At 44.8% G+C, this 61,890-nt stretch overlaps 3 protein-coding genes and 1 long non-coding RNA gene across 7 annotated transcripts in view; 2 read left to right on the top strand and 2 right to left on the bottom strand.

The window, feature by feature from the left end:
• Positions 1-5,171: 5,171 nt before the first annotated feature.
• On the top strand, positions 5,172-12,120 carry STAR (steroidogenic acute regulatory protein). Its single transcript, XM_006751242.3, has 7 exons — positions 5,172-5,477; positions 6,550-6,663; positions 6,993-7,120; positions 8,173-8,331; positions 8,472-8,656; positions 9,462-9,555; positions 10,033-12,120. Exons 1-7 carry the CDS (start codon positions 5,414-5,416, stop codon positions 10,132-10,134), a joined length of 846 nt encoding a protein of 281 aa, XP_006751305.1. The 5' UTR covers positions 5,172-5,413; the 3' UTR covers positions 10,135-12,120.
• A 919-nt stretch (positions 12,121-13,039) lies between these two features.
• On the bottom strand, positions 13,040-41,398 carry ASH2L (ASH2 like, histone lysine methyltransferase complex subunit). 4 transcript variants are annotated; one of them, XM_081809100.1, is made up of 16 exons: positions 41,162-41,396; positions 40,435-40,501; positions 40,176-40,327; positions 36,432-36,520; positions 36,068-36,162; positions 32,256-32,351; positions 31,521-31,616; positions 30,087-30,162; positions 27,790-27,883; positions 26,843-27,060; positions 20,148-20,315; positions 19,722-19,915; positions 16,015-16,107; positions 14,677-14,775; positions 13,866-13,925; positions 13,040-13,770 (listed from the first exon to the last, which is right to left on the bottom strand). In XM_081809100.1, exons 1-16 carry the CDS (start codon positions 41,347-41,349, stop codon positions 13,663-13,665), a joined length of 1,893 nt encoding a protein of 630 aa, XP_081665226.1. In that variant the 5' UTR covers positions 41,350-41,396; the 3' UTR covers positions 13,040-13,662. The 4 variants fall into 4 exon arrangements, with proteins under 4 accessions (XP_081665226.1, XP_081665234.1, XP_081665245.1 ...); XM_081809108.1 differs by having other exon boundaries at positions 40,176-40,321; XM_081809119.1 differs by lacking the exon at positions 41,162-41,396 and adding an exon at positions 40,718-41,105 and having other exon boundaries at positions 40,176-40,321.
• An 84-nt stretch (positions 41,399-41,482) lies between these two features.
• LOC145717900 (uncharacterized) lies at positions 41,483-47,708 on the top strand. The gene is made up of 2 exons (XR_014141407.1): positions 41,483-42,079; positions 46,520-47,708. It is a non-coding gene; the product is annotated as an uncharacterized LOC145717900 (long non-coding RNA).
• An 8,668-nt stretch (positions 47,709-56,376) lies between these two features.
• EIF4EBP1 (eukaryotic translation initiation factor 4E binding protein 1) overlaps positions 56,377-61,890 on the bottom strand; it is a 21,217-nt gene continuing 15,703 nt past the window's right edge. The window contains exons 2-3 of the mRNA XM_081809084.1: positions 58,858-59,037; positions 56,377-56,847 (exon numbers count right to left, since the gene is read on the bottom strand). Coding sequence (XP_081665210.1) covers positions 56,816-56,847; positions 58,858-59,037 — 212 coding nt within the window. The 3' untranslated portion in view covers positions 56,377-56,815. The remainder of the gene's footprint in view (positions 56,848-58,857; positions 59,038-61,890) is intronic.

Genomic DNA, 61,890 nt, shown 5'->3' with positions numbered 1-61,890 from the left:
CTCTCTCTCAAATAAATAAATAAAATCTTTCCCAAAAAATGTTTTTCCTAACTCCAGCTCCTCAGTAGCGGTTGCTGCCACTTGGCTGGTAATGGCCTCAGATACCGCTGCTCTGGGCAGCCAGCGAGCCCGTAGCAAGGACAAAAAGGAAGAGTGAGGGCTCAGTGTAGCTCAAGGTCAGATATCCAGATGGCCTGGGAATTTATCTCTAAGACCAGATTTTATTGACGCATAATTTATACATAGTAAAATCCCCTCTTTCAGTGCATAGCTCTATGAGTTAACAACTGCATATAGTTATGTGCCCACCACCCCTGCCCCTTTGAACTTAACTTCTCCCTCCTTCCCAGCCCCTGGCAACCACTGACCTGTTTCCTGCTGCTATAGTTTATGTTGGCAACTAATACAAAATTTTCTTAAAATACTGTACAGGTCAAAAAAAAAGAAAAAAATCAGGAAGGTTAAATTTAGCCCACCCACCTTCCATTTGCTCTTCTGGTTTAGGCTATTCCAAAAGGCAGAAAGCTTTGTGTTCCCTGCCCAAATCTCTGGGCAAGGAGACCTAAAGCCTGGCTTACCTGCGGAGACAGAGAGTGAAGGGGCAACAAGGAACCAAATATAGTTTGAATAAGTCGTTCATCGCCCTAAGTTTGTTGATGACTTCTATATGCCAGGATTGACAGGCTATGAGAGGCAACTCTTGGCCCCGGTTTCCAGAGAGAACCACGAGGGTTTTTTTAAAGATTTATTCATCCATTTTAGAGAGAGAGAGCATGAGCAGGAGGGTCAGAGGGAGAGGGAGAGAGAATCTCAAGCGGACTCCCCGCAGAGCATGGAGCCCTACTCGGGGCTCGATCTCACAACCGAGACCATGACCTGAGCCGAAACCAAGACTGTGTCACCAGAAACACGAGATTTTTAAAGGTTTAGCTGTGTAACCAAGAGCACAGACTAGATTGCCTGGCTTCTTCATAGCTGTCTGAGGTTGGTCAAGCTGCTTACCTCAATGCCTCAATTTCCTCATCTGTAAAACCGGCATATGAATAGTACCAACTCCTCGGGTGGTGGTTGTAAGGATAAAGTGAGTTAATATGCGTAAAGAGCTTGCAATAGTGCCTTGCCCAGAAGGCGTGCTCGGCGTCAGCTACTATCATCTGCTGAATCCCCAACGTGGGCCAGACTCTTGGGATCGACTCCATACCCTCAGTGAACTGATACTTTATATAAATAAGGATGCTTTGTGAAATGATGGTGACCAACTCGGGTTAAGGAACTAAGATACTGATGACGTAAAATGTACTCTAAAGGGAGGTAATCCATAATTACCTCAAGCCCAACGAGTCAAACTTGCCCGACCTCTCTGCTGCCTCCTCACAATGATGCCTTGGGAGAAAAACACTGCCTTCTTTCAATCCTAAATAAGCATATACCCTATAAGCAGCCCAGGATTTGCCCTCACTCCAGGCTGACCACCCTTAAGAGATGGAAGAAAATCAGTATTTATTGAAAATCTACAAAGTACCAGGCTCTATGCCTTCCACTCATTTATTAAACACTGATACAGTATGCAGTATCCATGAATTATCTAGCACTGTGCTGAGCGCTAGGGATTCAAGAACTTGCAAAGGATCCAAGTGCTCGTGGAGTTTACAGGTCCTTATGGAGCTTATGGATATGCAAAAAAGGGGGACCTGCATGTGTGGGGACCTCTGTACTGGGGCACCAGGGTGGCTCAGTAGGTTAGACATCTGCCTTCAGCTCAGGCGGTGATCCTGAGGTCCTGGGATCGAGCCCCGCGTCAGGCTCCCCGCTCAGCGGGGAGTCTGCTTCTCCCTCTCCCTCTGCTGCTCCCCCTGCTTGTACCTTCTCTCTCTCTCAAATAATTCAATTTAAAAAAAACCCTAAAACCAAAACCTCTGTACCTTCCTCCCAATTTTGCTGAGAATCTAAAACTGCTCTAAAATAGTAGTCTTTTTAAAAAGGGGTGTGTGGGAGGGAGGGGCGGGAGGCCAGTAGTCTTACTGATGCTGTGCTACACGTTTATTGAGGGGGCCCAAAGGAAAAAGTACCGAATTCTAGTTAAAGAGCAGAGCGAGGTGGGGCCCAAGCGGAAGCCTTGAGGGCACGGATGCTGTGAGCTACCTGGATGCAGAGAAGGTGTGCACGGGGCAGACAGCCCGCAGGCCCCAGAGAAGACACTCTGGTGGGAGACACTGGAGGGCCCGGAGATTGGGCTGAGAAGGCCGGACTTTCTCTTGCGGGTTCCTGATGTATTGTCACCTGATGGCAGCCTTCTCACCACCCTGAGAGGGTCACACAAAGGAAAAGGAAAATACACCCCCATTTCACAGATCAGGACGTTGGGATGGAAGGAGTGAGAGGCTGGCAATCGCGAAGCAAGAGGCAGATGGGGGCGTGGTGCTGGGAGCCTGCTGAGGTGCGACACCCACATGTCCTCCACTCCCCAGCCTCTCCACACGGCCAGCCCAGCCCCGGGGACCCTGGGGATGCCCCGTGCACACCTCCTCTGAGCGGGGGCCCAGACAGCTCCGTCGCCTGCAGGGGAATCTTCCCGTGCACCCCCTCTTGGTACTCCACCTCCCACCACTCCCTACAACCTGCTATGGAGCAACCCTCGGATCCTTTCTCTGGGCTGCTGGCCAGATGCTCTCCCCGGAACCCCCGCACCCCATCCTCGATCTCAAACCCAGCACCTCCTAACCGCACTTCCCACGCTCAGCTCGGATGTCCCTTCCTTCCAGAAGCCTTCCTGCCCACTCTGCCTTCCCACTGTGTGGTGAGGCCCTCCACCCTCTGTACTTCCAAACTCCTCCTTGGCTCCCCGACTCTCCTCCTGGGCCACATGGTTCATTTTCCCTCGCAAGGGCAGAGCCACACAGTGGACACTCAACAACGGGGTGTTGAAGGAATGAGTGCTCCCAAGCGCTGCCTCCCTCCCGCGCTCCGCACTGTCTGAGCCGGACCTCTGGTCGCCTTTCTCCCTGGCCTGCCTTGTCCACCCTGTCTCCTCCCTTGGGGCTTCTGCCCTCCTCAAAAAGCAAAGCCGGACACAGATAACGTCCAGAGCCAGAGGAACCACCTTACTGCTCAGGGGGACAGTGAGAGTTAGCTACTCATTGGTCCTGGAAACGATGAGGAAGGGAAGACGAGGGCCTTGGCCTTGGGGGAGGTCACCAGCACCCCTCCCTGAGTCAGTGGCAGCTCTGACATCAGCAGCAGCTGTGTGCTTGGATCCTGCAGTCTCCCCAGCCCAGCTCCTCCCCGCTCACGGTGGCCATAACTCTCCCCAGGATGGCAACAGCAGGGCCTTGAACATTATCTGCATGGCCTGTCCCATAATAACCCCCTCCCACCCCCCGCCACCGCCACTGAGGGGCACATGTGCTTGAGGGCGCACGTGTCCACGCGGCAAGGAGAAGCCGGGGGGAGCTGCTATTCAGCCCTCTCAGCATGCCCTCTGCACCCTCTCTTCCAGCTGTGAAAGTTTCAGTCCCCCCACCCCTCACACAGGCCTCCCCCTTTGGTGCTGTCTTCCCTGGGACTCTGCAAGGGCTGGACACAAAGCCTACAGGCTGGTTTTCTCAGCCAAAGACATACTACACCCCCACCTTCCCCAGCTGGTCACCCCATAGAGGAGGAGGAAGAGCCTGCTCTGCGCCCTGCCTGGAGCTGAGTGCGGGGGATGAGGGGGAGCGGACAGAGTGCCTGCCTCAGGGAGAAACAGTCCCATGCAGGAGACAAGCAAACACACCCAAGCCATTCTACAAATCAGGACCGAGATGACGCACACCTCCTGTGGCAGTGATCGTGAGGGTGTGAGATGGAGGAACAGGCCATTCCACAAGGCTGCAGTGATCGAGGAAGGCTCCCCGGAGGAAGAGGGCCCCAGCGGGCCTCGAGAAATGGGCCGGGGGACCTCCAGGCAGCCACTGCTCAGAGAGGAGCCCAGGACAAGGGCCCCTGGATCGCTGGACCCTTCCCACTCCTCATGAGGGGTTGATGGAGGGTGGCGGGTGAGACTCACTCTGTTATGCCTGGGCTCTGGGTGACGGCCAGCTCTGAGCAGGTCCTGTCCCTTTCATCCTTTCTGTGGTGAGGGAGCCAGCGGGAGCCCGTAGGCTTCTGCTACTGCTCCCCACTTCGTAGGCCTTCCCGCCCTGCCTCGGGGCAGTGGTGACAGGACACAGAACTCTCTCACAAGGCGGGCAGGCCCTGGGCCAGGGGCCACACTAGTGTGATTCTCTTGACCCCTGATATTCCTGCTGGGTGAATCTAGCTTAGAAGCAACCTCAAGTTCAATCTTAAAGGGAAAAGATTCCGTGAGAGACCAGGGCAATGCTTCTCGAAGAGTAGCATGCAGTTCACAAGATACCTGCATGGCAGCCGCCTGGGATTTTTTTTTTTCTTAATACAAGTTTTAGAGCCTCAATTCTAGACCTGTTGAATCTAGAGTTTCTGAGGCTGAGGGCCAGAAATCTGCATTTTAGGGCACCTGGGTGGCTCAGTTGGTTAAGTGTCGGCCTTGGGCTCAGGTCATGATCCCAGGGTCCTGGGACGGAGCCCCGCGTCGGGCTCCCTGCTCAGCGGGGAGCCTGCTTCTCCCTCTCCTGCCGCTCCCTCTGCTTGTGCTCTCTCTCTCTGTCAAATAAATAAATAAAAGAAAAAGAAATTTGCATTTTATTTATTTTTTTATTTTTTAAGATTTTATTTATTTGACAGAGATAGAGAGAGAGCACGAGCAGGGGGGGCAGCAGAGGCAGAGGGAGAAGCAGACTCCCCACTGAGCAGGGAGCCTGATGCGGGGCTCGATCCCAGGACAATCCCCGGACGATCCCAGGACTGGGGTTCGATCCCGGGACCCCGGGATCATGACCTGAGGAGAAGGCGGACGTTTAACCAACTGAGCCACCCAGGCGCCCCCAGAAACCTGCATTTTAAACAGCACCTCACATGCTGTTTGAAAACCAGTTGGATGGTGTATGCTTTCTTCCAAACTGCCTTGACCTCGGCTGCTTCTTTTTCAGCCCCTCCATCCCCTGCTCCTTTGGCACCAGCCTCCCTGCTCCTTTCTATGGGCCCGCCTCCTCCAGGCTCCCCGCAAATGGCTAAAGCCATGGTGTGAGGCAATCCCTCTACCCTTGACCCCTTCCTTCGCACAGCGAGCGATGGCTTTTTTTTTTTTTATCTCCGGATGATGAAGTACAGCCTTCAGCCGGGGGGCATTTAAGACGCAGAACACTCGGCTGGTCCCCAGCCACGGCTGCAGGACCCAGGGGCAGGCCTTGACAGGCTCGGGGGAAGGAGGGAAGGAAGAAGCCACCCTTGAGAGCAGAGGCAACAGCAGCAGTGGCCACAGCACCGCTCCCCTGCCTGTCCCCACCGCCTGGACACCATGTTTCTAGCCACATTCAAGCTGTGTGCTGGGAGCTCCTACAGACACGTGCGCAACATGAAGGGTGAGTTCCCCAGGCCAGGGGGTGGCCCGCGTGGTGACCCGGAGCACTCAGGCAGCTCCCCTGCTGATCCCACTTCGCGCCTCTTGTTGGGGGAACCTGCACACGTCTCTTCCCTTCTGGACCTCCCTTTGCCCACGTGAACAGTTGGGCTGGATACTAAGACGCCTCTTAAGGGCCCCCAGCCCCTTGGGTTCGGTCACTTCTGTCCTGCTCTCCGGCGCTCTGGTCTTCCTTGAGCTCTTCCTCACTTTGCCTGGATCGGCACCAGGGGTACCGGCAAAGACCAAGCCGCAGCGCAGGGGTGGCAGTGAGCCTTGAGTCCAGCAGGCAGTGCTGGCAAGCCTGAGACATGGGGGGGGGGGGGCGGGGGGGCGCCAAGAAGAGCAAAATGAAGAGAGAAAGCGGGTGCAGCTGGAAGTCTGGTTATCATTGTACAACGAGGAAGCAGAACCAGGTACCCAAGTCCGATTTTGTAGAGCTACTCAGGACCCAAGGTCATCTGAGTCAATCCCCTGCGGTCACTGAAGGGTACACAAACCAATCGAAAGTGCTCCCCAATTACACTGGGAGGAACCGGCTTGGAAGACCCGGACCAGCAGCGGGGCTGTTCTCGCTAGATCAACCAGACTCACCTCGCTCTGCGCCCAGAGGGCACGCTGAGCAGTTACTCAGCAAAGGACTGCAGCTGCTGACAGTGACGCAGACTACAGGGGATGGGCGTCTTTAATCCTCCTCCCGCAGATTTTTTTCTAGTTGAACGAAGCTTCTCTCTCGTTCGAGAAGGAAACTTCAGCGCGCTCCCGTCCAGCCCCCGCCTCCAGGCGGGACCGGGCCTGGCCAGCCCAGATGGAAGGTCGACTCTGGGCCCAGGAGGTGGCCTGGCAGAGAGTAACGGCCCTGGACTGGGAGATGACCTGGCTCTAGTTGAGGTCCCCACTAGGGATCCGTGTTCCTGAGCAAGTCACCTCCCTCTCCCAGTGTTTCCTCATCTGTGGCAAGATGAAGGGGTGCAATGGTCCCGCTCTGAGGGGATTTCTCGATTCTAAGCAACAATTTCCTCCCCTCTCCGCAGGCCTGAGGCACCAGGCTGTGCTGGCCCTCGGCCAGGAGCTGAACCGGAGGGCACTGGGGGGCCCGACCCCGGGCGCGTGGATTCACCAGGTTCGGCGTCGGAGTTCTCTGCTCGGTAAGTACTGAGGCTTCTGGGCTCGTGCCAGCAGGAGGCGGCTCCGGGGTGTGAGCTTGGGCACGCTGCCCTGCTTCCCTCCCGCACCCCCGCCTCCCCCTAACCCTAAGCTGGCCTCTCCCACTCACTTTGAGAGGGTGGGGCTGGAGTTCCTCAAGGCCACCGCCATCAGCTGCAGCTGTGTGTCTAACTTCACCTGCAAGCCGGACCCTATGGCTTTGGTCTTGGCTCTGCACAGAAGTGAGCAGATCCAGACTGAAGGGATGGCAGCTGTGGGGGAGGCCAGGGAGACAGAAGCGAGCCCGCTCTCTCCTTGGCTGTGTGTCCAGGTTCTCGGCTGGAAGACACCCTCTACAGCGACCAGGAGCTAGCCTATATCCGGCAGGGAGAGGAGGCCATGCAGAAAGCCCTGGGCATCCTCAGCAGCCAGGAGGGCTGGAAGAAGGAGAACCAGCAGGTAAGAGTGGGCCTGGAGGAACCCACGTTCCTCACTGTTCCACTGCCATTCTCAAAGGCCTCGGGATTCCTGCCTCATGCAGCAGGTAGTTGTAATTTGAAAATCCTCCTTTCCCAAGAATATGTCCTCAGATACTCCCTTTGCCCATCAAAGACATCCCGGAGACTCGTGTCTGAGAAACACTGTTTCTGGATCCTTCGTTACCCTCCAAACACATTCTACACCCAGTTTGGCAGAGACGGCGCACTGGGGGTTCTGCGTGCGTCAGAGGCCTGCACCACCCTGGGTCAGAAGCGCCGGGGCCAAGGCGCAATGTTGGTGCTGTGTAGTCCTCTTTCGGCTGAGCTTGCGGGGCTGATCTGGGCTCAGCCGCAACGGGGCTGGACGGGAACACAAATGGCCCGAGGCCTTCTGGGTTTCCTGGCTCCTGAGCACCGCATCCTGACCGGGAACCAGTAACAGGCACGTGTTCGAGGCCGCGGGCTCTACTGAGACTCTGGTGGCTCTGCCTTCATCCAGAAGCTCCCATGCTGCCTATTGCCCTAAGTTCAGGTAAACCTGCTCCTTCTTCAAGTTCTGAGTTAGCACACTCCTGGTTTGGGAGCCAGGAAATCTGGGATGTAGGCCCAGCAATGCCCTCAGGCTAGGGGTCTCTGGGCCTCCAGCCTTCTGGTGTAAAAGGAGGTATTGGACTGAAAACCTCTTTAAGCTCCCACCCAACATTGTTTGTGTGTGTGTAATTAGCTGGTTGTAGACCAGCTCTCCCACTCCCAGGTTTGTCTTGCCCAGCAACTTTACGCTTCTGAGGTCGAGCAGGGGCCTCTTCAGTTGGACCCACCCACACCCATCAACACTTACCACCAAGAAGAAAGGGTCCAGGCACAGGCAGCCTGGGGCAGGAAAGATGACCAACGGTCTTAATCAGAAGTAATGTTAGGCTTCTTTGTGCTGTTCCCCTTCCTGCCTTGCCTGCCTTGCCCGTCTACGTGCCCTAAGCGAGGGGTATTTCTCTCTAACCTTTATCCTGCAGCTCCTTTTTTCCTCCCTGACAGGCGAATGGGGACCAAGTACTGAGTAAAGTGGTCCCAGATGTGGGCAAGGTATTCCGGCTGGAGGTGGTGGTGGACCAGCCCATGGAGAGGCTTTATGAAGAGCTCGTGGAACGCATGGAAGCAATGGGAGAGTGGAACCCAAATGTCAAGGAGATCAAGGTGAGGAGAGTCCAGGTGTAGGGAGGCTGGAACCCACAGGAGCCCAGTCGGAAGGGTGCGCCAAAGAGGCTGCGAGCTGCAGGTGGTGCCTTAGCATCAGCCTGGCTACGTGGTGACTCTGGCTCCCTGGGGCCTGGCAGGTCCTGCAGAAGATTGGAAAAGATACAGTCATCACCCATGAGCTGGCTGCAGAAGCGGCGGGAAACCTGGTGGGGCCCCGTGACTTTGTGAGCGTGCGCTGTGCCAAGCGCCGAGGCTCCACCTGTGTGTTGGCTGGCATGGCCACACATTTCAGGGAGATGCCTGAGCAGAAAGGTGTCATCAGGTAATACCGGCAATCGCTCAAAACCTCCCTTTCCTGGGGCACCCGGGTGGCTCAGTCATTAAGCGTCTGCCTTCAGCTCAGGTCGTGGTCCCAGGGTTCTGGGATCGGGCTCCCTGCTCCCCAGGCCTGCTTCTCCCTCTCCCACGCCCCCTGCTTGTGTTCCCTCTCTTGCTGTGTCTCTCTCTGTCAAATAAATCAATAAAATCTTTAAAAATACCAAACCAAACCAAAAAACCTCCCTTTCCTAACACAGGTTTGTGGGCATGCACCACTAAGTGTGTGATGAATCCTCAGCTCCAAGAAACCAGTCCTTTGGTCCCTACCCTCAGCTTCCTTTCACACAGAAATATTCTTTTTCCTTAGCAGGGGAGGAAGACAAGTTTGGTCCTACTTAGATAGCCAGTTTGTCCCGACCTTCCCAGAAAGTTTAAGCACCTTAGTAATTTTCTAAAACATGAGGTAGGGCTGAGGTTTAGCTGGTGTGCTCAGGTACGACCGTACTGTCGATTAAAAGGTAATCCGCACCACTCAGAACACAGCTGCTACCTCAGTTTCCCAGAGGCCCCAGCCACTACCCTGGACGCTTTCTCTATTGGCAACTTAAAGGCACTACAGGAGGCCCCCCAGGCTCCAGCTCCAACCAGCATTTGTTCTGAGGAGCTGGTGACCATGTATCACCCTTGGCAAAAAATATTTCTTAGATTTGGAGAAGGCAAGGTAATAAGGAAGTGTGGCTAGTGTAACTGGTCAGCATAAAGGAGAATTCTGCAAGGTCCTCCTGACTTGACTTCTCTTCATTTGCCAGAGGTGAGCATGGTCCCACGTGCATGGTGCTCCATCCCCTGGCTGAAAGTCCCTCAAAGACCAAACTCACCTGGCTGCTCAGCATTGACCTCAAGGTGAGGGGCACAAGATGGCTCAGTGGGGAGGTGGTGGGGAGGAAAACTGGCTCTTACCCTCCCACATTATCCCACAAGGAACAGGAAAAATCCTCTTCCATTTTGAGAGACAGATTGTTGGAGGGAAGAGGTTTGAGTAATGACCTGCTATTCCGTCACCTCAAAAGCCTACAATCGCTCCTCCCTTTTACCTCTGTGTCAAATTTCAACTCTGCAGTTATCAATCTGGAAAGAAGGAAACTTAGGGCCCACAAGATACAGTTACTAGCTCAGGGTCACACAGCTGGGAAGAGAGCAGTTGGGGACACTGGTTGGGACAGCAGGGTAGTAATGCAGTCAGTCCTCCTGGTCAACACCAAGGTTGCACCCATAAACAGAGCTGGAAGACCAAGCCCTAAGCAACCCATGTTTGTGATAGGGTACGTTTTTACAATGGAACACTACCCACAAGATGGCCACATTCTTTTTCTACTCTAGGGATGGCTGCCAAAGACCATCATCAACCAGGTCTTATCACAGACCCAGGTGGATTTTGCCAACCACCTGCGCAAGCACCTGGAGTCCAGCCCTGCTCCTTAAGCCAGGTGTAAAGGACCAGCCTGCTCCTTCCAACTGTTCCTAGCTGCACTGGCTTGCATGCTCATCAGGAAGATCCCTGCTAGAAGCCTACAAGTCTGTTCAAGATCTTCATCTGGGGACTGTGGGATGGGGTGGGAGTGTATTTAGAGGAGGACACTGGGACTCAGATTGGTAACATTTTAAGACCAAGAAAATGGGGACAAGGCTTTTAAGAGAAAGAGCTTTCTAACTTCAATGATTAGCTGTGAAATGAAGATTAAGGGCCCCCAAATATTTGTAGAACTTCTGGGCCCTTACACATCTATTTTAAAACATCTTTAAAATGGTACTGGCTGATATAGGGTTCAGAGGGTGCTAAATACAAGGGTTGGGACCTTATCCTTCATGGGCTCACGAGCTCCATTCCCTGCAGGCAGTGTGTGGACAGCAGGGTCTTACAAAAGTGACCCCAGCAACCCTCTGCCCCTCTACCAAATAGGTAGCAAGCTGCACCAAGACCAAGCAACTCCCCACAGCAGGTGCCTTCTAGAAATGTAGTCTACATTTTCTTGATTGAAAAAAAATAGAAAACGAATTAATCCAGTTCTACTTCTTCCATGAGCATCAGTCAGAATAAAGAATCAAAACTGACACAAAAACTTCAGTCTGTACCTGGTTAAAAATTCTACTCTTAAAAAGAAATCATTCTAGTAAATTGCAACTTCATGCTAAAGGAGTTCTGGACATTTTAATGAAACTTGATCCCCTAGCTCATTAGAAGGAAAAACTACTGAGCACTTAGGTCACTCAATTATTTAGAATCTGTGACCAGGATCTTTCATAAGGGTTTAATTTCCATGATAAGCACAAGCCTAAATCAATTCTTAAAAGAACTCTAGAACTGGGAGCTGATTGACGAGCACTGGAAGGATTACGACTGAGGATTTTTATTTACCTAATTAAAAGATCGGATAGGACCAAATATAAGAGAATGAATGACAAAGTTGAACAGAAACAAATTTTATTTTCCCCAGAGTGAATGTTGAGACCTAAAAAAGGAACCGAATCTTTACTTCAGAGCCGATTATATCAGCTTCCAGCTTGGCTCAGGGCTGCCACTTTCTCTGCCTTTAACAGGCCAGTGTTTTACAACATCTAGAGGGGATGGCTGAAAGAGGTGCTATGGTGATGGCAAATTCCCTTCCAAGATTTAGAGAATTTAGGCTTTAAAAATATAAACTGGGATGGGATTCCTTTGCTAACGAGTATGGGCAGGATGAAAAACCATTACCACTTGAAGCTTTTCCATTTGGGTTCTAATAGCATTGATGATTTAAAGCATTTGGAAATAGAGCCCTAGCTTATTTAAGAGCTCAGCAGGAGCGGGAATGCTGATATTTATTGAGCTATTGAAATTTTACAGCTCAGAGAAGTATTTATTATTTATTCTGATCGTTTCTTAGAGTGGTCTATTTTTAGCATAGCTCAAATTATTGTTGGGGTGCCTGGATGGCTCAGTTGGTTAAACATCTGCCTTCAGCTCAGGTGATGATCCCAGGGTTCTGGGATCAAGTCCCACATCGGGCTCCCTGCTCATCGGGAAGCCTGCTTCTCCCCTTCCCGCTCCCCCTGCTTGTGCTGTGTGTGTCAAATAAATAAATAAAAATAAAAATAAAACAAAAAAACCAAATTATTGTTTATCTACCTGGGAGCTTCAGAATGAGAGGGGATAGTTGTATTTCTAGAACAGAATTATCATCCACTCCCAGCTAAGAGAAAATTACTACTTGTTTAAAGATGTGTGAAGCAATATACACTCTGGTTTCAAAAAAGAACAGACTGAAAGCAAAAAAGTGGGATTTTACCACATACCATAGTTTTGAGCTTGATTTTAATTTGCCTTCTCCAAACCAAGCAACTATGTCTTTGAGGAGACTGGGAGATATTTTCCCACTTGTTTAATTTTACATCGGAATAAAGTAAGTTGTCAGTGATGATCTGCTCACGGAGACCATTTTATAGGGGTCTACATGAAGAGTGGGTATTCTGTGAGCCCTTCCAATGAACCTTCTCAACACACATGCACGCGTGCACACACGTGCACTTTGAATATGAAGTATAAACAGGCAAAATTATTACTTCTGTAACTTGATTTATGAAAATCTAATGTACAAAAATTTTATCATTTCTATGGAGGGTGGGTGTACAAGTAACGTGGTAATTTGTATTACAAAGAATTTACCTCCAGCTTCCTCTGAAGAGCACTACCCTCATTCTCTTAGAGTTCTTCAAACTCTGATCATCCAGCTTTATAACCACGTCTGCCCTTTAAGGCCAGCCATGAATGAATAGGTAGGTGTCCAGTGGTGACAGTCTGACTGAGTCTTTAGCCTACAACCATACTGACTCTGTTAGTATGTGAAGAGATGCAGAAAGGCCAAGACAAAGAGCCTGGATGGTTCGTTAGGAGACAAATACATTAGTCAAAGCTACTGTGTGAAGACACCAATAGTCACTTGAGATTTGGGAACTTTTTTTTCTTTTTTTTTAAGATTTATTTATTTGACAGAGATAGATAGAGTATCCCAAGCAGATTCCCCACTGAGTGCGGAGCCTGATGTAGGGCTCGATCCCAGGACCCTGAGATCATGAGCTGAAATCAAGAGTCGACCACTTAACTGACTGAACCACCCAGGCGCTCCCCCATTAGCCCTTTTAAACTCTTGTTCACCTCCTTGAGAGTCCGATTTCACAGGATAAAGACTGGTTGAGTTGGCTGGAAAGAATGGAAGGAAGAGAAGAGGGCGTGGGGTAGAGTCAGAAACGTGCCTGTCTCCCCCAATTCTGGCTACCTTTCCTCAGACTGCCCACCTTGCTATCCCTGTCCCAAGAGGAACCCAATGTGAAAGGGAAGCAAAGTGCCACACACACTTGAAGACAAGTTTTATTTGGGAAGGGTTTCTAATTGTTAAAGCTGCAAGCAAGTTCTTTTTACAATTACAGTTCTAGAGACCTAGTAGTTTCAGAGACCCCAGTGTTCAAAAATGTTTCAAAATGAATAAAAACCCACACCAAAAGGAAAGACCTTTTAGATCTGGAATGTACAGCCACTGGTTTCAGCTGTTCTCAGAAACAGGCCTATTACTTCCTTGGAAATCAGATGGATGAAGTCAATGCCACAAAAGGAAATGTCTTTAAATAAGTTAGCTACTTGGACAAGATGATTCACTCTGTAGAAAATACAGTAAGGTATCAAGTCCCAGTTGGTGGGATACATGTTACAGCACCAGTTTCACAGGGAGCGCATGGGATCCTAGGGTCAGCAGTTGTTGGCGTATGGCACACAAAATAGAAGCAGTCACCAGAAGTGGGGAAAGTGTTGAAGGGGAGGGAGTCTCTCCCAGTCTCACCCACACTTTTAACTTGCTAACAGCAGAGGCTGTGTTCTGCAGTATCTTTGGGAGAACGTTTGCAACAGTTAAAAAACAAAAACAGGCCCCCTCCCCAATTTATTCCCCAGAAAGTCCATGTCTGCAAAGAGGGACCTGGTCAGGGTTCCCATGGCGGACTCCGCCTCCCATCCACCTCTGTTTCCACATGATATAAGACATCAGCCAGAGTATGTTCTACCACAGCGCCCCAGCCCATGTCACTCATCTGTGGGAGGAACAAGAAACAGAAATGAGGTGATGAGAATAGCTACAAAAAAGAAGTAACAGAGATACTGAGGATGCGTCATGACTGTTACTCACAGGGCGGTAAGTGAGATCCTTTGGAGGATACTTGAAGCATGGTCCAAAGTTAATGGAAACCTGGGATAATTCAATTCAAGCAGACAGACATGAAAACACAGAAGAAAAGAGTGAAAAAGTTTAACATGACACAGGAACTTTTTAAATGTAGCTATGACATTCAGGGTGTAAGTGGAACAAATGAAATAGATTTAACATTGCTTAAAAGTGGTCAACATCCTAATGTCCATCAAAAATTAGGTAAATAAAACAGACTTTGGTTGACTTCTGTTTATAACCTAAAGATTTCCTTATTCTACTTCAATGGTGGTTACCGACAGACTAAAAAAATGGAAACTTCCAGATATTACCTTTTCAAACCACGTAAAACAACAACAAAGTTGTCCCTTTCGTACTGGATCATATTTAAAAAAACAAAACAAAACAAAACAAACAACAACACAGTATATGAAATAACCAACAGTTACTAACCAATGATGGTGGGTCATCATGACCTGTAACACCAAGTTGACTTTTGCATGTACATACTTCATATGCCTTACACTGAACAGTAGCATTTACCACACAGTACATTCAAAGGAAAAGTCCGGGGCACGCTAACTGCACAGTCTTTTATCTACCCAAGCAAATACTTCCTAACACACCCAACTGTTTTTGGGATAGCCACAGTCACAGTAGGAACACATTCCCTTCTCACTCTTCAGCTAGCTACTTAGACTTCTTTCTGGAACTCACATCAATGGCTCTTCCAACACAACCATTCACCTATTTCCCTCAAGTCCTGTTCACAGGATGAACAGAGGATACATACCGTGCAACTCTTATACAGTGAGATGGCCGGAAAATAAACCCCCTCAAAAATATCTTTGTAGGCCACACCTTGATTGACACCGTTTTTATAAAATATTATCTGAAACAAAAACCGTGGTTTTACTTCGGAATTTAACAACAGAGCAAACAAACTGCCAAAGAACCCACTTGGAGAACCCTTCGGCAGTGCTGTCACCATGCTGCTAACAGGGTCTTCCAAGGACAGCATACAGCTCGGGGAGCAACAATGGTGTCTTCCATTTAGAGAGGACTTCAGATTTACATGCACTATTCCAGTCAGTCTTCAGGTTTATTTGCTTTCTGAATTCCTATGTTACTTATACCAAACTGTTCTACTCTCTATTATTCGTTACACTGTGTTTATAAACACAAATTTGGTCTTCCACCAATTCCTCAGAACCATACCCTTGTAAGCTTATTTATTAGTCCCCTTCCCTCGCATCAGATTCTCACTTCTGTAGCTCTCTTTGGAAAATGTCTTCAGATCTCCTAAATTTCTGAATCCTCATTTTCTTTGTCCTTTCTCTTCTGAAAATTATTCTGAATATTCTCTCTCAACCACTATCCATGGACTTCAGAAAAGGCTCTTTTTTTCTGAAGTAACTTTCTCTGCCTGTTTTTCCCAGCAAAAGCAATGTTCTCCTGGGCTGGATTATCTGGTTGTATCATCCTTAGAGCTATTAACTGTTTCCCTTTACTTTTTCCCCCTCAAAACAACTGGAACCCTACTTTATTTTCTCCTACATTCACTTCTATTACTGTCTCAGGTAGCTTCACAGCATTTTTATGGAAAAAAGTCTCCAGCTCAAAATTTTCTTCCACTATTTTCGGCCCCTGTGGCTGGTCCAGTCGTGCCAGCCTTTATTTATGCTAGGACTTTGGGCAGACGTGTTTCATCAACCTTTGAACAGGAAGCAGGGAAAGTTCTAGAGGATCCTGAGTGAACCATGACAGCTCCAGCTGCCTATGGGTCACACAGCAAGATCCTCTCCTATTCCAGTGTTCCTCCCTCTGTACTCGATCCTGCCTCTGAGAAGAACAAATATCTCTGACTTGCTTCCTCAATTGCTTGTACATTTATTTCCTCAGGAGGCTGCCGTTTTTACCCTTGTCTCTGTAGACCATCTCTAGAAGCACCCTGAAGAGGCCTCTGAGAGCAGCCACACGGCGCCACAGGAAGGGCACAAACATAGCAAGTAGGAGAGGCAGCTCGCTCTGCTGCCCCTTTGGGCCTCATTTTCCTCACTTGTATAAATCAGGAGGTTGGTCCCAATCTTCAAAGCCTTCTAGTTCTGACATTTTTATGACCATGACTCACCTCACTATGGGGAGTCTGCTTTAGGCTCTTCTCTGCTTTATCCACAAAGTCTTTTTCCTCAAAATACAAATAACTCTTGAACTTTATCAAAGCCTTGAAAACCAAGAAAGAAAGGGAAAAAAGGAACATTGAAGAATCAGCCACATCATCATGAAATTAAAAAAAAAAAAAAAAAAGAGCCAGATTCACACAAATAGCACGGAGTCCTTATGTTGTGCAACAGAAATTAAAAATCTATGCAGGGTTAGCTTTGCTAGATTTTAAACAACTATGTGCTTCTTGAAAAGTACCAGATGGCACATATTTGTTAAACATTTTCAAAAAAGGTCTTTACTAAGATTTTGAGGAAACACATACACATACACTTTCACCACAATAAAAATACCCATTAAACTAAAATTAATTCATAGTTTTTATTTTCCCCTCAATAATCTCAGTGAAACAAATAACAAGTTTACTGAGCCTAAACTCTCCCATTCTATAAAAACATTTTTTGAGGGCTACTTCCTTTCGTCCTAGTTCCCTACCTGCTTCTCCTATTGGTGGTCTCCGGGTCACCCCTTCCTTGCTGGCTGGTTCCCAAGAGCCTAACTATTCACTCCCAAGGAAATAGATGATATTAATTTTTTAAAATTTGAATTTCTTAGCATATACATACATTAAACACAGTTAAAAAAAAAATTCAAGAGATCTACAAGAACATAAAATGAGGAGTATCTCTCCCTCTGTCACCATGTCCTTCAACACTCAAGTTTCCCTTTGCCAAAAGCAATCTCTGTTCGTGTCCTTGTATATCCTTCTAGAAAGTCTAAGCATATATTATTATCTTCAAAATTAAAAACACACACACACACAAAAAAAAAACCCCACACCAGACAAAAACACAAAGAAAGAAGCAAGAGGACCGATACTACCCAATTTAAAGACCTACTCTAAAGCTACAATAATCAAGACAGTGTGGTATGGCATAAAGGTCAACGAAGAGATCAGTGGAACAGAGAGCCCCAAAACAAACTCTACTTTCTACTTATAAAATCATCTGATTTTCACAAAGGGCACCAAAGAAATGAGGGTCAAAGTTTTCAAAAACTGGTGGTAGAATAATTGGACACCCATCCATATGGAAGAAAAATTAACTTTGATACCTACTTCACACTATACATAAAAAGTAATTCAAAGTGGAACAGAGACCTAAATGCAAAAGCTAAAACCTTGTTTTCAAAGGAAAACATGGAAGAATATCTTCATGAGTGGAGGGTAGGCAAAGAATTATTAACTCATAGAAAGCAATATAACTGTAAAAGAAAAATTTGATAGATTTCCTAAAAATTAAATACTTCAGGAAATCAGAAGACACCATTAAGGAATAAATAAGTCACAGACTAGAAGAAAAAAAAAAAATGTATTTTTTAAGTAGGCTCCACGCCCAGCACAATGCAGGGCTTGAACTCACAATCCTGAGATCAAGATCTGAGCTGAGACCAAGAGTCATATGCTTAACCAACTGGGCCACCCAAGCACCCCAAAAAATATTTTTAAAAAGCCACTTTTAGGGGTGCCTGGGTGGCTCAGTTCATTAAGCATCTGCTTTTGGCTCAGGTCAGGATCCCAGAGTCCTGGGATCGAAACCCGAGTCTGGCTCCCTGTTCAACAGGGAGCCTGCTTCTCCCTCTCCTCCCCACACTCATGCTCTCTCTTGATATCTCTCTCAAATAAAATCTTAAAAAAAAAAAAAAAAAAAAAGCCACTTCTAACCAAGAACTGTAATCCAGCATATATATAAAAAAACCTTCTATAACTCAATAAAAAGATAACCTGATTAAAAAAAAAGGGGCAAAATATTTGAAAAGAAACTTCATAAAATAGATGAATGGCTAATCAGCACATGAAAACCTGCTGAGTATTATTAGTCATCAAAGAAATGTTAATTTGTTTAAGGTTTTTAATTTTTTTTAAATGTTGTCTTTTTTTTTTTTTTTAAAGATTTTATTTATTTGTGAGAGAGAGCGAGCAAGCACAAGCAGAGAGAGAAGCAGGCTCCCCGCTGAGCAGGGAGCTCGATGTGGGACTCGATCCCAGGACCCTGCAATCATGACCTGAGCGAAGGCAGACACTTAACCAACTGAGCCACCCAGGCGTCCCAAGACATGCTAATTTAAACCACACTGGGACACCACTATGCACCCACCAAAATGGCTAAAATTAAGTTGACAGACAACAACAAATGTTGACAAGGATGTGAAGCAACTACAATTACCATACATTGTAGCTGGGAGTGGAAAGAAATCTGGCAATTGCTTCTAAAACTAAATATATAACTACTTTATGACCCAGTAATTGCATTTCTAGGTGCTGCCCCAAAAGAAACAAAAACATGTTTACAAAAACATTTGTACAAGACAGTTCACATCACCTTTATTCATAATAGCCCAAGTGTCCATCCATAGGAAAATGGAGTCATCTGATCTAGTAATTCCATTACTGGGTTATTTACCCAAAGAATAAAAAACACTAATTCAAGAAGATACATGCATCCCTATGTTTATTTAGCATTATTTACAACAGCCAAATTATGGAAGTAACCCAAGTGTTCATCTACAGATGAATGAATTGATAAAGAAGATATGGTGTATACACAATGGGAGACTACTCAGCCATAAAAAAAAGAACAAAATCTTGCCATTTGCAACGACTTGGATGGAGCTAAAGAGTATAATGCTAAGTGAAATAAGTCAGAGAAAGACAAATACCATATGATTTCACTCATATGTGGAATTTAAGAAACACAACAAAGAAAAAAAAAGAGACAAACCAAAAAACAGACTCAACAATAGAGAACAAACTGGTGGTTACCATAGGGGAGGTGGGTTGGGGGGATGCATGAAATATGTGAAGGGTATTAAAAGTACTTATGATAAGCACCAAATAACATATGGAATTGTTGAATCACTTTATCATACACTTGAAACAAATATAACACTGTATGTTACTTATACTGGAATTTAAAAATATTAAAAAAATAGGAAAATGGATACACTATGGTGTATTCATACAATAGAATACTACTCTACAATAAAAGGAAACAAACTACAGATACATGCAAAAACATAAATGAATCTCAAAAGCATTAAGCCAAACAATAAAAGCCAGATGCAAAAGATGACACAGTACATGGTTCCATCTACTTAAGTTTAAGAACAAACAAAATTAATGGAATAAAATTACGATAGGGAAAAAAAATTTTTTTTAAATGGTTAAGATTCTAATGTCTCCTTTGGGATTTAGGCCAAACTCAAAACTCAGTGAATATATACACTTAAAATTTGTACATTTCATGTAAGACTTATAGCAAAAGAAAAAACTAAATAAAGGTTGAACTCTAGCTAATGATGTGTATCCTGAAGCACATGGGCGGGGGTGAGGTATATTGGTGGCTAGCATTCTCTGAAGTGCATTAGAACAAGATGGCGGACAGATGGGTGGGTGGAGGAATGAACAAATGGCAGAATCTAGGTGATGGGTATTTGGACACGGAATTTAAAATTCTTTCAACTTTTTTATGTCTTAACATTTTCAGAATGAAATATGAGAAAAAACATGTGAATGGTAGGTCAGCATGACCAGAGAACACTCAGGCCACCGCTGCAGGCATTCATTGGCTGCCACAGGTCTTCAAACCCAGGAATCTCCCAGGAGGACAAACTCACCTTATCTTTGTAAGTATCAGGCAGTGACTTGGCTGTCTCTGTGTCTTCAGGAAGATTGATATAGAATCCCAGGACATCTCCCTGTCCATAGCCAGAAGAGTAGTGTTTGCCAATTGACTGGTGGAACTTGGTTCCTTTTTTGCTCCGCCATGAATAGCTAAATTTATCATAACCTAAGGGAGCTTGAAGGTTACCTGTTCCAATAAAAAGATATACAGGAAGTCAAAAGATTGCAAATCAACTCCGGTTTGCTGAAAGAAAAAATTGTACTCCTTTTCATTTTATTTTTTGGTCGGTTTTACAAAATTGCAAACCACCCAATCCTTCAGAAAGTGAATTTTATGCCCATAATCCAATAAGCCCCAAGAAAAGCCACGAAGCTCAGCCAGATGATCTATACCTCTCTGCCTGATGGCTCCTACTTACCTAAGGGCTGGGACCACCCCAGTCTGGCAGCAGTGTCCGGTGGCATCTCATCCACTGTGATTTCGAAGTACCAGGCGCCTTTCCGGACCCCATGAGAAGCCCGGACCATGGAGTAGCCCTTCTCTCCAACCACAGTGAGCCGGTCATCGGAGATCTTTAGCTGGGGAGCTACAGTGTGAAGATGAAAACGGAGGCCTGCAACTTGCTGCAGGCCCTCAGACACAATTGCCCCCCCCCAAACTGGACTCTCCTACACTCCAGTAAAACAAAGTAAAAAACTGGCAGAATCAGGTCAGGAATCTGGAGTATTATTCAGGAGTTTCAAAATCTCAATGTAGGATATGGCCGAGGGCGAGAGGAAAAAACGGGAACAAAGTGGTCAGGTAATTCAGTTTCTATTAAGTGATATTTAAGTTAACAGGTTAAAATCAGTTATGCTGTCTATTCCCTAAAACATAACAAACCAATTATAATGTGGTTGGATCTCGATTTGTATAAACCATCTTTTTTTTTCTTTCTTTTTAAATTAAGTTTTCCTCCCAATGTGGGGCTTGAACTCATGACCCTGGAATCAAGTTGCATGCTCTACCTACTGAGCCAGTCAGGTGCCCCTGTATAAGCCATCCTTTAAAAGACTTGATATTTAATTTTGAAACAATTTTAGACTTTCAAAAATAATATACATTCCTCCTGTGTCCTTCACTCAGCTTCCCCAAATGTTAAAACACCATCTATGGCCATAACACAATTATCAAAATCAGAAAATTGGCATTGGTATAATGCTACTAACCAATCTACAGATCATCTTCAAATTAAGCCAATTATCCTAATAATATCCTTTTTCTGTTCCAGGATCTAATCCAACATCCCACACTTCATTTGGTTGTTGTGTGTCCTTAGTATCCTCCAATCTGGGGCAGTTAAGTCTTTCATGACCATGACATTTTTTTTTTTTTTAAAGATTTTATTTATTTATTTGACAGAGAGAGAGATAGCGAGAGCAGGAACACAAGCAGGGGGAGTGGGAAAGGGAGAAGCAGGCTTCCTGCTGAGCAGGGAGCCCGATGCGGGACTCGATCCCAGAACCCTGGGATCATGACCTGAGCCGAAGGCAGATGCTTAACAGCTGAGCCACCCAGGCGCCCCGACCATGACATTTTAAAGAGTACTGGTCACCTTCCTTTGTAGAATGTCCCTCAGTTAGGTTTGCTGAGGTTTCCTCCTGCTTAAGCATAGGTTATGCTTTTACGTCAGGAACATCAGTGAAGTAAATAATGCTGTGTCTCTCAGTGTATAGTATCAGGAAGCACATGATGTCAAAATGCCCATGTTACACTTTGATCACTTGACTACCGTGGTGCCTCACTGGTTTCTCCACTATGAAGTCACTATTTTCTCTTTGTAATTAATAAGCATTTTGTGGGGAGATACAAAGACACCTGACACAATCAAGGAAATCTGATTATGGACTGAATTCAGATGATAGCAAGGAATGATCACTTTTGTTAAGTGTGATAATAGCTTTGTGGTTGTGAGAGAAAGCATCCCTATCTTTTAGAAATGCATATTTTTTAGAGTATGTAGGGTGAGATTTACTTCTTAAAAATTCAGAAAAAGAGAAACACAAAAATAAACAGTAAAACAAATATGGCAAAAACTTGATAACTGCTAAATGTGGGTGGAAAGTATAAGATTCATTGTATTCATCTCTCTACCTTTGTGTATGGTTTGAAACTTGACTATGAGGCCATTATGTAAGATACAGGGGACAATCTAAATCAATTGGAGGGGATATTGTGACTTGGAAATGAAGAAAAAAATGACAAAAGATAGGAGAGTATTTTCAGGTGATGTAGTTTGATTTTATCAATGCAGAAACATCACAGATCCAATTAAGACTTAACTGAGGAAAAAGCATTTGAAACCATGTTTGTAACACTAAAAGCCTGAATTCTACTGGAAGAAGCACAAAATTTAGATTGGCTATAGCTTTTATAAAGGTCTTTATGATTTACAATGTACTTTCACAGGTAGATAGGTAGGTAGACAGACTCTGACCCTTTCTACCGTGCAGACGGAGCAGCCGATTCTGTGACTGTTCAAGATCATACCGCAGCTCAGTGTGGCACAGCTGACTGAAAAGCCCTGGCCCCCCACTCTTTTGGTTACACAGACCATAATGGCTCATGTCCTAGGCAGATACAACGATAACTTCCTTAAATGAATTACATGCTGTATAGCAGAACTTTCTTAGGTACTTGGCAAATTCTACCTTCTCAAATACACTTTTTCCCTTATCCCTCCCTGGGCAATTCAGCCCTAAAGCCACTAGGTGGGGACTGAGCAAGGCAAGTGTCCAGGATAGACTAGGACAGTAAAGGGTGTACCTCCTCCTAAAATACTTAATTACATAGGGGGAAAAAAGTAACTTTTCAGTGGATAAACCTGGCAGGTACCATGTTAGCTAAATGATCAAAGTGGACATCAGTAATGGAACAAAGTAAAATCACGTACCACCTGACAGGATGCAACATGAAGAACATAACATCATTTTAATGATATTTCTGTCAAAGATGCAGAATTGAATCGAATCCTGAGATTTCAACCAGACAAACTCAAATTGCAGGATATTCTATAAAACAAGTGGCCTCTCATTTTCAAAAGCTTCAAGGTCATCAAAGTCTAGGAAAGATAGAAAAACTGTTCCAGACTGAAGAAGACTTAAGAGACAAGACAGCTAAATTCGGCAAATGATTCTCAATGGGATCCTTTGCTACAATGACATTATTACACCAACTGGAGAAACGAATAGGATCTGAAGAGCATCAGATGGTAGCAATTAGTGTTAATTTTCTGTCTTTGATGGTTATATACTGGTTCTGTAAGAATGTGAAAGTTTAAAAAATATCCACTAACTCTTTGATACTCTTCCTTTGAAGAGATGGAGCCTAATTTCCCTTCACCTGAGTGTGGGCTGAACGTAGTGACTCATTCCTAACAAAACAAAGTTGAAGCGACTATCCAGCTTCAAAGTTGGGTCACAGATGATACTCAAACTCTATTGCTCTCTTGGATCACTTGCACTGGAGGAGTTAGCTTCCACGGATGAGGATAAATAAGTGGTCTATGGAGAGGCCCACATGGTCAGGATCTGAGCGCATCCTGTCAAAGTGACATGAGTGAGCCATCTTGGAAATAAGTCCTCCAGCCTCTGCCAAGTCCTCAGAGTCGAGAGGCCCAGCTAAGAGCTTGACTGCAGCCGCATAAATTCTCCTGAGCCAAGCCACATAGCTAAGCTGCTCTCAGATTCCCAACCCTCAAAATCTGTGGGAGATAATGAACATTTGTAGTTTTAGACTGCTAAGTTTTATGGTGATTTGGTAAGCAGCACTAAATAACTAACACAAGGGGACCATCCTTGCTTGTAAGAAATACACCATCAAGTTCTCAAAAATGAGGGGGCGTCATGGCAACTTACTCTCAAATGGTTCAGAGAAAAAAAAAAGTTCAGTAGTATTCTTACACTTTTTTATACATCTGAAATTATTTCAAAATAAAACCCTTAAAAGATACAATACAGATTTCTCATTAACTTTTGTAAGGCTCAGCATAAATAGCATAAACAGCAAGCAGCCTTTGCTATTTTATATATTAAATTCTAACAAATTAACTACTATGGGCCAGTGTTCTTTTTTTTCTCCTGGAATTATAACTGTTATGTATAGTGAAACAAGACAAGTCTCACTTCTTAAACCCTGAAGTCACTTATTTGGCCTTCCCTACTATCAAAGTATGCTTGTCACTACCAGAAGTCAAACAATCCACATATAATGGACATTTACTTCACTTCCAAATGACCAGCATCAATGTAAGTGATAGTTTTTTTATTTGATTTGATTTTTTTTAAGTCATCTTTATACACAACGTGGGACTCGAACTCACAACCTGAAGATCAGGAGTCACAGGCTCTACCGACTGAGCCAGGCAGGTGCCCCTACAAGTGTTAGCTTTTAGCATTGAACCAAGAAATAATGGGCTTTCAAATGCAGTAAATATATTACCTATTTAGATCTAATTCAAAGAGACAACTAAAAGGCATATTTTAAACCATGGAAATAGGAGTATGGACCGGATATTAGATCATCAAGGAATTATTATTCATCTTAGTTAGGAATAATAATGGTATGATGGTTATATATACATATTTTAAAGATTTTATTTATTTATTTGAGACAGAGAACACGAGCAGGGGCAGAGGAGAGGGACAAGCAGACTCCCCACTGAGCAGGGAACCCGGCACAGGGCTCGATCCCAGGACCCCGGGATCATGACCTGAGCTGAAGGCAGATGCTTAACCAACTGAGCCACCCAGGTGCCCTGAGTTAACCTTCTTGTACAACTTTAACTTCTGGAACTCAACAGACCCTTCACGTACTCCCCTGAAACACACACACTCCCTCCCTCTCTCTCTCTCCCCCCAAGAGGTAGGAGAACCTAAAAATAGCATACAAACACTAACAAATGAACCTAACTATTATAAATGAGATACACAACCACCCTGAAGGAGGTGGGGAAGAAGAGAACTAATCTAACAGTAACCTAATGGGATACTGCAAGGCTAAAAGCCAGAGAGCTTGATGTAACTGCTGTAAGCTAGCTAGTGAATGTTTCTCACAGAGGTCAGCAATTCTGAAACTTAATGTGCATATTAGAAATGAACAAACAAGAGAATACACCGTAGACAGAGCCAGGTTTCTCATTGTTGGAGAAAGAAGTGACAAATAAGGAAAGGCAGAGGGCTGGAACAAACCAGGAGTGTTTGACTGGAATCCAAGCTATCAGTGCAAACACAGTAGAACCCTGTATATGTATGTGTCAGTTGGTATACATACAATCTCCTTCTGGCCACTGAAGGAGTTTAAAAGAGACACCCAGTGAGCATACCTAACACTTAGGTCTTTATTTCTAAATCTCATTCTCCAATCAAAGGAACCAGGGCTCTTCGGAGAAGCAGTTGATACTTGGCCTAGGGCAGAGAAAATACAAGATAAGCCAGAACATTTTGTGATGCCAGAAAGTAAAGAAGTACTAAAAAAAAAAAAAAAAAAAAAGATGAGGCTTATCAAAAAAACACAGGAACTAACCTAAAGAAGCTCCCAATGGCCTAAGCTGGAATAATTTGAGCAACTAGACAAAGTATACCCCAATGGAATAAAATAAATATCTGAGTTCACACTGATACAAGCAAAAATCGATTAAATAATAAGTGGAGACGGGAAGAAAGAAAGAAAAAATCGTCAGGCAAACATAACACATTAATAATTGTTGCAGGGGCGCCTGGGTGACTCGGTCAACTGGGCATCTACCTTTGGCTCAGGTCATGATCTCAGGGTCCTGGGATCGAGTCCTGCATCGGGCTCCCTGCTCAAGGCGGAGTCTGCTTCTCCCTCTGCCCTCCCCACTGCTTTGTGTTCTCTCTCTCTCAAATAAAATCTTTTTTTTTTTTTAAAGATTTTATTTATTTATTTGACAGAGAGAGAGATAGTGAGAGCAGGAACTCAAGCAGGGGGAGTGGGAGAGGGAGAAGCAGGCTTCCTGCCAAGCAGGGAGCCCGATGTGGGACTCGATCCCAGGACCCTGGGATCATGACCTGAGTTGAAGGCAGACGCCTAACGACTGAGCCACCCAGGCACCCTCTCTCAAATAAAATCTTAAAAAAAAAATGGTTGCAGAAAAGATCCACTGAAGGATACTAGAGCAAAACTTTATAAACAGGGTATCTCCAAAGTTCAAAGCATCTTTCCTTGAGCTATTTATTAACTACAAAGGGAAAGACAGAGAAAGCCAGAGAAACCACCTTAACCAGATGATCATGGTCAACATGACCAGTAATAAGACATATCCACATCATGACTGCCATGAGATGTAATGAGGACTCATGTCTTTGGTATTCTGCCAAAATATGCGTAGTATCAGTCTAATCATGAGAAAAAGTTAGACACTCACTGAGGAATATTCGACAGAATCCCTGATTAATACACTTAAATAGTCATGAAAGACACGCAAGGACTGAGGAACTGTTAAAGGCTGCAAAAGACTAAGGAGAAATAATGAAATGCAACGTGAGACCCTAGAGAAGAGGCGTTAGTGGGGAACTGGCGAAATGTACATCAAGTCTTTTGTTTCATTAATAGCCTATTCCAATGTTAACTTCCTGGTTTTGATAACCCTACTATCAATTGTGTAAGATGTTAGCATTAGAAGCTTGGGAAGGGATAGAGTAAAACTATTATTTTTATAACTTTAAGTTTAAAATTAGTTCAAAATAGGGGCACCTGGCTGGCTCAGTCGGTAGAGCATGCAACTCCTGATCTTAGGGTTGTAAGTTTGAGCCCCACGTTGGGTGTAGAGATTACTTAAAAAATAAAAATAAAGTAAGTTCAAAACAGAAAGTCTTAAAAACACGCGCACACACACGTACGCACACGCGCACACACACACACACACACACACACACACGGCGAGAGCTTAATGGAAGAGACAAGGGGATTCTTTGTTGCACGTTCCTGCTGAGTCTAGTTATAACGGGTGGGGGGGAGATGTTGACATGTATATCTAATTCTAGACTGGACAAAGGTGAAGACAGTATTCAAAGTAACATCTGGGTCCAACATGAACATTAATACCTTACATACCTCGATCATGTAGGGCTAACAAAACCCGTTCATACAAGCAGGCTCTGTAGAGGTCTCCAGGAATAGGTTTTCCTGCCCAGCAGTCAAGTTCAAGCTTCTCAGGGTCAGGGGCATGGGGATCAGGCTCAGCTAGAATATACCGATAGCCATCTTTGTTAAACGGGTGTTCCAAGGGGTAGCCATGAGGGGGAAGGCGCTGAGCAGAAAACAAAGGGTCACTGCAGAAAGGAAAAAATAAAATCAAGAAACTAAAACCCCCTCCAGCTCAAATGCCTTCAAATCTGTAAGGACATCTGATTTAATTAGATTTCAACGGGAACACATGCAACTTCACAAATGCTTTTCATTGCTCAAATAGATGATCCTGCCCTCTGCAGGCAAAACAGGGGAATGAAACGGATTCATTTTTAAATTTGGTAAAGTGGTTTCAGTCAAATTACTCCGTAGTCTGTAGGACTATCTTTGAAATGGAGCCAGTACGTCATAGGGGGAAAAAAGGAGAAGGAGAACAAGGGCAATTTCCTTTAGTATATTAATTACTATAAACTAATGAAATGAAACTCAAAGATTTGAGCCCTTACTATCTTGCCAATCTAAATAAGAAAAAAACAGGATTTACTGAACAAAGCAAAGGGAAGAGGCCAGTGCTCAAGTTCAATACTGGGTCCACTCTCCCCCTCCTCCACTTCTCCTTTCTCAAGATGTCTTAACAGATTTTTACTCTCACAGGGTTGCCGCCCTGGGGCTGTTTTCACAAATCCGTAAAACAGGATTCCTCGCCTGAGATTATTTTACCCCTCAAAGTGCTCAAGATTTGAGAAAAATGGACAGGCTTTGTAATCTCAGACACCTGAGCTAGTGAAGAGTACAGCTCTTTTTCCTCTGATGGACTGCCAGCACCAAAGAATGGTCTAGCAGTGGTGAGTGGGAGTGGGTGTTCTGCCCACCTCCGGGCCTTCTTGGTGGTCCCGGTGGTCCCTCCATCCTGCTGCTTGCGCTTGGCTCCTCTTCCTTTTCCACTGCTTCCTGCTGCAATTCCCCCTTTGAAGAGAAGGCAGATCACTCTCAATGAGCTGTGATAGAAGCTTCACGTGGATATGGAAATTCCACGGCGACTAGCACTCCTGACGTGCATTTGTGTAACACCACACACAGGAGGATTTCCTTCCTGAGAGCGTATTGGATCTCACCCTGCTTCTGAAAGAGTCGGCTGAGCGTCTCCCAGCTCAGAACACTGGGTTCTGGCAGTAAGCTCAAAGGAACCTAGCACTAATGACGCCTATGTTACGTTTTCAACCTTCCTTTCTTAATGAACTGCAATGACTAGTACACTTTCTGAGGATGTGACACAAATGCATTTTCACTCATTCAGATTCCAAATACCCACATCTAAAAACAATCGCAAGGATAAAATTTTTTTCCACCCAAATCAATACAAACATCCACAAAGAATATCCTCACTATAAGTAGATGTTCACTCGCTTGAACTATGCATGATATAGTCCATAACATTATAAAGGCACAATTGTCTGCTAAAGCACTTAACTGGAAGATCCAACAAGACAAAGGTACATAAAACATAGAAAACAGAAACAGAAATACTAAAAAGGTGTTTCTCTCCAGTGCTACTAGGTATCCACTCTGGTTGTGCATGACACAAGTGGAAAGGCTTTAAATTTAGTAGGCAACTTTTACAATTATTAAGATCGTGCCAATGCATAAAATTCAGGTTAGACTAATCTAGCTTGTGGAATTAAGAGCAAATATCAATCGACAATTTACTTATGTTATACAAAAAATAATTTAGCTACATACTAAGCCACAAGGAATACTACCTAGTGATTTCTGAAATAGGTACTTTGAAATTTTTGTCCAGTTCCGTCTTTCCTCTCAATTTGTTTTTCTGTCCGCCAGAAAATGTCCCTGAACTGCAGGAAAACACCTTTATGGAAACAACTGCATAGAATACTGTATCTTAATTTGGGGCAAGCTTGGAAATTATCAGCAGTTCTGCTGCAATGAAAAGGATCAAGACATTGAGAGCAGGTCATATTCTGCACATACAGGACCAGATTTATGCAGAACTACCTTTTATGAACATAGCAGGTATCAGTCCTATTTTTCATAAAAAGGTTTAATGTTAAACTGTTGTAACATCCATTATCTCTAGCTTGAGTTACCTAAAAAAATTATTAATTTTTAATTGTTATTGTATTTTAATTACTTTAAGAGAGAAGCTGGAATAAAACAAGTAATACTAAGGGGACTGCTGGCCATGTTAGGCAGAATATGACAACGGATAAGCTTTGAATTTACTAACATTCAACTGGAACTACAGTTTCATAGCAAGTGCTATTGCCACCATTTTCACGATGCTTTAAAATTTTAATTTAGTTTTAGCTTCTACCACAACTCAGCAAAAAGCATTTTCCAAACCACATAATACTTAAGTCTGAGAGGCTGAAAGAAGACAGAGGAGGAATTCACCTCCAAAAGAGGCTCCACCTGTAAGAACAGAAGTGGCACCATGTATTTGTCAAATTGTAACAATTAAAATGGGAAAAAATGGTGTAAAAAGATAAATAATTCACTTAGCTATTTCCAACCCATCTGAGAATATTAGTAACAGTAGAAATGATTACATATTTAAGATGTTACCACTCCATAGGACAAGTTAATGACACCATGTGTTAGAGGAATAGCTAGCTACCTCCCAGCTACCCCAACTTTCATTAGATTACCATTAGTACTGAAGGCCATTCCTGTCATTAGGTGGGTTACCAACAGAAACACATCTATAGCGGGTAATCAGTACAGATTGCTGTCATGGGAATAAGCTAAAGTTTCAGGGTAAGAAAAATTAGAAACACCGGCATAGGAACTCCATTAAATAACAGCTGAATTAGGAGTAAGAGCGGAGAGCTGAATCTACAGTAGGTGTTAAGTGATGAGGATACAGACATACAGACAGGGAGTCTAAGATAAACACAGTAAATCTGACCTTAAACCTGTACCTTGTTTTATGCTACATCTGTTTCACTTGAGACCAAACTGTGGTAAAGGGACAAAAAGTTCTCCACTACCATCTGTCAAATCTTTGGCTAGCTTCCAAAAACTGAGTTCTGTACTTTAAAGCCTCTGTAAATATCCAGTTGAGAGTCAACCCAAAGGATGCCCAACTCTAGGCATATTTGGATTCAATAGCTTAACAAATATTTCATCAAGGAGACATTTAAACACTTACCATTTAGATTCCCACTTGTAGACACAGCACTGCTTTGTTTTTGGTTGTCATAAGCAGGACCAATGTTACTAAGATCCTAGAGGGAAAAATATATTCAATTACAAAGGAAGGCTATATAATCAAAGCACTCTGGCAATGCTCAAAAAACCAAGAAATTCTAACAGAATGTGAATCAAAACTGACAACCCTAGGGAGTCTGCAATTTACAGGGTCCCAAACTTGGATGCTACAGAGATCAGCAAGTAACATGTGTGGGACAAGTGTAAGGATCAAAGTGGTTGAGAACGAATTGGGGGTGGGGTGGTGGAGGGGGCAAAGGCAAACAGGAGTGCCTAAGCCCCATTTTCTCAGCTCCCCGTGGGAACTCAGGCCCATTGTAATCAGATCTTCTCATTTTAGAAGAAAAGACAGAAATCTGAATTTCTAAAACCGGTATATTAAGTTAACAAATGCTTGACTCATCTACCCTAAGAAAACTCTGGCTAACCTGATTGATTTATGAACCTGTTTTGCAGAAGCTGACTGACCAAGGACAAGACTAGCTAAGACTGGAATAGGGAATTCCTGCAACTTTGCAGAAGGGACCAAGAGTAAACAAAAGACAAAACACCACCCCCCCCCAGAATCCCCCCCACTCCATCATCCTTATGCTGCCATTTTGAGCACTGTCCCATCAAGAGGCTTGATCCTTAAATGCGCATCTCTTTTTGTCCCTATATCCAATCAGCATATTCCATTCAACCTACACACCACCCCATGACATCCTGTCTCCTTATGGTTAAATACACCCAACCCCTATCCTTTGAGAAGGTGGATTTGAGCAATTTTCTCCCATCTTCTTGCTTGGAACCCTGCAATATAACCCTTTTTCTCTGCTACAAAACTGTTGTCAGTGTTTGGCTTACTGTGCATCATTGGGCAATGGACCCTTGTACAGTAACATTTCTATGTGAAACCTTGAATTTTCAATGCTGGCAGATCAAACATTTTAAGGCAAAGCTAAAAGCTCTGGCCTCCTGACATGCCAAATGTAACCCCTGCCATAAACAAAGAGAGTGGAAATTTTCTTTTTCGTCCTTTTATGCTAGATACACAACACAAATTCTAATTCACAACAAATTTTTTTTCATAATAACAAATGTTTTTAAGAGTAAACTTTGAAAAATGAGAAATAACTTGGCACAGCCTATTTATAAGGGAGGAAATTAAAGTTAAAAAAGATAAAAAGGATATGCACAGAGTTATAACATTAAGGGGAAGAGCCAGAACTAAAACGCTAGTCTCCTGGTTTAAGGTGAGGGCTCTTTGCACACACAGCAGAAACACTTTACCTGCAGCCCACCATGTTAGAGGTCTGTAATGGCAGGGGCAAATAGACAAATGTTAACAAAACCTGATTCTCGGACTCTAAATCAAAAGGGGAGTACAAAATACCTGATCCAAAAGTCCAAATTTGGGGTAATCTTCTTCTGGGTCCTTACTCCCGGGATCAGGATGCTCCTTTACTAAGAATACATCTCTTTCTTTACTCTAAAAGGAAGCAGTATTTTAGTGTTACTGGAAATTTTATACTTCAAAGTAGTACTGAATGGATGATCAACCAGCAACTCCAATTCCTAAGTGTAATCTCCCAAAATGATAGTATTGCTTTTCCCTCTGATTAGAAAATTAATACATGACCATCCAAAAATTCAAACAGAGAAACTTGAAAAAATGAGAGCCAAAGTCCTTCGGAATCCTCACCTATCCCTCCACCTCACAGAGATAAGCACTGTTAACAGCTTGCTGTTGGCTTCTCCCCAGGTGCTCTCTTTAATTCTAAGGACAATAATGTTTAGAACAGTGTTATTTGTTTTTGTTTTTAAAGCAAAGGAAAAAATAGTCTGCAATGTCAATATAAAATTATACTTGCAAAAGTACAGTGGACAAAGGTATCAGTGTCGTGTATAAAACAACCAGGGTGATATGATATTCTCTTTAGACACAATTTGTGACGTGTGAAACCTGTTAAAATTTACAATTAGTGATACCTTACTCTCCAAGATTTAAAACTAAGTTGTTCTCATTTTCTTAGTCATCACATTATTTCAGTGAGACTAAAACAAATTTAATTCTTACAAAGAACACTGACTTTCGAAATGTCGAGTCTAATCATTTTAGTCTACTCACCATTGTTTTAACAATGTTATTTGGCCAAGTCATTTTCCCAGGTCTCTGTCTGGTCGTCATGCACTCCCAGTATTTATCAATAAATGGTATGATATCCTAATTTTTAAAACAAAATATATTAAGATTTCTATAGTTGCTTTCAAAGTTATACTCACAAAAAAGGAAAGAAAACTGCAGCATTTTCAAAGACCTTGTCAGAATTGAGAGAAAAATCCATGTTTAGTCTTTTCACGATTAAACAAACATGTAATTGCATGCAAACAACATATAGACTGAGGAATTTCAAATAAGTATATACAAATCTTAGCTACATAGGGCTTACAATCCAGTTGGAGGGAAAGATCTACCCCATTCTTTTGGGTGCCATTTGGAAAATACTCCTAAATCATTCTCTCCTGAGTTCCTATTTCTACCTGCTTCCGACATCCCTTTGTGGACACCCCACAGGCACCTCAAACTTCTTGTAAGAAAATTAAACTTTGGGGGCGCCTGGGTGGCTCAGTTAGTTAAGCATCTGACTCTTGGTTTTGGCTCAGGTCATGATCTCAGGGTCATAAGACTGAGCCCCGCATCCAGATCCAGGGTGTAGAGCCTGCTTAAGATTCTCTCTCTCCCTCTTCCTCTGCATTTCACCCCCACCCTCTAAAAACAAAACAACACAAAAAAACTAAACTTTGTATCCTACCTCACAAACCTGCTCTGCCGATTTCTATTCTTGTTCTTAATGCTCAGAATCACCTATCACCTAGAACCACAAGCCAGAAACCATGGAGTCATCTTTGATTCTTCTCTTGTGTATGACTTTCACATCTAAACCAACACCAAATGAATTTTCAGATTTCAGAAATTTCTCACCAATCCGGCCTCCTCTCAATCCCTGCTGCTTTGATTGTGGTCCTTGCCAGTTCTTGCTGGTGTGACTAAAAATATATCTGAGTTTGATCTTCTGACATCGACCTTCCCCTACTCTCACCATTCTTCCCAAGTCCACCAGAGTCAGAGTCTACCACTAATACCTTCCACTAGTTAGTTCCAGAAAACCAAATCTTTACCAAAAGGAACCAGGGTTGGGGCGCCTGGCTGGCTCAGTCAGTAGAGTGTGTGGCTCTTGATCTTGGGATTGTAATTTCAAGCCCCATATGTTTGGTGTAGAGATTACTTAAAAATAGTATCTTTAAAATAAATAAACAAACAATAAAATAAAAGGAACGAGGGTTGAATCGGGGAAAGTCGAAAAGAAGTCTGGAATATTCTGTTGTTCCAGAAAGTAAGGAAGAGTTCAAAAACTGATAGGGACATATCACAAAGTATCAGGAGTCAGCCTAAATGGGGCTACACTGGTCAAATCTGAGCACCAGAAATCAGAAATCCAGTAACAGACTATAAAAATCCACAAATCCGCAGTGATACTTAAAAAAAAAAAAAAGGATGGACAGAAAGGAAAACCCCTTTTCACAGAAGAACTGCAAGCAATAAATGTATTCTTTTTCACAATGATTACTCTATTAACCTGATTCAGGCTAGGATAATCAGTGGTTGCTAAAACCACTGCTTGAAAGGGTTTGAACAAGACAGTCACACAATCTCAATGCATCACCCACAGACTGCTTAATAATTACAAAGAGAATATGTCTGTCCCTTTACAATGGAGAAATCTGGTGATACCTCCTCTTTACCCAAGCAATCAAATTTAGGACTACTAATAATAAAACAAACTATTTTATGCCTCCTGATGTGATACAAGAAAAATATACACTATCTACATAATATTCTTGCCCAAAATGTTTAAGTTGGTTAAGCATCTGACTCTTGATTTTGGCTAGGTGACGATCTCAGGGTTGTGAGATCAGGCATCGGGCTCTGCACTGGTGTGGAGTCTGCTTGAGAGTCTTTCTCTCCCTCTCCTGCTGCACCTCTGCCCCTCCTCTCCCCTCCCTCTCTAAAAAAAAAAAAGTTTAACCTGAGCTCAATCATGAGGAAACAATCAGATAAATGCAAATTGAGGAGGATCATGCCAAACAACTGTCTAGGCTCCTCAAAATTTTTTTTTTTTTAAGATTTTATTTATTTATTTGAGAGAGAGAGAGAATGAGAGAGAGCACGTGAGAGTGGGGAGGGTCAGAGGGAGAAGCAGACTCCCTGCCGAGCAGGGAGCCCGATGTGGGACTCGATCCAGGGACTCCAGGATCATGACCTGAGCCGAAGGCAGTTGCTTAACCAACTGAGCCACCCAGGCGCCCCTAGGCTCCTCAAAATTTTTAATGTCACAGCACACCGCGGCGCGTGGCTGGCTCAAGTCAGAGGAGTATGCAACTCTTAATCTTGGGGTCATGAGCTGGAGCCCCACGTTGGGTGTAGAGATTACTTAAATAAACAAACAAATGTATGCCATAGCAGACCAAAAAAAAAAAAGTAAAATAAGTTCAGGAACTGTTTTAGATTAAAGACAAAAAAGACATTACACGGACACCTGGCTGGCTCAGTGGGGAAAGCATGCGACTCCTGATCTCAGGGTTGTGAGAAAGAGAAAGAGAGAGAGAGAGAGAGAGAGATAGAGAGAGACATTACAACTAAATGTAATGTGTATCCTTGCCTGGATCCTGGATGGAGGAAAAAGCTATGAAGGATATTAAGAATAACAGTGAGAAAATATAGCTATATACTTTATATAAAAAATAAAATCTGCATATATTAGACAGTAGTATACATCAACATTAAATTTTCTGAGTATGATCACTGTATTGTGGTTATGAGAGAATACTGGGTATAGTGTTCAATTCAGTCTCATATAGCTTAGGGAGAAAAAACAGACACTGGGTGATAAAGCAAATGCAATAAAATATTAACAACCGGCAAATTTAGGTAAAGAATAAACAGATGTTCACTGTACTATCTGAATTTTTCTATTATGTTTGAAAAATTCAAAATAATAATTTGGGGGAAAAAATAAGAAAAAAACCAAATCTGATCACAGCACACCTCTAATGCAGGAATAAAAAGAAGGTGAGGGGGCCGTCTGCTGACTACTCCAGTCTGCAGGATTAAGTCCTAACTTCTATTCAGTAGAAAATCCCTTGCAGATCTGATCCCAACTATATTGGTCTCACCAGACACCCCATACCAGTGTCTTTCAAACTGTAGATCGCAATTAGTAGGTTATAAAATCAATTTTGTAGGTCAAAACTAGCACTGACTAAAATAGAAAATAACAAGAGTACAGAGGGAAAAGATCCGAGAGTAAGCACTGGTGAAATTTTTGTTTCAGTTTTAAATGAAAGTGGGTAGGTATAAATGTACGCTAGGCATAATGTAAACTCCACTGTTTTAAAATTTACTTCATTTTCTTACCACGAATCACAGTAGGAAAGACTCATGGATGGGCTAATCATCTAATTTTGATTCCTGACTTTGGTCATGTGGTTTTGCAGTTTAATAATAAAGGATAATTCGTTTAAATAAGCCCATCCCCTTCCCTCTGACAAAAGCTGTAATAATCATCTGTAAATATAGCTAAACTGAGCTGCTGAGAAGGTCCACCTCAAGATCTGATTAATTGTGGGACAGTTGTTTGCTTCTCTATAAAGCCAACCAAAACTATTTAAGGATTCATCCAACTAACAGCTAAGCCAAGTGACATACTATGCACATTCAAGAAGTTAGTAAATCACATGAAGTAAGTAACACGTAACAACTGAATCTATAGTCATATATTCATAAAAATTGGGGGGAAAGTACTTATTGTTGAAAAGTATATTTTAAAAGTTCCACCTGATTCTTGGGCATAATTGCAATTACATTAATTTCTTCTCTACCTTATCTTTGGAGAACATGGTTTTCGGATGTTCATCCTGTGTTCGGGACTGCCATGTTAGATTGGCCAAAGCACTAAGGCACATTTCCTTCAAGTCTAGCAAAAACAAAAACAAAAAGTTATCTGTAGTATTATACCCCTATTACCAAAAGAATATTCAACTAGGTGGTCCACAAACTAACAATTACAGCAGCAAAAAGTAGAGTCATCATTGATCTGAAATGGATAATAGCCATTATTCAGAGCTAAACCCGAACTTCTACCAGCTACCAGGAAGAGTTTTCCTGATTCTGCTACGTCCAAGTCCCTTTTCTTTTGCAGCTAACCAGAGGACAATTTTGCAGCACTCCATAGTTTGTTCTTACTTGCTTGCTTCCGGAGGAAATAGGTATTCCCACTATGATGGCACACATTGCAGTGAAAACTATAGTTGGTCATGAAAGGTAGACAGGATCTGCAGAACAGCCAGATTAAACAGATTAGTGAACTTCTCAATACATATTTCTTTATGAGAAGTAAATCAACGGAATCAACAAGGATCCTTTGCCCACAGTGAAAGTAAGGTAAAAAATGTCAATATAGTAATATACTATTAAAACTTAAAATGGTCGTCAAAACCAAAACAGGGCTTGTATTTTTACAAATACCTGGATTTTTCTAAAAAGGTTTTATTTGGGGGCACCTGGGTGGCTCAGACGGTTAAGTGTCTGCCTTCAGCTCAGGTCATGATCCCGGGGTCCTGGGATTGAGTCCCGCATCGGGCTCCCTGCTCAGTGGGGAGCCTGCTTCTCCCTCTGCCTCTCTCCCTCTCATGAATAAATAAAATCTTAAAAAAAAAAAAAAAAGGTTTTATTTCTCAGAGACAGAGCATGCATGCACGCACAAGCAGGGGGAGCTGCAGGCAGAGGGAGAAGCAGGCTCTCTGCTGAGCAAGGAGCCCAATGCAGGACTCGATCCCAGGACCCTGGGAACATGATCTGAGCTAAAGACAGACACTTAACCAACTGAGCCACCCAGGTGTCCCTACCTGGATTTTTCTGTTACAAAAATTTAATAAGACATTATCTACCATAGCAGATAATTCAGCACCAGGAAAGGTCTCACTGGGACCTTGTCCAAGCTATTTTATTATAGTATTTGAGCACCTAAAAAAAGTATGCCAGGCCAGTTGTGGAAGAAGGCAAAGCAGCCTCTTTATTTATTTATTTTTTTAAGATTTTATTTATTTATTTGACAGAGAGAGACACAGCGAGAGAGGGAACACAAGCAGGGGGAGTGGGAGAGGGAGAAGCAGGCTCCCCGCAGAGCGGGGAGACCGATGTGGGACTCGATCCCAGGACCCTGGGATCATGACCTGAGCCGAACGCAGTCGCTTAACCGACTGAGCCACCCAGGCGCCCAAAGCAGCCTCTTTAAATATATTTATATTTAAATATTTGTATGTAAATTATATTTAAATACAGTTTTATAAATGTCTGTACATAAATTATATTTAAATACCTAAATATTTATTTAAAGTGCCAATAACACTGTTCGAAAGGGCAAACAGACACTATGACAAGATTAATTAAAAATGTAAATAATTGTGTGGTGCCTGGGTGACTCAGTAGGTTGGGTGTCCAACTCTTGATTTTGGCTCAGGTCCTGATCTCGGGGTTGGGAGATCGAGCCCTGCATTGGGCTCATGCTGAGTGCAGAGTCTGCTTGAGATTCTCTCCCCTCCACCCTCTCCCTCAGCCCCTCCCCACTGCTCTCTCTCTCTCTACAATAAATAAATAAAATCTTTCTAAAAATGTACATCATTATTCAGGAAAACACGCAAGTCACAAAACATTATTTGTCTCATCACCAAAGGAATTCTACAGATGACAATTAGTCTATAAGAGCTTTAAGGATCCAAGTAGTAACTTCACATTTAAGAGTTAGAAAAGATTTTTAGAGGACATAAGTTATGAACTGGATTTGGGAAGATGAGTCAGTTTTCTTTTCTCTAGGTGAACTATGTATAGAGAGGAGAAAGGGACCAACTAGGGGGCAGAGGGGCAAACTGCTGTAAACAAATTTGTCCCAGAGAGGGGATCTGTCAGGGATATGGTTTAAAAAAAAAAAAAAAAAAGTAAGGCTTGAAAGGTAAGAAGTGCAAGGAGCCAGGTAGAGTTGGATTTTTTTCTGTGGGGAATGGGAACTCCTTGAAGGGGAAGTGACATGGTTAAAATTGTAAGTTTCATGACAGGATGGGTCTGAAGGAAGAGATTAGAAAAAGCAAATGTATGTAAGATGCTTTTTTGGCCGTTCCAGAAGAAGGTAAAGGCCTCGGCCTCACCTAGGGTGAAATTAATAAACGAAAGGACAAGACTGTACAAAGAAGGGAAAAAACTGGTAAAGCTTGGTGACTAAGGGGGGGTGGTGGGCGGAAGTGAAAGGATTCTAACTACTAAGGGTGACTGTATCACAAAGATGAAATCTTCTAAAAGGGGAGTTTGGGGGCAAGAGAAGACTTGTCTGTTTAGAGGCAGAGAGAAAGATGCCAATGGAGGGAGAGATTAAAAAAAATGGCAGATGCTGAGGATATAACTGAGGGAACCAATGCATTGGAGAAGGAGGTGGGTGGAGACTGCACCCAACGATTGGAAAAGTAGAGTACAGGGAGACCTTAGTCTTAAAAAGGAGAAAGTAACGGAAAAACACAAGACTGGTTCAAGTTGTAAGAGAAGAAATCAAAAGCAAGTTTATCTTGGACTCAGCTGAAACTTGCTTAAGGTATCCTCAAAGAGAAGCTTCCCGGTGTGTGTCTATTGCCACCATTCAATAAATTAAGAAACGTTCTTGTGAATGTTAAGATTGAATTCCCTTGCCTTTACCTTGCTCTCGAAACCTTTCTGTTCAACAGCCCGCTGTGATAAAATCACCTACAGAGAGCAAAGCCTCCAACGAGTGATATGTAGGCAGTTGTTATTTAATTCAAATACAATCAGGTGTTTACAGCAACCTTTTTCCAACCCTGCTAGCGCGCTTCCTCCATCTCAGCTGTGAAAGATAATCTGTCCCACCTAGTTGGGCTTTAGGTGTAACTTCTCAAATTCAGGTGCAAACTGTTCCTACCAAAACTCCAAACTGTGCTTTGATTCTTCCTTAGATTTCCAAGGCTCTGTCTATCCAAATAAACTCTCCTTGGCCAAAGGTGCCCGATTTTAGGTCTTGTCTAAGTGACCAGCTTTGCTTATCTTGTATATTTTCCCTACAGATCCTTCTACTAAGATCAATTCTTTCTTCCAGATCCTTCAGTATTTTTTTTCTTTTTTAAATGTTCTACCTTAGGTCACCAGTCACATGTTAATTAAACATTAGCATTTCTAAAACCCACTATAACTTTTTAACTAGAAAGCATAAAATTATAAAGGAAGGTATTTCCTCGCAAACCCACCCAATGAGGAAGAATTTCAGAATTAATAATGAAGACTTGAAACAATCTAAATTTACTTGCATAATATGGACCATAAGGAACACCAGAGAGCCAGCAGTATAATTACTTCCATAGACAGTGAGTCAATATCGAGCACTTGCTAGCTGTTGACTGAATCCCTACAATAAAGCAAAAAGCCTTTTATTCTCAATCAATCATAAAATGATTTTGATTCATTAGAAGAGGAAGATTGGAAACATGCTGAGTGAACACAGGATACTTACTTAAAGGGAGTGAGTTAGAAGCCAAAAGGAAAAAGAACGGCTCAAGCCTGAAGAGGCACTGGTCATCTCAAATTTTTGACAGCAGCGTTTGTCTACCGTAGACACCAACCCTTACCCCCAAATCCGTAACACCCAATACAACGTTTAAGTGATACTGTCCCATATTTGTTTATACAGTGCTTCATAACTGCACAGTTTTGTTTCCCAACCAGATTGTAAGCTCAAAACAAGCTCAATAGGTAGAAAGCACGCTCAGCTTATTAAAACAATTTCTGATTCAAATCCTACTACTCACTGAACAGGGGTTAGAAGACATAGGAAATAATATGCTTTTATATTTGCCCACAAACTATTATTCAGGTGTTGCACATGTTGAGATTTATTTTACAAGGCGATTCGAAGAGACTACAAAAAATACTCACGAGGTATCTATGCCAAACGTGTCGGCTGTGAACCATTTCGTACATATCCCACATTGCAGCTCTACCTCTCCCAACTGTCGGCCATTCTCTTCATCCACCGAGCCAGCCTGAGTATCCATCACCTCTGAAGTATCCCCAGCACCTTCCTGCGTCCACAGAGCAATTAGAAAATCCAGTCAGTTGACCCAATTGTATTTCTGACTCACTTAAAAGTTTAAAACCTATTTTGCCTTGCATACATCCAAAAAGAAATACTTACTAGTGTATCTTTTCCATTAGAGGATTCTGTCTCCAAACCACCACCTACGTCGACTGAATTTGCATCCCTACAAGATAATGGAAGCACTCAAGTAAGAATTTTCAAGAGAAACAAACCTCAAAATGCCTATGCCCAAAGATAATGATCAAAGTCCAGCTGAACTTCACACTCTTACAGCTTTTTCAACTAAGCCTGTTCTCAGTCTGGATGCCCCGGGGTAGGAAGAACATGGCCTAGACAGACGCAGGCCCATAGGGCACAGGGAAGCCTAATCGGCCCTTACAGACAAAACTACATGGGATGGAATTGGTCCTGGGGAAGGTTCGCAGGGACGCAGCTCTCCCACTGTTTTCAGAGGAACCGTTACTTCTTCCAGTCCGGCAACGCAAAGTGGTTTCTTCTCTGAGATATTTGAGGGGTGTCTGCTAGAAGAGAGAGCTTCGAGCCCCGTTAGGATGCAAAAGCAGGAGAGAGAACAAGAACCTCGACTCTCACAGACCGCGAAAGGTGCGGAAAGGGGCGTAGTTTCAGATACAGTTCAGAGGGGAGGGCCAAGGGGACGGGCCCAGCGGCGGGCGGGACTACAGTCCTGGAGGGGGCAGGGCGAGCCGTTGGCTGCAGGGCCTAGGTTCGGAGGGGGCGGGCAGGAGGGTTCCCAGGAGCCGCGGGATTCCAAGAAGGGAGGGCCTCCCTTCCTGTGTCCTCCTCGGGCTACAGGACGTCTTACCCGCTTTCTGCCTCTCCAGAACCGGGTTCCGCTGCTGGAGCAACAGATGTCCCCTCTCCAGCCGGGGCAGTTGCCACCGCTACCACCGGTTTTGTCTCCCCTTCTTCCGCCGCTGTTGCATTTGCGGCCGCGGCTGGGCCGGGTCCTGCATCCACTCCGGGTCCGGGTCCGGTTCCCGCCGCCGCCATCACTGCCGCCTCCCAGAGTTCTCGCGAGAATACTATCTCCCTCTCGCGTGAGTTGCTGACTGGCTTTGTAATCTTCAAACAGTAAAGGCCCCTGATGGGTCCACAGCCTGCCTGAGGAACGGGCACTCCCAGCCCACTTTAAGGTGGGGCGGGCAGACCGAGGCGGGCGGGGTCTCTGGGTTTGGACTGCTCCGGGCTGCTCCGGGTGAAGGCGTTGGAGGCAAGAATACTAGTTGGCTTTTCTCTAGGGCTTACTGCATTTCAGGGCTGGACACTGCGTTTTCGTGGCCAACACTGGAAATCACCGCGCAGACGAGGCGCCTTGAGAGCGCTGGGTGCCTACGGACTCTGAAGGCTGTGGTGTGCAGCAAACATTCCTCACCGTGAAATGTGGGAAACTTCTACAAACGTTAGCTAGCACTCACTGCCCCGCCCCAGAAGCAGTTCGCTCTACAGCCCTCGAGATCTGCCACTTTGAGCACGTTTTCAAGTGGCCATCTAGCCTAGACTGTGAATCCAGAGCCCCAGCTACACAGGTGAGGCGGAGAGGGGATGTGGATGGAATATCCAGGCGGTAGAGGTAAGCAGCAGTGTGTGTTCTGGAAGCTGCAAGCCGCTTAATATTTTAAGAGGAGGAAAATGAAGCCCGAATTAGGAAGCCAAGTTGCTAGAGGACTTACTGGTTGAAAGAAGATTTGCCTTGGAGAAGGGAACAGGTATCGACCAAAAGGTAAGAATTCGAGGAATTAACGGCAGTATTGGTAGGTGAAATCACTGGAGTAGAATCATTCAGAGCCATGTCTTCAAACTCGAGAATACTAACCTCATGAAGTATTCAGACCAGGTCAGTTTTCAGGAAATCAACGTGTACATCCTGATTTTTCCAAAGTTGTCTAAGGACACTTCTCCCATTTTACAAAAGAAGGGCATACCTCTCTCCAATCCTGAATCAGATCTATGATGTACTGCCCGAGGGTGTACAAACCTATGGGACCCCAGACACAAGAACACTTGGAAATATGTAGATACTTGGATTTTGCAATTGGTTCCCACGTATTTGCTTTCAACCAAATTGAAGGAGGACGTAATTGAGTTACCAGCTGATAGATTATTTTAAAAATTGATGGTGATAAAGTCTAAAAGTAGTGGGTGAAACTTTAAGAAGAAACAATACTTTCACAGATTCAAAGTATCTCCCCCCAAATATTTAATAGTTATAGTGGTGGTTTTAACATACGGCCATAAAATCTGTGGTGCTGCTTCCTCCAGGAGGTAGAGCTTGAATCCCACCTCTTGAGTGTGTGGACTGGACTTACTTGCTTCTAAACAATAAAATGTGAAAAAGGAAATAGTAATTTTTACAATGGAGAAACTGGCAGACACCACCTTAGCTAAGTGGTCAAGGTTAACACCCCAGTAATAAATCAGATTGATATCATTTGCCCCCTGATATGATGCAATGAGAAGGAGTTCATCTCTGGAATTCTTCCCCAAAAATTCATAACCCCAGTCTAATCAAGAGGAAACAGTCAAATCCAAATTGAGACATTCTAGAAAATAACTGATAAGTACACTTCAAAACTGTCAACATCATGAAAGACAAGAAAAGACTGAGAAACTCTGGAGGAGACAAGGAGATGACAACTAAATGCAGTGTGGTATCCTGGATTAGATCCTGGAACAGAGAAGGGATATTAGTGGAGAAACTGGTGAAATTAACAATGTCTGTAGTTAATACTATTACAGCAATGTTGATTTCTAATTTCTGATCAATGTACTGTGCTTTAAGATGTCAACATTAGGGGAAGCTGGATCAAGGCTATATGGGGGAACTCTTTGAACTATCTTTGTGATTCTTCTGTAAATCTAAAGTAATTGAAAATTTAAATTAAAAAAATTGATGGTAGATCACAATGTGATTTGGCATAGAACTTTGAAGGAGTTCAGAGAATTGTATTCAGCAGATTCAATAAATCCTAGATGGGCATCTGCTTATTTATGTAAACAAAGATTATCAGCTCTTACATGTATAAAAGATGAAAAATAGGATTAGTATTTTTTTTTTAAAGATTTATTTATTTATTTGAGAGAGAGAATGAGAGACAGAGAGCACATGAGAGGGGGGAGGGTCAGAGGGAGAAGCAGACTCTCTGCCGAGCAGGGAGCCCGATGTGGGACTTGATCCCGGGACTCCAGGATCATGACCTGAGCCGAAGGTAGTTGCTTAACCAACTGAGCCACCCAGGCGCCCAAAAATAGGATTAGTATTGATGCTAAACCTGTCTCATTCTAGCAATGGTGATACTCATCCATGGATGGGATTTAAAGAAAGAAATTCTCAGTCTCATTAAGAGTTACATCTCCAATAAAATTCTAATTTTGATGTTTGATTATCAAAATTTATGCATTTATTTGATCAATTGAATTCTATGCAATAAAGATTTTGACACTAGAGCCTTGTGCTCACAGGAAGTTATTTCGACTTTTATATATATGTATTTTTAATTTATTTTATTTTTAAGATTGATTTATTTATTTGAGAGAGAGAGCAAGGGGAGGGAGAGGGAGAAAGAGAGAAGCAGACTCTCCGCTGAGCACAGAGCCAATGAGGGGCTGGATCTCATGACCCTGAGATCAGGACCTGAGCTGAAATCAAGAGTCTGGAGGCTTAACCAACTGAGCCACCCAGGCACCCCTTAAAAATTTTATTTTTAAGTAATCTCCACACCTAACATGGGGCTCAAATTCACAACCCCAAGATCAAGAGTTGCATGCTCTACCAATTGAGCCAGCCAGGTGTCCCATCAACTTTACTTCAGAGAAGTATTATAAACTTTCTAGTATAAAAATAGATATTTACACATAGGTATTTCCTGTATATTATGTATCTATATATATGTTACATTTTATCTTATGAGGGAAGAAGAACAATTCAGAGTTTTGTTTTGTTGTTTTTTTTTTTTTTAAGATTTTACTTACTTGGAGGGGGGGCAGGCAGAGGGAGAAGCAGGCTCCCTAACCAACTGAACCACCCAGGCATCCCAGTTTTGTTTTTTGGTTTTTTCCTAAGATTTTATTTGTCAGAGAGCACAAGCAGGGGGAGTGGCAGGCAGGGCAGGCAGAGGAAGAAGCAGGCTCCCTGCTGAGCGAGGAGCCCCATGTGGGACTCAATCCTAGGACCCCGAGGTCATGACCTGAGCCGAAGTCAGACGCTTCACAGACTGAGCCACCCAGGCGCCCCCAATTCTGAGTTTAGAGAGAAAATTAGATGATGTAAAATTTCCAACTATTAAAACTTGTTCATATATCTTTTGAATGGATGATGGCAGGTGTCAAATTACTACAGTGGAAATTTCTTTTTAGTTTTATTTAACAATGCTAATGTTTGCAATCCACCTGAAATCCTCTGCCGGTAATTAAACTTAACAATGATAAATTCATGCAAACAAAATTTTGAAGACCACTGATTTAGAACAGTGTCTTTCAAGTGTTTGACCGCAACTCACATGATACATTTTGCAGTGTGACCCAGTATACACATTATTTACAATTAAAAGATTCATGAAACAATCTGCACTCTGTGTAATCTTTTTTTTTTAATGCCAGCAGTGACACATTAGATTGATTTGACAGCTTCAGAGAATCATGTAACATGTTTGAAGTAGTCCCTAAACAAATGTTTGGCTGTGAAGGTGAGAGAACAATTGAATGATAGCTGGAAGGGAATGCAGGGTGAGGGGACGGAGCTAATGACACACTTTTATTCATCAGTAGGGAGCCAGAGGTTGAAAATATAGGAGAGGTGGTGGTTGATGGAGCAGCTCTCTAAAGAGACTGGGTCAAAGAGCTGAGGCAGCTGGCCGATGGAGAAGTTCGGCTTGATGGCAAGGAGAGAATCCATTCATCTGAGACAGGAAGAAATCGGGAGGATGGAAATACGGACGTGGCTTAATTAGGACCTCGGACACCACAAGATAGTACAGAGCCTCACTGAGCTCTGAGCCTGCACAGCTATGGTGGTTCCAGTTAGATCTTCCAATTCCTGCAACAGCACTAGGCTGTATGACAGCGAAAATGAAAGTCTTGAGTTTTCAGTTCTGCCAGGCACATTAAGGGCCAAGAGAAAAGGCAATCAAAGATGATAGCCAGAAAGCAGTTCAGATGATTAACCATGACACCAGAGGAAGCAGAAAAACAGGGAATTCATCGTCCAGATGAGAAGGCAGGAACTGGAATGGGGAGAGGTTGAAGTCAGAGAATATTTGAGTTTCAAGATTTAGGAGAATTCAGAGCACCTGGGTGGCTCAGTCAGTTAAGCATCTGCCTTCGGCTCAGGTCATGGTCTCAGGGTCCTGGGATTGAACCCCACATCAGGCTCCTTGCTGAGTGGGGAGTCTGCTTCTCCCTTTCCCTCTGCCCTCCCCCTGGCTTGTGTTCTCTCTCTCTCTCTTTCTCACTCACTCTCTCTCTCAAATAAATAAAAGATTTTAGGAGAATTCCAGAGCCAGGTCATCTGTGGGTAAAAATGGGTGAGGCTCAGTGGAACCAGACCTAATTTCTAGAATTAGAAAGCAAGGCATCCCCCACACTGGGCAGCTGCTCAAGATAAAGGTTAATAGATCACTAATAGCACCGGGTTAGAAATTTAGGATGGATAAATGGGAGAAACTTCCCATTTTTAGACGCTCTCCCTGTCCATCACAGGGAACTCCCCCGCTTGCCAGAAAGCTGTCTCCATCTGCCCACTGGAGGGTGTATTCGCCTGGCCCTGGTGAAAATATGGAGCCCATTCTCTCATCCTCAAACACAGTATTCAGAATGCTCACAATCGTTATTCTTGAGCAGTGGGTTGATAAAAGACTGCCTCTTATTCTCTCCTCTCTGTTTTCCAAGTGTTTGACAGTGTGCAAGTGTTGCTCAAATCAGAAGTAAATAAAGGCTTAAAAAAAAAAAAAGACTCATCTCCTTCCTCATTTTTCTCCAGATCAGTCTGGAGATTTGTCCCTTTTCAGTTGTGCCTCCCTCCAGCCTATTGTAGTTGTTCACCTCACTAGGATTACCACACCCCAATCTGCCGGGGTCAGGGTTTCCTACTCCAGTTCGGCCCGGCCAGTCCTTCGACATCTGCAGCACTACATCTTTCCTTAGCGAGCTACTTACTGCCTTTCAGAGAAAATGCAGACTCCGCTCCGTGTTCAAGAGTGCCCAGCCAATGAGCCCCGGTCCTGTTGGAACCCACCATTCTCAGGATACCCCATCCCATCTTCAGATCTCTAGGGTCCTGCTTCCCTCCATCTGGATTGCCCCCCACCCCCTTGTATCCGTGTGCCTGGGTTGCTCAGTTGGGTTAAGCGTCTGCCTTAGCCAAGGTCCTGGGAATCCAGCCCCTGCACAGTGGGGAGCCGACTTCTCCCTCTCCCTATGCCCCTCCCCCCACTCATGCTCTCTTGTGCATGCTCTCAAATAAATAAAATCTTTAAGAGAAAAAGAACTCACAGCTAAGTTATTTCCCTCTGGAAAACTTGCTTCACACATCTTTATGTGAGTGTATGTGATTCAATAGTCCTCAGCTGCAAATTAGAACATTTTATTGTAGCCCCAGTGTCCATAATCCTGGTTGGTTCACCTGTATGAGGTCAAACAGGTGATCATTTAATTTCTAACAAACCATGATGTCTTATGAATAATTGGCTCCTCTGAAATGTTCAAAAGCAGTCAGCACCCCACTCTGCATGCAGTTCACTTTTGTCTTTTTTTTTTGCTTGAGCTGCTCCCTCTGGCTTGAACAGCAAATGTTAAAAACCAAATTTCAAAACAGTACTGTTTCACCCATGGGATTTAATTATTTTGGATAAATAGGGCACCTGGCTGGCTCAGTCAATAGAACATGCGACTCTTAATCTCAGGGTTGTAAATTCGAGTCTCATGTTGGGTGTAGAGATTACTTAAAAATAAAATCTTAAAAAAATAAATTTAAGAAGCAATTATTTTGACTGATGGATCTTCTGGATTCGAGAATAAAAAGAGTGTGAAGGAAAAAACAGTATTGGGGCTCCTGGCTGGCTCAGTCAGAACATGAGACTCTTGATCTTGGGGTTGTGGGTTCGAGCACCACATGGGTGTAGAGATTACGTAAATAAACTTAAAAAAAGGGGGGCACCTGGGTGGCTCAGTTGGTTGAGCATCTGCCTTCAGCTCAGGTTATGATGCCAGGGTCCTGGGATCAAGCCCCATGTCAGGCTCTCTGTTCCGTGGGAAGCCTGCTTCTCCCTCTCCCACTCCCCCTGCTTGTGTTCCCTCTCTTGCTGTGTCTCTCTCTGCCAAATAAATAGATAAAATCTTAAAAAATAAAAACAAAACCAGGACATATATGAGCCGGTTTCTAATTGTTGCTGGATTACTTCCCAGAAACTTACCCAAGCTGTGTCCATTTTGTCTCTCCACCAAGCAGCCATACTAACTTCTTGCATGAGTATTTTCTTGCTGTTCTCTCTGAGAATGAAACTTTCCAGAAAGCTCTACAACTTAAAAACCTAGTTCCAAACCTTCCTCCTCCCAAGAGTCTGTTTTAACAAAATAGCGGCATCGAGCAGTACTTTGCAGATGCTGAAAAGTCTGGGGGTGGGGCCTGAGATTCTTGCATTTCTAACAAGCTCCCAGGCGGTGGCAAGGATGCCAGTCTGAGGATCACGCTTTGAGCGGCAGGGAGTAGAGTATTTCTAACCCTATTTCACCTCCCCACTAGCTTCTCTCGCGTGATCCCTTGCAACAGGGCTTTGTGTACAGCTGGTAACTAACCATGCTTAGCTAGTAGCTAACATCGCAGAATAATTCCAAACAGTAATGGATTTCCCATCGTTCCTTTTCCCTCTTTAGTCTTATTGCCACAACCCCTCTCCCTTCCCACATAGTGCTTAACCCTAGCTATACATTAAAATCACCTGAGGAGCTTTAGAAAAAACAGGCGATACCCCTTGGCCAATACAGTTCAACCTTGTAAAGGAGGGATCCAGGTATTGATAGCTTTAAAAAAGCTTCCTATGTGGTTCTAATGTGCAACCAGGGTTGCCTTGTCCTTCATTGACTGAAGCAGCGATAGGGCAAGGTGAAACAGAGATAGTCATCTGCGTTCCTTAGAGGTCCAGAAAGGACTCATAACTAAGATACTTGGGATACGTACTTCTACCCCCATGGGGTGAGCCATGACTATGGGGTAAGTCTAGATAGACTGGGACTGAGCCTTGCAGAGATTTTGGTGCCCTTGTGTGGCACAGGGGAGACAGGATGACTCCCACACCCTCTAACCTGGCCCAGAAGTAGCAGAGGGGGCTGCTGGAGCTGAAGAGGCCAGGCCTTCAATGCCCCAGTGGGCTCATCACTGAACACCGGATGGGGCAAGGGAAGGCTCAGTGGATGCCTTGGGGGTGAGGCTTAGGTATACCACCCCCAAAAGAAATGTAAAGAGAATATAAAGAGAGATTATGTTGGATAATATAGTCCCATTCCTTGCTAACTTGAGTTGTGGACCAAGATTCACATCTGTAACACTGGCAAAGATTCAAGTGTTGGCCCTTCAGAAACACTGTATTTGTACTTTATATAGAGGGTTCTTGAATTACCAAGGGGCCTCCTGTCCCCAGGGGAGAGAACTTGTGGGGAAAAAGCATGTCCCATCCATACCAGCCTTTGCCAAAAGTTTCTGGGCCCTTTCTGAAAAAAGAGCAGTGGGTCAGATGTCCAGGACTCTGTTCCCTGCTCCCCCCTCTCCCCATACCTCCATATTTTTTATCATCTATAAAGCAAAAAAACCCAAAACCAAAACAAAAAATGTTGTATTTGTTGTAACTTCATTGAAAGATGATTATTGTGGTGGCTCATCTCAATGAAGTATTTATTTAGTCTCTGCCTGAGCTCTTGGTCCTTAATCTCTTGTGTATATAAACAGTTTAAACTAAACACTCCTGATTACTCCCAGTAACCAGGTACCTGAGTCCTAAAAACAGTGAAAAGGGTTTTATTCTTCCTTTTATTAGAAAAAAGTAAGCTCCACGTTGGTGGGGATTTTTGTGTTTTGCTCACTGATGTATCCCACACACCTACAACAGTGCCCCCGACACAAGAAGGCACTCGGGAAATATTTGTTGAATGAATGGAACTGTGTCTCCTGTGAAGGATTGTCCCACTATGAGGCCAAAGGTGCCAGCAGCACCACTGGGCAAAAGTGGCCCAGAGGGTTCAGCAAGGGGGTCCTCTGGAGTCTGAGGAGTTTGGGAACAAGTTGCCTTCGCCTACCCAAGCACATAAGGGCACCTACTGGCTGATTCTCCACTCTGGCCCTTGTAGTGGATGCAAGCTTGCTGTGATAGTTTGGACTAACAGAGTTGACATCCTCAGATTATGTAGCTCAGTGGTTCTTAAAGTGTGGTCCCAGGACTAGCAGCATCAGAATTATCTGGGAACTTACTAGAAACGCAAATTCTCAGGCTCCACTCCAGACCTACTGAATCAGAAACTCTGGGGGTCCAGCCTAACAGTGTGTCTTAACAAGCTCTCCAGGTCGTTCTAATGCCCTCTAAAGTTTGAGCATCACTGATGTAGCGGGATGATGGGCAGGAGGATGAGCTAGAGGAGGACCAAATGTTGAGAGTTCAGGGCCCATTTTGAGTGCTGGGATGGGGGTGGTGGTATGCATCCAAGCAAAAAGATGCTTTCTGCCCTCCTGCAGTTCCTCAGTGATGAAGACTATTTAGAATGCATGGGGTGGATAGGAGTTTCTCTGGTGAGAGTCCCTGTGGGATACTGGAGGCCAAAAAGATTGGCAGGGAAACAGTGAGGTTAAAATTTTCCTTTGTTCTAGAACTAGTAAGTTCTGACCGGACGTGGTAGGTGGTTGTTCTGTTGAAATTGCAGGGGATGAGGCATAGTCAGGAGCTCAGAGCATAAATGAAGGTGTATAGTACAAGAAACTGGAATAACTGGAAAGTTCAAGAGGACAGCAGTTATGAGAATTGAGGTAGGGGCAATGAGAGTGAGCTTGCCTCATTCAGGAGTCCATGAAGACTCCTCAGGAGAGACGATGTTATGACCTCCTTTCTCTCCCTTCCTTGACAAAAGAAAGCTTCTGACTGAATCGTAAACTTTCATGCAGTTACTCATGCAGGGATTTAAGTTTTCATGATGCAGACCCAAGAGCCAGGGCCCTCTGCTACCCACCCCTCACTGGATCCAAATACCCATCGGTCACATATATTTTGTGTAGCATCCATGAAAATGCTACACAGAGCAGGTCAGCTGTTTTGACAGGTCAGGATCAACAGCTCTTCCTTGGGCTGATAATGTCTTCCTGTTGGTGATGGCTTGTCTTCAACCCTGGAGGAACATGAAGGGAGCTGTCACGTCCGAGATAAAGAAGAAAGAATTGGAGTCTCCAGGAGGGAAAGAAGAGTCAGTGTTTGAAATTTCATTCTGGTTGGAGGTGCCAAATCCTGTCAATGGAGGAACTATCCACTGATGACTGAGTGGCATTTCCAATTATATCTTGACTATAGCAAAAGAAAGGAAAGAAAGAAAGAAAGAAAGAAAGAAAGAAAGAAAGAAAGAAAGAAAGAAAGAAAGAAAGAAAAGGAAAGAAAGAAAGAAAGAAAGAAAGAAAAAAAAGAAAAAGAAAGAAAGAAAGAAAGAAAGAATGGTGTTGCCATCTTCTTCTTTTGTGGTTTGAGATCTCCCAAACTCAGGGTTAAATAGGGGGAGTTAATGAACCAAAGCGCACACACACTACAAGGTGCCTACATAAAAATTCTCTTTTGCCTCTGGGCCCCTTGTGCTGCAAAAAGCTGATCTGGTTTAGATGCCATCTATGAAGGAAAGGAGAGAGGAAATTGTGCTACTTTTCCCCCAAGTCAGTACCACTAGCATAATTTGTCAGTGAATTGAGTAAGCCTGTAAGCCTGTTCAGCAGGCTTAAGGAGTGTTTGAGTTCAATGCCGCTATGTAGAACATCAGCGCTTTCTAGTATGTTGTAAATGTCCCTTGTCTGAGTTAAGAGGCTCAGCTCAGAAGCCAGGAAACACAGCTCTGGATGGGCTTCTTGGTGGTTCCTGAAGGGCTCAGGAGCTGAAACTGTCCCAGGAGTTGGGGGATGACCTGAGTGACAACGACATTTATATCCATGATTCCAGTGCACATCTGACCCTATCCTGATAGAGCCTAAGGAAAGCGTTTTTAACAGTTCAGAGTCCTGTCCTTTTGGAAGGCAGTCTTGTTTCTCCCATGTTGGGGTGGAGTGACTCAGAAGAAGTTTACAGGCAACCTAATGGTGAACGTTTAAGTTGAGAAGCCATGCAAGAGGAAACTTTGTTCCTAGGTGGATAGAGCCACCTGGCTATAGTTGGTGAGTGAGGTCCGAAGGCAGTACGGTGGCATATGCATGGCTGTGTTTGGCTGGCGGGGGGCGGGGGGGAGGGTTGTCACTAGCTTGTCCCAAATGAGGTCTGAGCAGTGCATAGTGTTCTATGCTACCCCTGGTTCTAACCCCCGATACACCTCTGGTCACACTGTCTGGAAAACCTGTCCCTCAGTAGTCTTCTCAGAGAATGAGGGGCCAGTGGCATAATCTTGAGATAATGTGAAGAAGTGTGCTTAGGTCTACAATACCTGTGGCCTAACTGAATGGAACAGAATAACGAAGATGTAGGCTTCCTTCCTTGTCTTAATGAACTCTTCCAGCAGGAGGCAGCACCAACTGGAGTATTGCAGCTGAAAACTCAAAAACCTTTCCTATAGAGAACCTGAGAATACGGAACAAATGACCGCTCAAAGGTCTTCCTTCAAAAACCAGCGCCCTGGGCTATGGCCTCTGAACAGCTCGGGGAAGGAGGGGTTCACTTCCAGTCTGGCTGTAGGGTCCCCTCTCTCCCTACAGAATACTTGCCAAGTCATATTCTTTGGAATGTGTACATTCAAGAAAACCTAATCTTCAAGGGTTATACTTTCCCCCAATTAATCTGCCATTTCCTCACCTTCTCATGTTGATTTAACCTGCTGCAGATGAGGAGGGAGGCTTTGTTCTAGTTATTTCCAGAAACGGAGGTGTCTACTGCCTGTCACTGGGGAGCTGGCTCTTCCTTGAGGGATTCATGGTCCCACAGCAAGGGGCACGTGTCCTCTGCTTAGGAGGGCAGGGAGGGTTGGCTAAGTTCTGAACCTTATTTTGAGGAGGCCAAGTTTGTGATTTCAGCAATGAAAGCTGAATATACAAGACAAGAATCCCGCGCAGCCTCAATCCCTAAACGTATGTTACCTCCGCGAGATCAGCACCTGGGAAGTAGAGCTTTGTTGTGCCCACTGCTCTGATTTTTAAAGATTTTATTTATATGACAGAGAGGGGAGAGAGAGAGAGACAGAGGGTGCACAATCAGGGGGAGTGGGAGAGGGAGAGGCAGGCTCCCGTGCTGAGCAGGGAGCCCAACGCGGGGCTAGATCCCAGGAACCTGTCAAGACCTGAGCCAAAGGCAGACAGGTAACCGAAGGCGCCCCAGGGTTGGTCTTTTATAGAAAGCTAACCAGGGAACTTAAATCCTTAACATCTCTATTGATAACACCTTCAATGGCTTACTTCCTTTTTAGGGTGTGGTTCTTTGTTGGCCACAGGTGATCATCATAAAGATACCCACCCCTACACGACCCATCCCCCCACCCTGCATGCCTAGGGGAGGGTGGTCCTCCATCCTGAACATTCCTTGGTTTTCACCCTCATCCCCATCCCCTAATTCTGAACAATCCGCTGAACATCCGAAGAACTGCCTGGCTCTAGTTACCTTCACCTGATTCACCTTAACACCAGTCTGGCACTGCCTTATTCTAATACCTCTAACTGACATCCTAGTTGTCTAGGGCTGGGAATCTACAGAACCCAGACCTCAGTTCCAACCAGTGTGGTATAAAGAGCGTGCATGGGCTTTGGAGCTGGACAGATAGAAGCTGGAATCCTAATTCTGACACACAGCCATCACGGACGTAAGTAAAATGGGAATGAAAACATCTACCTTAAAAAAAAAAAAAATCTACCGTATGTTTTTGGGCCATGAATAAGATTGTAGTAAAGCTCCAGGCATATAAAAGGCATTCAACCAATGGCTTTTTTTCCCCAATAATCTAAACTTAGGCTATCTAAATTTACCTTGCACTACAGAACACGCTGGAGCCTCACATGATACTCCTACACACACTGTATCCATTCCAGACACCCAGCCTTTGCTCCCGCAGTTTCCCCCACAGCCCAACCTGCCTTCACAGTCTTCAACTGCTCCGGGCCAGCTTCACTCCACTTACAAGCACTTCATCGTGCCTCCTCGGATTTTGTCCTCAGGTGGTGGGCTTGACATTCTGTATTGCCTCAAGGTCTAGCACCCTGCTGGGTATGGATAAGAGGCTTAGCAAAGCCTTGTTAAATCAGACTGAGGTTGGATTTAGCTGGAAAAGACCACTTGTGGGTCTATGCATGAACCCTGCCCCTCCAGAGGTACTGGTTTTCAGACCAACGGATTCCTTGCTTGGCTGTGTCCTTGGGCCCTTCCTTGAGTCACGTCCATGGTGAATGTCTCACAAAAGGTAGAAAGATGACCTTGTCTGGCTTCCTGGGAGTCGGAGGGATGCCCAAGCTGTGCCAAAAGCAGCAAGGAGGTTGGAAAATCACTGGCGGTTCAAGTCCCTACTGCATTCGTGCTCCCTGGGAACATTCCCCAAGGTTCTGGTTCTGGCTTCTCGCTGTTTACTCGGTGCAACTGCTAACCCCGCATTCCCGTCCAACCTCTCTTCTGGGCTACCCAGACCAGAAACCTCCAGGACACGTCTCTCCTCCTTCCACCAAGTGCCATCAAGCCTCCTTTCCCAGGAGAGAGTATTGCAGACTCCACTGTCCTGGTTCAGCCTCTTCATCCACACGCGGAAAACCCAACGGCTTTAACATTTCTGCAGCTACACTGCTCTTGGTCCTTGCACATCTGCTGTTCCTGACCCAGGAAGGCCTTTCCTAAATTCAAGTCCTACATAGGGTCCTATAAAGTCCCTCCTCCTCTCTGAAGGTTTCTCAGATTCCCTTAACCTATGGCATCTGCACAGTTACCACCCACTGGACAACCACAGAAGTATCGCTTTATGACATTTCTAGGTGTCCTTCTACTATCCGCAGTACCTCGCATCTCCAGACCAGGTTGTAATACCTAGGGCACACACACCACGGCTTAAGACACTTCTTTGTATTCCCTGGCTCACAGCATGTGGCAGTGTTCCCCCCCCCAGTTGTCCCTAGGTTCCCAAGCCAAACTCTGATGGTTTCCTAGGGCATCCCACAAAAGCTTTAAGACTCAGTACACTGGGATGTTAAATTGGGGCACGGGAGCCTTCTCTCTGTCATAGATCTTCACCATTTCATAGCACCCAGCTAAAATGATGCTCAAGAGAGGTGCCTGGGTGTCTCAGTCAGTTAAGCAACTGGTTCTGGATTTCGGCTCAGGTCATGATCTCAGGGTCCTGGAATCAAGCCCCACCCCACTTCCCATCAGACTCTGTGCTCAGCGGGGAGTCTGAGGATTCTCCCTCTCCCTCTGCACGCCCCCCCCCCCATGCTCGCTCTAAATCTTTAAAAACACCTGGGTTTTCTGGAGGATACTTGTGTTCACTGGGAAAGGTGTACAACTTGTAAATGATTTTCTTATTGTCAGAGAAGCCTATTTTTTACCCTCTCTTGGACTGTAAGATGTAGGACCAAGGGGAATGGACATATCATGCAGACTTGTGAGCAAGACCTCAGGTTGGATGCTTTTACTGGAAAGCTAAGGGACTGGGAAGGCTGGTTGGTCTCTATCCTGATCCTAGTTGGAGCTTTAGCTGTCTTTGCTCTGGCGGTGGCCCCTCAGTCTCGCTTTCTATCTACATGCAAAGGGTATGCTGTGTGCCTGAAGCCTGCATGCCACTAGGGCTGGGCCCTTCCATATGCCCTCCCCAGGCACACAGATTCCAGCTGCCTCCATAGTCCCTGTGAGGGGAGGGGACTCCAACTCAGCTGTAGGAAAGGCCAGGCAAAGGACTTGGCCACTAAGGCCTGCTGCTCCCCAAATGGCAATTTGACAAGTACTAGGAGTCCAGAACTGTAAGGTCCAGGTCAGCCATTGCCTCTTGGCCAAAGGCCATTCACCCCCACGTATCTGTAATGAGAAACACCTGCTACTTCTCAGCAAGCCCTCTGGCCGCCATTCAAGGCCCTTAGAAATCTGGCCCTTCTATGGCCATTTATAAAAGCCGTCCCCACCCACACAAATTGCCGGCTCTGGCTAAAGTGGGCAATTTGACATCTTGTGCTTGAATGCCCTGGTTCTCCAAGACCACTTGATCTTGGCAATACTGGGCCCCTGCCTCTCCTCAGCCCACTCCTTCGCAGCACCCCAGCTGCAGCATCACCTCCATGAAGCCTCTACTTGCATGGACCATTCTCTGGTAACGGATCCTATACAATCTTTTATACTACCTTTCCTTCTGGGCAAATCTTAGGCTTCAGTGAAATCCTCAAGGCAGAGCACTTGTCTCATGTTTGTGTCCCCCCGGGGAGCTCACACAGAGGGATCAATGGACAAATATGAGGGATGCATAGGTCAAAGACACACTATATCATCCAAGGCTCAGGTTCTTCCCTTGAACTCTTGCAGGGAATGGGCCCCATAACGAAGGGAACGGGGTCACTTGACAGGCTTGGGGGACAAAGCCCAGAATAGAAATTGCACCCACCACTGAATAACAGGAGCTAAGAGAGCAGCACAGCTCAAAGCCAGTCCCATCTCTCATTTACTGGTATGCGTTTTACTTCTCTGAGCCAGTCTTCTGACCTGTACAATGAGGATAACAGTCTACTTACCTTCTAGGTTCAGTGTGAGAATCAAATGAGATAACATATAGGAAAGTATTTAGAAGTACAAATAGTAGTTGGTGTTAGTTATCCATATGGAGTTGAAAAGAGCTCAGACAGGGGCCAACTTTTGGCCCTAGGGCAAAGGTGGCTTTTATTTCCTCTCTTGGGGAAGGAGGGGGAGGGGAGTTTTCCCACGCACACCACGCACTAAGGAAGGGGTGGGTGCGCCCCCAGAGGATGGGGCTGGAAGAGCTGGATAATCACTCAAAAGGGCTCCACCACGTCCAATCCTGGCCCTGGGTTGCAGGGTGTGCTCATGAGAGTCACTCCTGTTAGGGTGGCAGCTTCTGCATGAATGGAGGCACATGGAGGTATCCGCTGGTGTTCACGAAGAGGAAGGGGGAGAAGGTGCCCTGAGTGAGGGAGCGGAGGGCCAGGATGGCTGACCCCATGGCTCAATGCCTGCCCAGGATTACGACTCGCAAAAGGCCTGACTGGTGTGACTCTTCTCCCGAGAAGGGCCAGGGGGGCCCAGAGGCACTGCTCGATTCAATGGCTGGTCCTTTAAATGTCCATCTCAAACTGTGACTCTTCACCTGGGGAGAGAAAGGACAGACGGCCAGGTAAGCAACCGGTGAATGGTAGGGCTCACATTTTAGAGGCCAGGGAGAGACGTTAATTTTCATTTTGTTGTTCCTACAAGAGTAGGGGCCAAGGAGAATGGAGGGAGGGCAGGACTCCACTAGGAAGTCCTGGAAACAGGCCTGAGGTCCAGCTGTGCTCTCTTCCCCAATCCTAAAGGAAGAGCAGAGACCAGGTCTCCCCACAGGAGAAGTGACAGTCTTGAATTTTTTATAATTTTTATTGTTTTTAACAAGAGTGAATGGTTATTTGGCTTTGATATAAATACAACCTCACAGAAGAATGTTCCTTAAACATAAACCTTTTTTGAGCATATGTCCTACCTTGGTTTAGAAGATGGTAATACAACCTACTAGGCGTATGTCCAACTGCCCACAGAATAGCCTGACTCTGTAGTAAAGGAGTTATTTTGGTAATTCAGCTACTCACTGCCCTCACCCTCTCTCTTTCCACAAAAACCTCCAAGCAACTCATGCTGCAGGAGGTTGTTTTCTTTAATGGAGCTGCCTCATTCATGATCTCCTGGGTAAGGCTGCTTTGAGGTTCTATATCCCAAGATGCCCACCCCGGCCCCCACGGGGAAAATGACCACATCTTCTGGTTATATTTACACAAATACATGGTCCAAGGGTAGGAACTTTGGCTAATATCCTATTAAGCAAAATGAAAAATTATGTCCATCCCTCACCATCACAATGGAACTCTTAGGCCATTATTGTGGGTTCAGGGTTGGTCAGCCTGGGCATCTCTGGGCCAACCCTGCATTTGCTATGGGTGAGCACAGCTCCAGAAACTGGGAGGACTTTGGCACAGCCGTCAGGTAATGATGGTTCCACAATGTCAGGTGTGACTACCTCCATCCTCGACTTCTAGTCTTTGGTTTGAGGCAAAGAGGTGGGTGGGAAGCACCATGGAACTGACCACATGAATCTATCCATCCTTCTCTGCATCCTTTAACGAAAGGCAGGTGACCACACTGCCTGGAGCTGTCCTTCACACTGCTCCATGTGTGCGCAAGTACACCTCCCCGCCGCCCTCCTTCCCACTGTTCTCCAAGTCTGCAGTGCAAGGCAAGGGCTGCCGGTCAGGGGCTGTGGGGTTCCCAGGGTAATTATGAATTATGTCCTACAGACCCTGGGTAGATAGACTCTGTTGCTGTCAGCAGGGCCAGCCCAGCCTGAGGTCCCAGCTGCTTCCTCTCTGGCCTTGGTCCACTGCCTTCCGGGTGAAGGGTCAGCGGGTTCCAATCTGACTCAGGTTGTCTGCAAGTGCTTACACTTCATCCTCCCACAGCAAGAGAGCTGAGATGCTCTGGCGAGCTAGTCATGATGCCACACAGAGTGCATTCACACCCACAACCTCCACTGGGGTGATCGCTCTGATTTAGGGGAAAAGTGGGGTGAGATACCAGGAAGGACCCAGCCGCCCCATGTCAAACCTGCAGAAACACCTGGTTGCATTGTTTGTCTTCATCAAGAATCCACTAGTGGATCCACTAGTGGGTCAATATCCTGGATGCCTTTCTCATCCTGTAGACCTGTAATTCCCTAGAGGGCAAGTTTACCGTATCTTTGATAAGTCATGTCCTGCACATGCACATCATGGGTGTGTCCCAAGTGTGGCAGACACGAGGAAATGCTTCAGGGACAATAATACCAAGGGTCATGCTTATGAAAGTTGCTGTGTGGAGTCCTCCTCATTTCAAACAAGCTCCCCATGAATTACATTACCTGATGGGGCCAAATCACCTCTCCTGGAGTTCTTGGACTCCTTTCATGGGGAAAGTTGGTACCGTTGAAAGTTCTACCTACCCCCCCAGCCCCATGTGTCTGATCTCTGAGCTGCTCCACAGAAGGGGGGCAGTGACCATCATTCCCCTCGCTCAAATTTCCTCTTTGAAGGGGCTCCACCGGCTGCATATGTTCCTTTCCTGAGGAAGAGCCTGGCCAAGCCCTGTTACTCACCACCAGCCGGCTTATCTTCTGGGCTGTTGCGCAGGTGGTTCTGGCTGGGCTCTGTGGGGGGCTCCTCACTGGTGGGGCTGGTGACTCCGGGAATGGTGGGCAGGTCCCGTGGAGGTGTTTTGGTCACAGGTGAGTTCCGACATTCCATCAAGAACTTCCGGTCATAGATGATCCTGGTACCTGGAGGGGGGGACAGGGACATTGAAAAAGCCATTTCAAACCTCCTGCCTGCTTATTTTCCACTTCTTTGAGGCATGGCTGTAGCAGAGGCAACAGGTTTTTCTGCAGAAGCTGGACCAAGGAGGAGTGAGGCCCGGGTGCCTGGCGGGCTCAGTCAGCAGAGCATGTGACTCTTGATCTTGGGGTCATGAATTTGAGCCCCACCTTGGGGTTAGAGTTTACTTAAGAAAAAAAATGCAAAAAAAAAGTGGGGGAGGAGCAGGCAGACTCAGGACAATCATACCCAATACTACAGAAGGTATATGTTTTTTATTTATTTAAGAGAGAGAGAGAGAGAGTGAGCACTAGCAGGGGCGGGTGGCGCAGAGGGAAAGGGAGAAGCAGACTCCCTGCTGAGCAGGGAGCCCGATGAAGTGGGGCTCGATCCCAGGACCCTGAGATCATGACCTGAGCTGAAGGCAGACGCTTAACTGACTGAGCCACCCAGGCGCCCCAACAAGGTACATTTTTATTCATTTTTCAATTCAGTCCTTACAGTACCCTCATAGGATATCCAGAATCTATAACTCCATTTTACAGATGAGCAAAGGGAAAATTGAGTGATTCCCGCAAACTAGTAAAAAATGAGAACGCTTCCCACCTGGGCTTTGTGGACAGGAGTGACGCATGGGCTCCTGCTAAGCCTGTCTCCCCTGTGACACCTGCTCTGATGTGTCACCGCACTCAGGGTTTGCACATGGTCTATGTTCTATCCACTCCCTCTTTGCTCTCCTTTCCCAAGCTTCACCCCAGGGTGAGGACCAAGTCTGCTGCAGTTATTCACTACCCTTAAACCACACCCAGGACCCACCTTGTGAGGGCGGTTGCCTGAGTGATACCTTAAAAAGGAACATCTTCGGGCGCCTGGGTGGCTCAGTTGGTTAAGCGACTGCCTTCGGCTCAGGTCGTGATCCTGGAGTCCCTGGATCGAGTCCCGCATCGGGCTCCCTGCTCGGCGGGGAGTCTGCTTTGCCCTCCGACCCTATCCCCTCTCATGTGTTCTCTCTCATTCTCTCTCTCTCAAATAAATAAATAAAATCTTTAAAAAAAAAAAAGGAACATCTTCTACAGTCAGGACCAAGGATTCTTGTGCCCCAGCTGATTTCATCAAAGAACAGTGACTAGTGAGAGGTGATTCATGTTGGGTCCTTGTTTACTCAGGATGACCTCTAAGCACCAGGATGGTAGTAGTAACATCTTCAACACCTCCCTCACACTTCTGATTCTTCCTTTTCAACAAAGAGCAGGCCTCAGGCTCAAAGCCTTCCGCAGGCAGTGGAATCCAGCTAGAATTTAAAACTGTCTTGGTGTCATTATATTTCTTTTTATAGTTACCTTCTATTTATGGTAAGTGAATCTGGTTTTCCATATATAGTCATGATATCAAGTTTCCTTTTAATATATGATAGGATATCACTGAACATGATAACAGTATATATGTTATAAATAATACATATAATAAAATAACAAAAACTAAGTTAAAAAGGTAAAGGATATAAAGACAAATACTAAATATATATACAAACAGAAGACAAGGTACAGTACAAACTGCAGATGGAATATGAGTGCTGGAGTTTAGAAGCGATGATTTTAAGACTTCAGGAATGTCCTTATCAATAAACCTGGAGTATTTTCCCCACTTAAGGGCTACAATGAGTGACATTCCAACAGTGGGGATCCATGTCTCAATGTTGAGCACCAGCCTGTGAGCGGCCCCAGGAGAGGAACCCATTTGCACCCCCGAGCTCTGAGTCTGAGTGCATGGGTTTGGGGGTCTTTTTGCCGAGGGCTGGAATATGAGGAGCAGAAAAATGGTAAGGAGATACCAAAAGATGCACTTTCCCTCCTTTCATGTCCCCGTCTGACTGTGGCCCTAACTAGGCAGTTACCCCGTCTCATGCTCCTTGCCTGAGAGGCAGGAATGCTGCAGCCTTGTCATCACCACCCTGTGGGCCACAGTCCACAGCTCACATTTCCTAGTGGGAGGGTGTAAAGCAAAGCACACAGAACCCAGGCTGCCTTGGAGGCTCTGCTACCAACCGGCTGTGTGACCTTGTGCACAAGGCCCTCTGCTCCTCCCCCCTCTGGGCCTCAGTTTCTTCATCTGTAACATGAAGGGCTGAGTGCTTATGAGCCCAGGAGGCTACAAACGGAGAACAACAGTGCCTTCTCCTTGAGGGTAAATGCCCTGGCTTCAGAGATGGACCACTCTTTGTTTCTTGATCCTCAAGGCTCGGCAAGAATCTGCCCTGTCCTTGCCTCCCTCCAGCTTTGCTTTTTTTGTTGCTTTGTCCACCAAAGAATAGGGAACTGACCCCATCAGAGTGGAACCTAAGAGTTGGAGATTCAGTGGTCTCAAAAAACAACTGGGAAAGTCGGTTAAGTGTCTTTTTTTTTTAAGATTTATTTATTCATTTGAGATAGAGAGAGAGCGCATGCACACATGTGCATGCAAGGGGACAGGCAGAGGGAAAGAATCCTCAAGCAGATTCCCCGCCGAGCACAGAGCCTGACTTGGGGCTCGATCCCACGCCCTGAGATCATGACCTGAGCCAAAAGCAAGAGTCAGACACTTGACGAACGGAGCTACCCAGGTGCCCCTAAGCATCTGATTCTTGGTTTCGGTTCAGGTCATGATCTCAGGGTTGTGAGCTCAAGCCCCACATCGGGCTCTGACCTGGGAATGGAGCCTACTTATGATTTTCTCTCTCCCTCTCTCTCTGCCCCTCCCCTACTTCTCTTCCTCTCTTAAAAAAAAAAAAGAAAAGAAAAAGAAAGAAAGAACCAGGGGGTCAGCAGCTTCTGGAGAAGCTC

The sequence above is a fragment of the Leptonychotes weddellii genome, chromosome 2 (genome assembly GCF_054177405.1).
Source record: "Leptonychotes weddellii isolate Sample4059 chromosome 2, ASM5417740v2, whole genome shotgun sequence".
Taxonomy (NCBI): Eukaryota; Metazoa; Chordata; class Mammalia; order Carnivora; family Phocidae; genus Leptonychotes; species Leptonychotes weddellii.
The sequence above is the reverse complement of the archived record's forward strand: the minus strand, read 5'-3'. Positions and strand labels throughout refer to the sequence as shown.

What these genes read in the sequence shown, in the direction of transcription:
- STAR (XM_006751242.3), top strand. Translation starts at nt 5,414, where the DNA reads ATGTTTCTAGCCACATTCAAGCTGTGTGCTGGGAGCTCCTACAGACAC. An exon ending in GCGTCGGAGTTCTCTGCTCG is followed by an intron (nt 6,664 to 6,992) that starts GTAAGTACTGAG and finishes CTGTGTGTCCAG; the next exon opens with GTTCTCGGCTGGAAGACACC. An exon ending in GAGCAGAAAGGTGTCATCAG is followed by an intron (nt 8,657 to 9,461) that starts GTAATACCGGCA and finishes TTCATTTGCCAG; the next exon opens with AGGTGAGCATGGTCCCACGT.
- ASH2L (XM_081809100.1), bottom strand. Translation starts at nt 41,349, where the DNA reads ATGGCGGCGGCGGGAACCGGACCCGGACCCGGAGTGGATGCAGGACCC. An exon ending in AATTTGGACTTTTGGATCAG is followed by an intron (nt 30,163 to 31,520) that starts GTATTTTGTACT and finishes TTTTCCCTCTAG; the next exon opens with GATCTTAGTAACATTGGTCC. An exon ending in TACAAGTGGGAATCTAAATG is followed by an intron (nt 27,884 to 30,086) that starts GTAAGTGTTTAA and finishes TTCTCTTCAAAG; the next exon opens with GGGGAATTGCAGCAGGAAGC.